At 44.6% G+C, this 70,590-nt stretch overlaps 8 protein-coding genes across 10 annotated transcripts; 7 read left to right on the top strand and 1 right to left on the bottom strand.

The window, feature by feature from the left end:
* The first annotated feature begins 149 nt into the window (after window positions 1–149).
* Window positions 150–6,240, top strand: LOC9269948 (toMV susceptible protein tm-2). The gene is made up of 2 exons (XM_015760502.3): window positions 150–4,189; window positions 4,852–6,240. Exons 1-2 carry the CDS (start codon window positions 3,500–3,502, stop codon window positions 5,944–5,946), a joined length of 1,785 nt encoding a protein of 594 aa, XP_015615988.1. The 5' UTR covers window positions 150–3,499; the 3' UTR covers window positions 5,947–6,240.
* Window positions 6,241–11,389: 5,149 nt separating this feature from the next.
* LOC136354238 (putative disease resistance protein RGA1) lies at window positions 11,390–12,539 on the top strand. Its single transcript, XM_066305932.1, has 2 exons — window positions 11,390–12,392; window positions 12,490–12,539. Exons 1-2 carry the CDS (start codon window positions 11,390–11,392, stop codon window positions 12,537–12,539), a joined length of 1,053 nt encoding a protein of 350 aa, XP_066162029.1.
* A 519-nt stretch (window positions 12,540–13,058) lies between these two features.
* On the bottom strand, window positions 13,059–18,307 carry LOC4351124 (splicing factor U2af large subunit B-like). 3 transcript variants are annotated; one of them, NR_186778.1, is made up of 11 exons: window positions 18,202–18,307; window positions 16,881–17,161; window positions 16,589–16,693; window positions 16,132–16,208; window positions 15,036–15,417; window positions 14,885–14,926; window positions 14,743–14,802; window positions 13,984–14,604; window positions 13,737–13,872; window positions 13,453–13,520; window positions 13,059–13,376 (listed from the first exon to the last, which is right to left on the bottom strand). NR_186778.1 is itself a non-coding variant. In NM_001423247.1 (11 exons), exons 1-11 carry the CDS (start codon window positions 18,253–18,255, stop codon window positions 13,239–13,241), a joined length of 1,650 nt encoding a protein of 549 aa, NP_001410176.1. In that variant the 5' UTR covers window positions 18,256–18,307; the 3' UTR covers window positions 13,059–13,238. The 3 variants fall into 3 exon arrangements, 2 of the variants coding, with proteins under 2 accessions (NP_001410176.1, NP_001410174.1); NM_001423247.1 differs by having other exon boundaries at window positions 15,036–15,100; window positions 16,132–16,211; NM_001423245.1 differs by having other exon boundaries at window positions 15,036–15,100.
* A 1,820-nt stretch (window positions 18,308–20,127) lies between these two features.
* Window positions 20,128–25,591, top strand: LOC9269815 (uncharacterized). Its single transcript, XM_015761264.3, is given in 4 exon segments — window positions 20,128–20,516; window positions 20,518–20,725; window positions 20,728–21,145; window positions 23,811–25,591. Coding segments are annotated over 4 exon segments (2,451 nt in total). The 5' UTR covers window positions 20,128–20,156; the 3' UTR covers window positions 25,276–25,591.
* A 4,350-nt stretch (window positions 25,592–29,941) lies between these two features.
* LOC107279409 (BTB/POZ and MATH domain-containing protein 1-like) lies at window positions 29,942–32,612 on the top strand. Its single transcript, XM_066305246.1, has 3 exons — window positions 29,942–30,965; window positions 31,844–31,880; window positions 32,498–32,612. The coding sequence occupies exons 1-3, from the start codon at window positions 30,005–30,007 to the stop codon at window positions 32,610–32,612; spliced, it is 1,113 nt and encodes a 370-aa protein (XP_066161343.1). The 5' UTR covers window positions 29,942–30,004.
* Window positions 32,613–35,063: 2,451 nt separating this feature from the next.
* LOC9267221 (cysteine-rich receptor-like protein kinase 15) lies at window positions 35,064–38,282 on the top strand. The gene is made up of 7 exons (XM_015761054.3): window positions 35,064–36,090; window positions 36,394–36,492; window positions 36,590–36,747; window positions 36,939–37,149; window positions 37,254–37,491; window positions 37,581–37,731; window positions 37,903–38,282. The coding sequence occupies exons 1-7, from the start codon at window positions 35,175–35,177 to the stop codon at window positions 38,203–38,205; spliced, it is 2,076 nt and encodes a 691-aa protein (XP_015616540.2). The 5' UTR covers window positions 35,064–35,174; the 3' UTR covers window positions 38,206–38,282.
* Window positions 38,283–41,824: 3,542 nt separating this feature from the next.
* Window positions 41,825–44,547, top strand: LOC136354237 (protein FAR-RED IMPAIRED RESPONSE 1-like). The gene is given in 5 exon segments (XM_066305931.1): window positions 41,825–42,004; window positions 42,006–43,886; window positions 44,206–44,277; window positions 44,350–44,412; window positions 44,500–44,547. Coding segments are annotated over 5 exon segments (2,244 nt in total).
* Window positions 44,548–53,596: 9,049 nt separating this feature from the next.
* Window positions 53,597–55,882, top strand: LOC107275703 (uncharacterized). The gene has a single exon (XM_015760888.3). The coding sequence runs from the start codon at window positions 53,613–53,615 to the stop codon at window positions 55,731–55,733; it is 2,121 nt and encodes a 706-aa protein (XP_015616374.2). The 5' UTR covers window positions 53,597–53,612; the 3' UTR covers window positions 55,734–55,882.
* The last annotated feature ends 14,708 nt before the right edge of the window (window positions 55,883–70,590 follow it).

Here is a 70,590-nt window from a genome sequence, read left to right as displayed (position 1 = left end):
TTTTTATTATTTTTCTAGGATAAAATAGTCACGTAAGCGTCACGTCAATGCCACGTGGGACGAAGACCGAGTCAGATCAGCACTTAGGCGCAGCGTCAGCCAAAACCGTCTTCCAAACCACCGAGGAACCTCGTTTGCACCGGTTTTAACAGTTCATGGACCGGTTGTATCTTGTTTTAGGTTAAGGACGAAAATCGTATTCGGTGTAAAGTTAACGGACCTTATATGAACTTATTCCAAACTGCATTTGGCTCGGCCTGTAAAACACAGCCCAATCCCGTTCATAAAAGAAGGGCCCATTACGTAGGGAGTTGGGCTGGGCCGAAGGCCATTCCAAATCACTCGTCTAAAGAGGACGTCGAAGACGAAGGCGGCGGCTGCCTCGCCTAGCACGCTCCGGCAACGAGGGTAAAATCTTAAATTCGTAATTTTCTGTTCGTCACATCATCGGTACCCAAATTTTTCGTTCATCCAACCCCCCACCCAAAATCTCAGTCGGAATTCTATCATCCCCCAACCAAAAAAAATCCTAATCGGAATTCAATCACACAAATAGAAGCATATACACATGAGTCCGCGTCAAATAACACAAAAAGTTTTAATCCGTGTTAGATCCCAAATACAAGAATAGAAGAACAGCAAACGGAGATAAAAAAACCAAATCAATGAAAAATCGAGTGGAGTTTGCTGCTGCCGCCGCCTCCTCCTATGGCCACATCCCGCGAGTGGCCGCTGGCAGTGGCTTGCCGAGCTGCGCCGCCGGCGCCCGCTACCGCCGTCATTTCAACCGAGGGGGGAGGCAACAGGGGACGGAGGGAGCCGCCGCTGACGCCACCCGCGGCTGCTGGGGGCGGAGGGAGCCACTGCTGCCACCACCCGCAGCTGTCGCGAGGCCACCGCCACCGCCAGATCTGCCTGCCGCGGGAGGGATGAGGGTGGAGGAAGGGGAGGGAATAGCTGTGGGGAAACGGCGCTGGCGGTGGGTCCCCTTCCCGTCGCCGCGCCTTGCCAGGAGACGGGAGGAAGAGGGGGAGATGGGAGAGGAGGGGGCCAGGGAGGCGAGACGGAGGGAGCGGGCGCCTTGTCGCTGTCGCTGGGGAGGAGAAACTGGGAGACAGAGAGAGCGACGAGAGAGAAGCGAAGGCGGAGGATTCTAGAGATGGAGAAATTGGACATTATGCCACTGCCAATAGTGGGTTTCGCCACAATGCCATTCCCCGGAATAGCGTCGTTAAAATGCCACTCACAAGAGATGCCAAACATTTGTTTTGCCATTTAGGCCAATTCTCTCCATTTCCACCTATTTTTCCACCCAGGCTGACTAAAATACCCCTCCGGTCGTCACAACCGAGTCGTTCGTGCCGCCGGCGCGCCGCCGACGCCCAAGCTCACCGCCAGCGACGTCCCGCCCCCATGGTCGAAGCCCGCTGCCAGCACATCGGAGAAAGAGAAGGAAACCCTAAGCCGGCCACCGCGTCATGAGCCACAATCTCCTGCATCGTCTCGCCCGCCGGTCACCACGCTGCTCCTCTCCCGTTGACCACCGTGCGCCGCTCGCCACCATCTCCTCCGCCGTCGTCTCCGCCGCGCGTCGCAGGCTGCCCGCCACCATGGCCCAAGAAGGCTAGCTCCAGGAGGAGCTCATGGCAGGACGAGACCTGCGTCGCCGTCTCGGGCTTGGTTGGCACGGTGACTGCGGCGGGGATGGAGACCGACGAGCCGGCGACCAAGGCGGCGGGAGGTGAGCCGAAGCCCTCGCTGGCGACCAAGGCGGCGGGAGGTGAGCCGGAACCCTCGCGCTCGCCCTCGCTAGCTCTCCGGATTGTGTGTGGTTTGAGCTAAAAGATTGCGTTCTTGAATTTGTAGAGCAAGATAAGGACGACGAGGAGGAGAGCTCCGGCGGTGGCGGCGCCGAGCCTGAGGTTAGTGCCACCCCTGCCGTCGTGGTCTTCTCCTCATCCCACATGTTTACCGGAGAAGAGAAAGAAACCAGAGAGGGGTATTTTGGTCGGTTGAAGTGCAAAAAAGGTGAAAATCTTATGAAATGGCGAATATGGCAAAGCAACGGTTTGGCATCGGTTGAAAGTGGTATTTTACGATGCCATTCCGCAGAATGGCATTGTGGCGAAACCCACTCTTAGGAGTGGCAGAATGTCTAATTTCTCCTAGAGAAGAGATAAGGTTCGAGAGGAGGTGGGGTGATATTTTTCTTTGCTGTTCAGGTGAATATCTATATAATGCAGTGCATGTCAAAACGTCCATGATTCTCAATTGGTTAGCCTAGAAAACCTGTGCCGACAGGTCATGGGTCCGATTCCTTGATCACTTTGGTTAGCTTTCTTTTTTCTGGTTATCATCTACTGTTCTTTTCCCTTTTCCTTTTCTCTCCAATCTAATTCATAGAAAAAAAACTAAAAATAAAAATTAGCCACCAAGAGAAAGTTAGTCTTTTTTTTAATTGCTATAAAACCTTAGTTAATGTTAAATCTGGTAAACAAGAAATATATTGTTTTCAACATGTTAAAATATTTATTGTGATTTTAGTTAAAATTATTCCGTTGCAATAATAATTTATTATGAGCTATTATATTTCTCTCTATTATTTGAGACCTTTTCTAGTGAGCGAAAGTACCAAAACAGTGTGAAAATAACTTTAGATGAAAATAAATATTTTTAGTTTTAATACACCGTAGCGAAGCACGGGTATTTTGCTAGTAAATAAATAGATGCAGACTGCCAGAAAAAACTTGGTACCAATAGACAAATCCAACAGTACTTATTTAGGCTAAATTAATATTCTGTACCTCATGACTATGATTTAATAGTCAATGATTATTATTGATTCCAAAAGGAACGATCTAATGTGACTCCTTAACGAGCTGTTTTTTTATATATATTTCTCTAATTCGAAACAAGAGCCTGGCTCTTCTTTATTCATTGCTACAACATTTTTTTTGAACGAATCATTACAACAAATTGAAGAGAGTGGAATCAGGCCAACATTAGTTTGACAACCCAGAGAGGAATCATTGGCCAATTACTGCTGTCACTCTTCGTATTACTGATCCTTGTGTTAATAATAGTCATAATATAGTGTTGTGATTGTCATGTCACATGGACTCACGTGCAGGTTACACTACATCATATCAGACAGCCAGCTGCAAACTCGGGGAAGCTATGTAATGCAATGTACTAACCATATGCATTAGTTCGAAAACAAGTCTGACTATGTTATTAGTCGGTTAGCCACATGCTATGTGGTCAAGTCATTTTCAGTAATGACACTTGCAGGAAAAAAAAATGATGATTCGCAAGAAATTTCGGGTGAAATTTCTGCTTAATTAAGTTTTGCACTGTACTGAGCTCGCTAGAAGACAGATGCTTTGCATAGTTTGCTGATAGATAGATTGCTACCAAGACAGTAGTAGAGCTCCATTCTTCTTCCCACTGCTCCTTAACTTTGTCCCCTTTGTGAAGGAGATCGAAAAGCTTGCATTCCATGGCAAATCCATGGAGGATTGCAGCCATGGGCTCTGTCATAACCGTGCTAGGTTGGTTGCTGTCGCCTATCATCAGCTTGCTCGTGAACAGGTTCATCTCCTACCTCTTCGACGCTTCGCCAAAGATCCAAGAGCTGGAGATTCAGACTGTCCCGAAGCTGGAGCAGATGCTGCGAAAGATAGAGGAAGAGAGGATGCACAGGAAAGCGAAGAAGGAGAGATCAGCCGTGCAAAATCTCGACACGCTGGCGAAGCTGGTCAAGTCTGCCTTGTACGAAGCAGAAGACGTCCTCGATCTCATTGCTTATCACCAGATCGAGAAGGATGTCATCGGCGATGACGAGCCACAGGGAAGCAGCAGCAAATGGCATCCGCACATCGACGATGCCATCCACGCTTGCAAGACGAGCTGGATTGGGAGATGCATAACCACTCTACTGGAGTGGGCACAGGGTTTGTATCGATCGCTACGCAGCAGATCAGCTGCGCTGCTACCGATTTCTTGTAGCAGATGCTGCGGGTCAGCTTCTGACTCCTTGCTGGAGCGGCTTAGTTGCTTGTCCAGGCAATTTGATTTCATCAGATGCTGCCAATCCCTGTTCATCTGGTCAGTCAACTGGTTTGAGGTTGCTCGCTCTTATCGAGATTGGTTTTATGATGCAACTGGCATCACAGCCACAGGTTACCAGGTTGGTTACCACTTCTCTGCCCCCTAACACACACACACCCCACCCCAATCTAGCAATGCATCTTCTCTCAATCTAGGGGAATGTTCCTATTTTGCATCAACACTAATACACTATGCAAAAGGAGTTACAATGCACGGGCTATGATCTTGGTAAAATTTATGTCGCGCTCCTCAATTTTATTCGGAAATCAATAGTTGCTGGAATGTGTTAAAGGGTCTTAGTGTTTGAGACACCACTAATGTTACTACATCTAATAGTTCAATTTTTGAAGTAACAAGAAAAAATTTCCATGTTCTAAACAGAAGCACTAATTTAGAAGAAAACAACATCTATTATTAATCAGGGGACAACAGTCGTCAGAGAGTAGAACTAGTTCAGTATATATATATTTTTTAAGGAAGTTCAGTATGTAGCTCACATGGTCCTGTTCTTTTGTGCTGAATGGCTAAATTGGTTGAATAGCTCAATGATTAAAGATAATTATTCAAGTGTACATACGAATTGAATTGATACTATAAAGTGGAAATGGATTTAAAAGAGTTTCCTAATAAATTCGTATATAGAAAGTGTTCGCAAAAAATGCACCATTTAGGAGCTTGGAAAGTATGCACATTCCTCCACCATTCCATTCTAATCATTTTTTTTGTTCTTTATTCTTCCAGCTGGAGGATGGTACAGCAGTATATTCTTTCATGCCTGCTATTGCTAGATGGAAATTGAGGAAAAGAATAGAGAAACTAGAAAACACTGTCACAAACGTGGAGAACTCTCCCTATTTAACACAGACAAGCAGTGGTGCCTGGAATGATATTGTCAACATGAACAGGAGAAGCATTACATCGAGTAGTACACGCAAGGTATTCGGTAGAGACCGGGAGCGTGATATGATAAGAAGTATGCTTCGTGAGGATGATTCTTTACCAAGCTCCAGTAGCAGGAAATGTTATTCTGTAATTTGCATATATGGCATTCCAGGGTCTGGAAAGACTACACTGGCACAGTATGTTTGTGAGTATGAAAAGGAGGATAAAGATAGATACTTTGACACAGTCATGCTAATTTATGTTTCTAAGACTTACAGACTGGAAGATATATTTCGTGATATGCTCGAGGAGATCACGCAAAGCCGGCATTCTGAAATTAGTGACTGCAGAGGTTTGGAAGCAAAATTGGTGGAGAATTTGAGAGGCAAACGGTTCTTGTTGGTACTGGATGATCTGTGGGTCAATGATGAGAATCATGAGAAGCTGCTTTCTCCACTCAATGTTGGGAAGTCAGGAAGCAGAATCCTGGTGACAGCCCAGAGTAAAGAGGCAGCTCTAGGCTCTAATAGGCTTATTCCAATATCTGATCTGGAAGAGGAGCAATACTTCTCAATGTTCATGCATTATGCACTTGACAGTACAATTTTCGATGATCGAGAATACATACCGATTGGGAGGAAAATCGCTAAGAAGCTGAACAGATCACCTATTGCAGCAGTGACAGTGGCAGGTCAGCTCTGGAGAAACCCAGATATCAGATTTTGGCAAACAACCGCGAACCTCGATGTGCTGAATAAGACCAAGGGAGCTCTTTGGTGGAGCTATAATCAACTTGTTGTGGATGTCAGGAGATGCTTCCAGTACTGTAGCATCTTCCCCAGAAGGTATGAGCTTGAACGTGACAATCTTGTTCGTATGTGGATAGCGCAAGAATTTGTGAAGGACAATGATGGAAACAATGAGGACGTAGAAGATGTTGGTCAGTCCCTCTGACATTAGCACCGGTGAGTACTTCACAGTTCATGACATGTTCCATGAATTAGCGAAGACGATCGCGGGAAGCGACTGCGTCAAGATCGAGAAAAGCATCACGGAACATCTTCCTAAATGTTAGGAATTTCCCCAGCGATCACTAGCAGGAAACCAGACGAACACAACACACGCGTACTGTGGCTAAACCTGCAAATTCGCAGAACAGAGGAAACAGAGCAAATTTTGTGCAGCGCTTAACTCAGCTGCTTTTCTGTTTACTTCCATATATAAAGGAACGAATACAACGGAAACAACTAACCACCAAGACCACTTCTCACGCCATGCTCTAGCTGCGTCCATCCCCACAACCACACGACGTGATCCGAGCTCCCAGCACAAGACGCGGGCAACGAGCTAAACTCGGATACCCTCATAACAGACTCCACACGATGGCTATCACACAACACGTGAGCTCATGCGTTTATTCAGAAAAAAACGTAAACATGCAGATAACTAATCAACTAACTAACCGTGGCACACAAGATTACTGCTAACAAAACTCTCCCTAAGCTTGATGTGCCGATTATACAGGAAACATACCAATTTGTTCCCACAGCTCCTGAAACTTGATTCGAGAAAGCGGCTTCGTCAGGATATCTGCAAGTTGCCCTTCTGTGCCGATGTAACTCGGTGTGATTTCCCCATTCTCCACGGCTTCACGAATGAAATGTAATTTTGTTTGAATGTGCTTACTTCGATCGTGAAAAACAGGGTTCTTCATCAGGGCCAGAGCGGATTGGTTGTCCACCCTGAGATCGACGACTTCAGTTGCTGCATTCCTGAGGTCACCGAGGAGCCGGGCAAGCCAAATGCCCTGGCATGCAGCTGTTGCAGCTGCAATATACTCAGATTCACAGGAGGAGAGTGCTACAACTCTCTGTTTTTGAGACTGCCAGCTAACAGGATTTTTGCCGAGAAAGAAAATTACTCCTGTGGTGCTCTTGCGAGTGTCAATGTCTCCAGCCATATCACTGTCACTGTAACCCTGCAGTCCTCCTTCACCTTCCTTCACATAGCGGCACCCAAGATGAATGGTACCAGCAACATACCTTATGATGCGCTTCACTGCCGCCAAGTGTTCGTCCGTGGGTTTCTCCATGAAACGACTGACATAACCAACCGAATATGCAAGGTCTGGTCGGGTGTTCACCAGATAGCGCAAGCTTCCCACTAGACTTCTGTATTCTGTCGCATCAACTAGCGATCCTGCACTTTCCTTGCTCAGCTTTAGACGTGGTTCCATCGGTGTTGCACAGGGGTTGCAGCCGGTGAGCCCAGCCTTCTCCACAATACGCGACGCATACGCTGCTTGCTTTAAAGTGATGATTCCAGCTTCTTGATGTACCTCGATCCCAAGATAAAAACTCAAAGGACCAAGATCACTCATCTTAAATTCAGCCTTCATCTGCTCTTTGAATCCCTTGATCATGCCACTGTCACCCCCGACAATTACCAGATCATCCACATACACACCGACGAGCAGTCGCCCACTGCCATCGCCGCGCGCGTACAGCCCATGCTCCAACGGGCTCTGCTTGAAGCCAAGTTTCTTCAGTGTGCAGTCTAGCTTGGTGTTCCAAGCTCTGGGTGCTTGGCGAAGTCCATACAGCGCCTTATCAAGCCTGTAAACCTTGTTCTCCTGTCCATCGATCTCAAACCCCGGTGGCTGAACAACATACACCTCCTCAATCAGTTCCCCATTGAGGAACGCTGATTTAACGTCCATATGATGCACCATCCAACCTTCCTGCGCAGCGAGAGCGAGCAACAAACGAACAGAATCAAGACGAGCAACAGGAGCGAATACCTCATCAAAGTCAATTCCAGCCCTCTGCACGTAGCCCTTTGCCACCAATCTCGCCTTGTGTTTGACGACGACGCCCTGAGCATCTTTCTTCAGTTTATACACCCATTTCAGCCCAATTGGCCGATGTCCCGAAGGCAGATCGACGAGCCTCCAGGTCTTGTTCTCCTCTATCGAAGAGATTTCATCGAGCATTGCCCGACGCCAATCCTCGTCGCGTTCAGCTTGAGCGAACGTTGCCGGTTCTTCTCCGCTCACCATCATCAGCTCTTCCTGGACCTCACGATTAGCGAGACCTGGCAGCATGGCCAGCCCCAGCACATTGTCCATCGTGCGGAAACGGAGTGGTGCGTCGTCGTGGTCTGCATCAAGATTAGCAGCTGCTCCAGTTGGTGGCGACACAAATTCAACCGCCGGCGCATCGCCATGCACCGAAGGTGTTCGGCCGGCTGTCGGTGAGTCTGATGGCGTTCGCGGCGATGATGAAGATCGAGCAGGCGGCTCCCCAGCGTCTTGGCGTGTTCCTGACAGCGAGCCAGGATGGTACACCGTGGTGTACTCAACGACGAAGTCGGTGTCGAGATCAGCGGCCGCCTCAGCATCCCAGTCCCACTGGGCCGCTTCATCGAAGACGATGTCACGGGAGATGTGAACACGCCGAGTAGCCGGATCATAGCCGCGATACGCCTTGGACCCCGGCTCGTAGCCGACAAAGATCATTGGACGACTCCTGTCATCCAGTTTCTTCAGGTTCGGGGTGGTCGTCTTCACGTGTGCCACACACCCAAACGTGCGCAGATGGTGCACGGCCGGCGGAACGCCGTTCCACAGCGCGTACGGGGTCTTGCCGCCGATACCCTTGGACGACGACCTGTTGAGCAGATACACGGCGGTATTTATCGCCTCTCCCCAAAACATACCTGGCAGCCCCTTCGCCTTGAGCATACTCCGCGCCGTGCCCACCACGGATTGGTTTCGCCGCTCGACAACGCCGTTCTGTTGCGGAGAGTAGGGCGCCGTGAGCTCGCGCCGCATTCCCAGCTCGGCGCAGTACTCGGCGAACTGTGTAGACGTGAATTCTCCCCCGCGATCCGTCCGCAACGCGCGGAGCTTGCGTCCACTCTTCCTTTCTGCCGCCGCCTGAATACGCTTGATGGCAGCCGGCGCCGCATCTTTGGTGGAGAGGAGGGCGACCCACATGTACCGGCTGTAGTCGTCGACGAGTAGAAGGAAATAGCGGTTGCCACTGGGTGTCGCCGGCGTGATCGGTCCACAGAGATCTCCATGCAGCAGTGCCAGCGGCTCGTCAGACCGGCAAAGTGCCTGCCGCGGGAACGGCGACCTCCGGTGTTTCCCGGCGAGACAGGCCTCACAGACCTGATCAACCTGCGACAAACATGGTAGACCACGTACCAGCTCCTCCTTGCCCATCTTGCAGAGCGCCCTGAAGTTTATGTGCCCGAGGCGAGCATGCCAGCGCCACGCGTCTTCGTCGGCGTGTGCCGCCAAACAGACCGGGCGCGCCAGGTTGATGTCAAGCATGTACAGTCGCCCTGGGGTGCGAGGGATCCGGGCAAGCAGACGCCGCTGCTCATCCCAGACCCGCATGATGCCATCCTCCGCCAGCACTTTGAAGCCGGTCTCATCCAATTGCCCAATGCTGATAATATTGGCAGCAAGACGGGGAAGAAAATAGGTGTTCGACAGAGTGCGGTGCTCACCATTCTTGCAGGCAAAGAGAATTGTGCCCCGTCCTGCGATCCGGACCACGGATCCATCGCCGAGTCGCACGTTCCAAGTGATGTTCGTGTCGAGGTCGGCGAACGCCATCCTGCTGCCCGTCATATGGTTTGACGCGCCGGAATCCATAATCCAGCGCCCGGGATCATGGTCAGCCGCGTCGTCGAGCGCTGCAAATACTTTCATCTCCACGAGTTCCACCACGGCTTGGTGGGGCGGTGTGGGCGTGTCGCCCTCCGGCGCCGCCGCGTCGACCGTGTCAACGCAACCGCCGGTGAGCAACATCAAGGTGTGCTCTTCTTCATCCTCCTGGGCGACGTGAGCCTGTTCTTCGCGCTTGGACTTGCTCCTGCAGTCCTTCGCCCAGTGCCCAAGTTTGCCGCAATTTCGGCATTTGTCTCCCTTGCGCGCCGAACCAGAGTTCGTGCTCTCGGGGCTCGCAGTCCCGCCGCCACCAGTGCGCCCTCTCCCGCCACGGCGCTTGCCGCGGCCGCCAGAGCCGCCCGAGTCACCCCGCTTTGCCTCTTGATCCTTCTTCTTCTGACGTTCAGCCCACTCCTCCTCAGTTAGGTACAGCTTCCCACCGGCGGTGTGCGACGAGGATTGCCCAGAATCCTCAGCGGCTTTCAGTCTGCCAGTAACTTCCTCCATGGACAGAGTAGAGATATCGAGAAGAGTTTCAATAGACAAGATGAGTTGATTGAACCTGGGACGAGCTACCCGAAGGTACTTTTCGACGACTTTATCAGCAGGTTCAGGATCACCGAGGGTTGCAAGCTGGTTGACGATGGTTGTGAGCCGTAGAGCGAAATCTTCCACGGTCTCATCACCGCGGAACGCAAGCGATTCATACTCAGCGCGCACTTTCTGTGCACTCGCCTTGCGAATCCGGTCGTTGCCGACTCGCATTGTCTTGATGCATTCCCAGGCTTCCCGGGCCGACGCTTTGGTCGCCAGGGTGCCAATCATCTCCGGCGGCACGGCACTGCAGATAGCGTCAAGAGCCATCCGGTCCTCATGCAGAGGGACGTCCACGCCGTCGGGCTCGATCGCCGCCCACAGGCAGCGAGCCTGCAGCTTGATCTTCATCAGTAGCGCCCAGTCGTTGTAGTTGGTCTTGGTCAGCAGCGGGTAGTTCACCGAGCCGCCTCCTTCTTTCACCACGCGGTGGATCACCAGCCCGCGGTCACCCCCGCCGCTGCCCGTGGCGCGGCCGCCGGAGTCATGAGGAGTGTGCACGATCGGTGACGACGAGCGACGACGCGGCAAGAAGACGCCTTCCAATGCGCGGTCACGAGTCCACTTCCTAAACCGTGCTCTGATACCAATTGTTAGGAATTTCCCCAGCGATCGCTAGCAGGAAACCAGACGAACACAACGCACGCGTACTGTGGCTAAACCTGCAAATTCGCAGAACAGAGGAAACAGAGCAAATTTTGTGCAGCGCTTAACTCAGCTGCTTTTCTGTTTACTTCCATATATAAAGGAACGAATACAACGGAAACAACTAACCACCAAGACCACTTCTCACGCCATGCTCTAGCTGCGTCCATCCCCACAACCACACGACGTGATCCGAGCTCCCAGCACAAGACGCGGGCAACGAGCTAAACTCGGATACCCTCATAACAGACTCCACACGATGGCTATCACACAACACGTGAGCTCATGCGTTTATTCAGAAAAAAACGTAAACATGCAGATAACTAATCAACTAACTAACCGTGGCACACAAGATTACTGCTAACACTAAACACGTTCGACATCTTTGCATCGAGTCACAGTGAAATATTGTTCCCAGAGAAGATTTTGGAGCTTAAAAACTTGAGAACTCTTATCATGTGCTATTCAGTAGAGGGAATGAACCAAGATGATTTTGAGCGTGTGCTGAAGAAGCTAACAAAGTTGAGGGTGGTGCACTTGGATTTGAGACATTTGAGCAGGGTGCCACCATGCATCGGTGGACTGAAACATCTTCGTTATCTTGGCATCATGTCACCTCCTCCCCACAGCCTGATTCTGCCGGCTGAATTTTCCAAGCTTTACCATCTTCAGGAGCTCTCTGTCAATCCTAACACTCGCTTGCATTGTCCATCCCAGCTGAAGATCGCCAACCTGATCAACCTGAGGTACATGCTGACATGGTATGGCCTGAACATTCCTGATGTTGGGAAGCTGACATCTCTCCGAGCTCTGTATCACTTCTACGTGAGGAAGGAGAAAGGATACGAGATACAGCAGCTGGAGCACCTGAACAACCTTCGTGGCAAGCTGTTCATCGACTGCATCGAGAATGTTCAGAGCAAGGAGGAAGCTGTTCGAGCCAGGCTATCTGACAAGGTATATCTCACTGAGCTGACGCTACGGTGGGGTGGCACTGACGAACGCTGCTCGAAGAAAGCGTTGGAGTCATACAAGAAGCTGTTCTTTCCACCTGTAACAGAGATCAAGCAACATCAACCTCCAGAACTTCAGGAGGAGGTTCTTGAGGGGCTCCGTCCACCGTCGGGGATTACAGTACTTTGCATCAGGGATTACGGTGGTGTGATATACCCAAGCTGGTTGACAGGAGACGGTTGCGACAAGGAACAGGAACAAGATCGCCCGGCATTGCAGAATCTTATGTTCTGGAGTTGCAAGGGATCGAGTGATCCCCCAAAGATTGGTGAATTCTTCACCTGCCTGCATACACTGTCAGTTACAGACTGCAGCTGGAACTATTTGCCTGTCAAATTGTGCCGCCTGAAAACACTCAGGGAATTGATCGTCCAGGAGTGTCCCAACATGATGACACTGCCCAAGCTTCCCCAATCGCTCAAGAGCATTGTAATCTCTGGTTGCCACCCTTCTCTTGCGGACACCTGTCTGACCCCTGGACATCCAAATTGGCGAAGGATTAAGCATATCGATCAGCAAATAATCCGTTGATTAATCATCTTGATATACTGCATACGGCACAGCATTTGTGGCGACGTCCAGATTAGCTAAACATAGCATCCACTGCATGTAATTGTAAGCTATCATTCTGTTTCAAGTTCCATCTGTACCTGTATTTATTATTGTTGTTGTTTTAAAACCATTGGTGCAAATAGTTTTGCACGTCTAGCATGTACCGCACGGGTGTGCAGATGAATCATCCATGCCATTGCCCTCATTTCTCCTGTTAATTTACTACTACTATCATGAACTATCACGCGTTTGAATAAGAATTACTAGATCATAGGGGCCTACCTACATGTAATTTGCCAGAAAACCTGCGTCCAAATCTTGCAAATTTTAGACCATTAGATCACAATCCAACTGCTCAGATCACATCCAAACCTCCATAATCCTCTTCCTATCGTTCTTCGCCCGCATCCTTTAATTTCCTTCCACTTGCGTTCTTCGCTCGCGTCTACGCCAGAGGGACAGACTGATGAGGTGTCCTCGCCCCCACCATTCTCCTTCGTCTCCGGTGACAAGAGCTACCGCCTAACAGAGTTAACAAATAATCCAGGTCTATCAGGATAAACGGACAAGAATCAGATCATACTCCAAGCCCTTCAGTTAACTTTAGGAAATCCATCACATCTTTTAATATTAATTAATCGGTCGCTCTGCATAAATCCAAGCTATTGGAAGGTTCAACTTAAAGAGAAATTGTTGTTACAATTTAGCAAACTGGCGCAAAAGAAAAACAAAAGACTAGTGTTTTACATAGCGGGATAATCTACGCGTCATATTCCGCACTAGAAAACTTGTTCTCAGGGTAGAACACTGCAACAACTGGATTTCCACCGAACTTCCTTCCATGCATTGCCGTCTTTGCTTTGGTGGCGCCGTCCACATCTGCATACTCCAAGAAAACCTGGATGGAAAGGTCGTACATTAGAAAGATTACAGACGCTCTTCAATGTTTGTGCGATGCAATACACAAGACTTACCTTTCCAACTCCAGCAACTGGTAATCCACTAGGATCAGGGCGAGGGATGACAACCTTAATCAGATTACCTAAGGAAGATACTTGTGAGTAAACAAAAGGGAGAAAACACCTAGGAAGACCAACTAAATAAACAAAAAGTATCAATCGAGGCAAAAGGAATCCGAAAACATGCATAAACTCTCAACGCAAGAAGATACATATGGGGTTTTAGCCCAGCAGATGATCAAACTAAACCGGAGTTTAGAGGCAAGGGAGGAAATTGCGGGTGAGAAGTTGGAAATTACCATATTTGCCTGCTTCCAATCTCATGTCCTCCATAATGTCTTCATACTCCTCGTCATCTTTTAATTCATCAGCCGAAACCACCTGGGTCAGGCACACAACCTTTGTAGGGAGTGCTCCAACTTGATATACAAGTTTCTGTTAAGAAGCACAGAGTCAAAATGCAAGAATCACAATACAGCTACAAAATAGTTGGCATAAGAAAGTAAAATTATCTGATACTGGATGAAAAATAGTTGAGACCTATACCTGTAATTGCACTTGTTGCTGTGCCTGCAACAGGATACTTTCCTGTTCTGGTCTAGGCTGAGCCGCTCCCTGGTTTGCCCTTCTAACAGTTAGGGTTTTGTCTCCCATCTTGATGCCATTCAGAGCAGCACAGGCTATGTCAGTGACATTGAGATCTTGGTAGACACAGAATGCATAGCCCTTTGAGTTACCAGTTTCCCTATCCTTCACAAGGTCAAATCCTCGAAGAGGCCCAAAGGATTCAAGCAACTCCCGGACTTGAGCCTCAGTGAAGTAATATGGAAGGCCACCCACGAAAATACGATCTGGGCCTTCTAGCCCTCCAGCTGAACCAGGTGTTAAGCCAACTGCAGCAAGATTCAGATTGGGGCTTGGCTGGCTGGGGCCCAAGGCAGCTGCCAGAGAAGGGTTATAGTCTGTTGGTCTCCTAACCTTCACTGGAGCCCCTTCAAACAAAATGCCATCCAGTGCCATTGCATTGCTTGCTTCCTCCACAGACCTCATTTCCACAAAAGCAAATTTCTTGTCATGGTTTATGTAGACATTAAGAACAGCGTCACCTGGACCAGCAGTATTTCCTCCAATAGCAGCCATGACTTGATTAAAGTATATTGCAACTGACTGCAGTAAAGGAAACTAATGTAACAATTCCACAGTAATATGTTGCATGCGGGTACACACTCGTGCACTCCCATACGGCTTTTGGTTTGGGTATGGGAAATGGGCAGTAAGAAAGAATGAGTGATTAAATACACAGACCTGTTCATTAGCAGTTGGAGGAAGTCCACCAACATAAACACGTCTCGCGTGTCGAGTAGCCTGAGAGAAAAAGGTGTTAACACATTATTTTGTTGACATCCTTATCAATAATAGATGCAGTAGATGTCACAACAACTCATACCTGTTGCGTCATTGCTTGCGGCTGGATAACAAGGGGATTGAACTGCTTCAAACAAAATTTATTATTACAGGCAAATAAAAATTATTTACAAACATAAATAAAAAAATGATTCTTTTGGCACTTATAATACATTAAAATACTGACAGGTTACCTGTCCAACACCCATCGGGAGCATGTTTGGAAACATTCCAGGAATAGCAGTGCCCGGAAACTGACCTGCAATTTATCAATAAATTTCTAGTACAGAGCATAAACAATTAGCAAGGAAAAAAATTCCACCATTAGAACTGACTAGTTCTCACCATCAGTCTGGGTCTAAAATAGATCTAGCTGTTCAGTATCCAAGCCTAAGAATGAACAAAATATGTGCAAGGACAAATATAATAGACATAATGCTAGCAACCAGTAATACTTGCTAGTTGAAGACGAATAAGATGGTATCAAACCAGAGCACTGATTCCTCCTTGTACATTAAAGCTACAGTAGGCAGCTCATTCCATTGGCAGCAGTGGGGGCAAGTAACCCAAGATTGCCTTCTTACCATACACATACACAAAACAGACAAACAACAAAAGAACACAAGCAAAAAAGTTTTGCTCAGTTTCCAGTTACCAAGTAATAATAAAATGGAAACTTACAAGTTATTCACTTATTCATATTAGTAACTATCACATGAAGTGCATCTGCAGCAGATAGGTGCCTGAGGGGTGCTTACGGAGCCCACTGGTTGGTATTCTTTTTTATCCTTTAATTAAAGCACCAATGTCTCTCCAAATGCATCATGTAGACTACTATAAAATAACAATTTGCTTGTTCTCCTGTCCTCTTACTATTATGTGTAGAATGCTCAAGGCCGATCATACTAAGCAAATATTAACTGTATTGGAGTTCTACTAGGTATAACATCCAGACATATCCACCAATTTACTAGGTATAACACCAAGCATCATCCTGCTACGGCAATAATCGACCTTAATGGACTAGTAATTCACCGGTAGTTTATGGCAACGGCAATAAGATAGTGTGGCATTATACAGTGATAAGGATGAAGAATTATAGCGGCCGAAGATATAATTCATTCTAAAAAAAATACTCATGTACATCAATCATCCAGCCCAGCAAAATTATTTTTCTTAACTCCATTGTTCAAATGTCCCACTAAAATTATTATTCAGAAAAAGTGCCACAAATTGACGAGGAAAAGAAAAATGAAATTGAGCCGTTTAACTTAGTTGATGAGAGCATACTTGGGGTTGGAATAGCAGGAAATTGTGGAACCACAGCTTGAGCTGGAGGCGCCATATCAAATCCACTAACTCGCTTGCTGCTTTAGAAAAATAGTTTAGTAGATATTAGTGGTTAGTGATAAAATAAAACTTAAAAAGTAAAGCTGAATAACACATAAAATTAGCATATTTAACAAGTTATAAACCGGTCATCAATGAGAACCAGATTAAGAAGACTAAGCCAGTAAACCATACTGCCATACATATTCAAATACGAATTGTACATGTCTGAATTTGATAATACACAAAGAAAATATCAGGAAAATAATCCATGCAGAGAAAGCATATATAAAGTATGTCCAAAATTGCTACTATATGGAATAAACAATTTAACTAACCATGACGGAAAACATAGTATGTGCACGGCAGCTAAAGAAGATGCAAATGGAAGACTATGCAAGGAGCTTCCTTTACATACCTTTTTGAACGAGAGCGAGACCTAGATCTGCGATCCCTGCCCCTAGAACGAGAGCGTGAGCGAGACCGATGCCTGCGACGCCCATCCCGTTCATGGTCTCTTCTCCTGTATTAAATATAAACCACAAGATTGGTGTGGGCATTTGACTAATCATGTAGGCATGTATAAGACAGTTGAATAGCTCTAAATCTAAAAGCATTTAACACATTTGATAAAATGCATTCATTGCAAGGATGCATGGTTTGTAAGAAATAAGGTGCATATAAAACAGAACTCCCTTAACAAAGAATACCTTTCAGAATCACGGCTTCTGTGGCGATCATGATCATCAGAGCGATCTCTGTGTTCTCTTCTTTCACGGTGATGCCTATGGTGGCGATCCCGATCCTTGTCCCTGTCCCTATCCCTGTCCCTTTCTTTGTCTCTGTCTTTTTCCTTGTCCTTGTCCCGATCTCGGTCTCTTCCTCGATCTCTGTCACGGTCCCTGTGGCGTTCCCTGTCCTTGTCTTTTTCTCTTTCTCTATCTTTATCTCTTGGTTTTGATAATCCGTCTTCACGTGAATGCGTATCGCCCTGGACATTCACATTACACAGAGACACAATAAATATATATAGTTCTTGGCGGAAGGAAAAAATAGGTAAACATGGAAGAATTGCGACATGCTCCCAATAAATGCACAATATGAGCAATCAAACGAAGAAATACCTTTCATTTATCAAGCAACTTTGATGGTTACATTAAATGGTTGTATAATTAGGAAATATAGATGTACATTTATAGAACATACCAAAAGTTGCACGTGCCTATTCAATTAGTTTCAGAGAAAGCGAAGTGTGACGGTAACTATTTATATGTTAAAATTTTCTGATTCTGAGTGCAGATGGTTATTTGACAGGAAAACATTCAGAGTAATTAAAAAAAAGGGCCAACAAAAAGACTCATTACTTTCCTGCTTTCGTCGATCAGCCAAACCCTCTTTTCCATAATAAACTACATAATGCTCATCACTCTCAACACCCAATTTGACCAAACAAGCTAATGAACAGCCAGAAACATAAGTCCTTGGCGTGGCGTAACGGATCAATACTGCCGGCCCCACTCAAACCACATTATCCCCCAAAGCAAGCATATCCAAAAACCCTCCTTGTATGCACCAATCCCACAACTCCATCTCATACCTACCGACCATATCTTCGGCAAACGAATCTACTGCATGACGCCAAGGCAACCCAAGGAGGCAGTAGAATTTGACACCAAGGAGCACCAGCACACCAACATGAGAACAACCAAATACGCAAAAACTCCTGCCCCCCGGGCGGCCGTCGGCTCCCCCCCCCCCCCCCCCCCCCCCCCCCCGATTCAGTCCGCCGAATCTGCATCGAGCGAACCCCACCCCTAAAGCCCCACGCCAGCGGAACAACCCCCTCGGAGAACACTAGTAAGCCCTAGGAGAAGCCACGCCCTAGGGGCCTTCACGAGCGACAGCCCTAGCTACGCACAGATCGATCGAGAGCCATCGGAGGGCTTCACGGCCCCCCAAGGCTCGGCACCTAGATGGGAACTCCCCCTCACAGGACAGACAGACAAGGGAGGAGGGAGCAGAGGGGATCACCTCGGGGCGTCCGCCGTCGACGAGGTCGGCGGCGGCGGCGTGGTCGTCCGCCATGGCGCTTTGGGTTGGCTGCGGCGTGGAGGTGGAGGGGGGCTCGTGGGGTTTCTCTTCTCTTGGGGGCTCGCGACCTCTCCTTGTACGGAGGGTGCTCTCTCTCGAAGCCGCTTCTTTAGATGGGCCGGCCGGGCCCGGCCCATCTATACGTACGGGGATGTACTTCTTCACGGGAAAAAGTCCACTTAGACTCCCTTAATTGTTCACCGAATCTAATTTGTGACCCTTAATCGGTGAACAATTAAGGGAGTCTAAGTGGACTTTTTCCTTCTTCACGTGGTCCTACTACCCCTCAGCCCATCTATACGTATGGGCCGGAATTCGTCCACTACATTAAATGCATTTCCGGTGGAAAGGTTGGTTTGAACTTTGAAGGCCCTTAGTTTGGCATACATTGTGTTATGTTTAAATCATACAGTATTAGTGTTCCATAAAAAAATGTTCCCTTGATGAATTACATACCAATGAAACTGAAAGTTCATTTTAAATTGTATCATTATTACATAACAATAAATTATGAAAGTTGTTACTTTAGATAAATTTATATAATTTGACTAAAACGTCATAACATATCTACATTGATAGTTTAATTTCAAGTACTCTAGTTTTATAAAAAAAAAATACTCCAACTACTTAAAGAGGGAGTTGCCCTCTTAACCGAATAAAAACCTATATCTCACAACTACTTAAAGAGGGAGTTGTCTTCTTCTATCAATCCATCCTCCATTTCTACTTAAACATATCTTACCTCTCATAAAAAAACATCCATCCTAAAAAACCAATTTCTAATTAAAAAAAGCCCGGTCACTTTATAAAAACCGATGGTCTACTCGGTCCAATTTTTTCTACTAAACTGGATAAAAAACCGTTGCAACGCAGGGGACATAACTAGCTAGAAAGCTAACGCGTGATCGATCACGCGCGGCTATCAGCCCAGTTTACACATATATACCCAAAGTTTATAGGGTAAAAGTTTATATACTCGCTTCAAATTCGAATTTGAATTTGGATTCAAATATATTTTTATATAGAATATTTCTATACATAAAGTCTATATATTTATAATTTATAAGTGTAAAGTTTATTCACATGAATATGTTTTCAAGTGTATTAGATTTCTTTTATATTTTTTAAATGGTTTGAAATTTCATAGTGTGGTAGGAAGAGGATAAAAGGGGAGACGTGTGCGTGTTAGGGGAGGGATGGGGGTGCTGATCGCCCAAGGCGATCACCCGCCCATTAGGCTAGCCCTATAACTAGTGTATACAAAATTACACGCTCTTTATTTACGTTGTACTCATAAGAAAGGGAAAAACACACGATTTGTGCAATGAACTGGTGCATAATTCGTGTAAAAACGTCCATAATTAGACCGTGTTCTTCCCCTAGTTTTCCCAACTCACCTCTTTCGTTTTCCACACACACGCTTTTCAAACTGGTAAACGGTGTATATTTTTTAAAAAAAATTCTATACGAAAGTTGTTTTAAAAAAATATTAATCATTTTTTTAAAAAATAGTTAATACTTAATTAATCATGCAATAATACGTGCTTCGTTTTGTGTGCCGAGAGATCACGGCCTTAATCAGCAGCTCAAAACAAAGCATGTGCGCGACACACATAAGGAATAGAAACCTGGCGTGCGTGCAAGGGTCACTGTGCACGAATGAATGTCACTTGCATGACACTACCGAATGAAATGCAAAGGGCATAAAAATGACAAGGGAATAAAGCCTAAAATATGACTAGACGATCAAGTAATACATATATGCCATGATTGTGACACACGCTCGATCGATCGATCAGCCCTCTATATAAATGCATGCATAGAGCCATGCCATCGTGTGTATTATTGCTCAAAGATTCACCTCGATCGATCACCCGATCAACAGTAGCAGATCAATGGCGGCTCCGGCGGTGGCCGGTGGAAGTAGCCAGCAAAACCTCACTTCTTCCAGCGGCAGCAGCGACGACAAGCAGCCGTCGTCGTCGTCGCCAATGGAGTGCCAGCTGAAGAAGTACCTGGTGCTGCTGGCCACCCTGGTGGCGACGGTGACCTACGCGGCGGGGCTGAACCCGCCGGGTGGCTCGTGGCTGGAGGACGGCGGCGGCGGCGGCCGGTGGCAGCTGGCCGGCGACGCCATCCTACAGGACACCAACTACTGGCGCTACATCGTCTTCTACTGGTTCAACGCCATCTCCTTCGCGGCGTCGCTGGTGGTGGTCAGCCTCCTCTTCCTCCTCCTGCACAAGGGCCGGCCACCACCAGCACCAGGGGACCAAGCTGCTCACGCTCACCCGGGCGGTGATGGTGGTCGACCTGCTCGCCCTCATGGGCGCCTACGCCGCCGGGACCAGCCATGACAAGTTCACCACCATCGGCGCCGCCGCGCTCGTCTCCGCCACCGCCGCCTATGTCATCGTCTTCATCGTCCCAACCCTCACGGCGAAAACGACACCGCCGCCGCCGTCGGGATCCTGATGTTGATCGCCATCTTCGTGGCGACCGACGCCTATGTAGCTGGGCTCAACCCACCCGGCGGCTTCTGGCGGAGCACCGAGGCCGCCGGCGACCCGGTGCTGCCGGGCCTCCATCCAATCCGGTACAAGTTCTTCTTCTTCTCCAACGCCATCTCCTTCATCGCGTCCCTGCTCGCCATCACGTTCAACGTGTACTACGAGAAGCTTGACCTCAAGCGCATCAAGTTCCCGCTGTACGGGCTCACCGTCACGGCGATCTTGGGACTCGGCGGCGCCTACGCCGCCGGGAGCTGCAGGGACAGCAGGCACACCGGCTATGTTCTTGGCCTGATTGTCCCGGTTCTTGTCTGCATCTTTCTCCAGTGGTTTCTTGTAGGATCTAATGCCATCAGTCTCCCTTTTGGTACCAGGTACGCAGTATTCATCTTCATCATGCATTTCTAATGCCATGCCTAGCCTTTTTTTAATTTTTTTTATCTTTTCTTGTTACTTTTTTAAAAAAAAGTCACAACCGCGCGCTCCAAACCTGAATTGCATTCAAATAATTTAACAAAAGTCTGAAAGCAAAACTTCTTTGTCCTTAATAAAAATCATTATGGTATGATTAGATTCATATTTCGAAACATTTTCCAATGATGTCAATTTCAAGATCATGAGCAATATAATATAAAATACAATGGTCAAAGTGTAGGATATATAAAACCACATTAGGTCAAAAACATACATACCCTACATTTTTCCTTGCTTCATGTAGTACATTTATATGCAGGAGAGAGTCCAAATATCACCCTAAACTTTGATTGAAACACCAGGAGAGAAATCACCTTTAATATCAGTTGAAAACCGCCATTAATCCCGATTATAGCAACCGTGACAAAAAATCGAGACTAAAGATCTCGATCTGAACCGGTACTAAAGATGTATACCCATTAATTCCAGTTAGCAACCGTGACAAAAAAAAATCAAGACTAAAGAACCGGTACTAACGATGCAAACCAAGTCAAAAAAAAAATATGTGGGATGTGGGAATCAAACTCAAGATATCTCACTTCAGCCCTCACGCGTGTTACGATCCCACCTACCTTACACATTTGACTTGAATAGAGATGATTTCCTTTTGAACTAACTCAGGAGGCATCTTTAGTAAAAATATCTTGAATATGGGTTGGTGTTACCTACTAGTACTAAAAATACATCTTTAGTACCGGTTGATAATATCAACGGGACTAAAGATCCATCAGCATTAATCTCGATTGGTGCTAACACCGGTACTACAGATGTATTTTTAATACCGGTTGATAACACCAACCGGTACTAAAAATGTTTCTAGGGACTTGGGCTTTTAGAACCGGTACTAAAGAGATTTAGTAACGCTTCTTAATCCATCCGAGGTATTTGTATGTTTGGGGCATTGGATAAAAGATGAGTTCTCTAGTAGTAAAAGTCTATCTAGCACCCTAAACTTCGAAAACGGACATACAACTCTCTGAACTTTATAGTACTATTTATATAACCCGATAAGATGTTTTTAATCTAATTTGTATATAAGTTGAATGAGTTTGATCACGTGACATATACATTAGATATACATGCTAAGATCTTCACTTAAATATCCCTTCTTTAATTTGTACCCTTTATTCAATCTCACTTACAAAATGAGTATCAACATAATAATAATATGGCACCACTATATAATATAAATTGATGTCCTACTAACTAATCATATTTAAATATGTATATTAGTTATTCAAAACCACTCGTTTAAGCCTTCAAATATGCAAAAACACCATCCAAAACCACCTTAGAGAGTAATATACATGGTATTACAAAGTTTAGGAGAATGGGTGTTTGATTTTAAAGTTCAAGGTGCTTGACGGATTTCCATCCAAAGTTTAGGGGGGTATTTGAACTTTTTCCTTATGTAAAGATATATGGAAAACGATCATAGATTTATATTGTGTATTGTAGGAAATGATTTTACTTAGAAATATTTGAAAACTGTAAAACTATAATAAACGAGCACATGCTCACTGAGAACCATTGATAGGTAAAGAAACTGGTACGGTAAAAGAAAAAAAAGGTCCATGGACTCAATGGTGTCTTGCTCCCAAAAGTATGTAGACATGAGCCTTACAAAATGAGCCTATCACTAGAACTATTTCACTATTAACATCTATACTTTATTGTACCAGTTTTGCTTGAACATGATCATAGATCCACAAAGCACATGCTCATCGAGAACCATTGATCTAGGCGACATGTTTGTTCTCCCTTCGAAAGGCTGATAGCAACCGAGCACGCATAGCGTTAGTCTTGTCCTCGAGTCTATGGGTTGGAGTCGCCAACTTGCAGCGGAGTGCTTTTTTTTCTTTTTCCTGATCATAGTCTCTTAGGGCTATAATCTTATAATTTTTTTCCTGCTAGTCCATGCCACTGCACCCAATGACCTTGCTTCCAATCCGGACTGCTCATCAGCTCAAGCTCTTCACACCTTGATGTGTTCATAATGCCCAACTACTTGTGCTCCACATCATTAAAATGCTATCAGTCGCCTGCCAATTTTATTCCCTTGTTTTTAGCCTCGACCCGGGCATGAGGAAATTCTAGCTTGCTCCATCGCTGCTTATCATCATTGAAAAAAAATATTTCTATTCATGCTTTCTACTTCCATGAAGATAGCTCTACGATCATCCATGCCGCTGGCATGGGCATAGAAAGGACCAGTACTAGGGGGGCTGTAGCATTTCTAATAGTTTGAGTACATATCAATTAAGAGGAAGGAAAAGACCTTCGTGCCCCTCAATCAAGACCTAGGGAGATGTAGTGATTACTGATTGGAGCCATTTAAGGCCACATATTGGGCTAACCGAACAAAAATTAATTTGTTTCACATTGTTAACTATCATTTCAATCATGATGACATGGGGGACCGGGGGGGGGATTGATTCGGTGAGAATTTCTTGCATTTTTGTACACATTTTTTGAGTGCTAGAAATTCTTAATTCCACATCATCAATTTCGAGTACCAAAAGAATTATTCTAGACTGCAATTGAACTATCTATTTAATTGTACAGGGGAAGTAAACAATACAACAATGATCTAGACAAGCCTTGTGAATTAATTCAGCTCCTTGCCATTCTTGCGGCGATCGTTGCTTACCAAGCAGGAATAGATCCACCTGGAGGCGTCTGGGCAGACAATGGGGCTAGCCACAGTGGAGACCCAATACTCCTGACAACACACCCTAGGCGGTACAAGGTCTTCTTCTATTTTAACTCGGTGGCTTTTGTGGCATCCCTAGTCATCATGGTGATGTTGCAGAATGAATTTCTAGTTAGAAGCCATGTACTGGAGGCAGCCATGATACTTGATTTGTTTTGCCTCATAGGCGCGTACGCTGTCGGAAGTTGCAGGGACACAAGCACTTCCATTTACACAGTTGCCTTGGCTGGTGGTGTCCTTATCTATGTGGTGATTCACATTCTCTTCTCCACACTAGAAAAGAAGTCGGACAAGCAGGGTGAGGAAGACAAGATAAAGGAGCATCAGTTGGAGAAGAAGCGTGAGTTGTTGCTGCTTGTTGAAATCTTGGCTGCAACACTCACTTACCAAGCCGGCTTGACCCCACCGGGTGGCTTCTGGGAAAATGATGAGTTTGGGCACCGTGCAGGCTTCCCTGTCCTACTAGACAAGTTCCCTATCCGTTACAAGGCATTTTTTTATTGCAATGCAGCAAGCTTCATGGCATCCGTGGCTCTCATCATTCTCCTTCTCAACCGAAATCTGTACGGGCCGGGCATAAAGTGCTATGCGCTCTTTGTCTGCATGGTAGCGGGCATGTTCGGCCTCATCGATGCCTATGCTGCTGGAAGTTCGATGCATCTGCGAACCTCCATCGTTGTCTTAATATTGGTTACGGTAGTTTTTGCAGCTGTAGTCTATGTGGCAATCATCGGTCGTGGACAACGTGCAAACATAAATCAACATCAGTCAAAACAAACACAAAATCAACAAACCAACAAGGAAGATGGCATGATGGACACACCAAGACAAACACAAGATCAACAGGAAGCTGACATGAAAAAGAAAGCCGACATGATGGCCAAGTACTTAATGCTAGCAGGAATATTGGCTGCGAGTGTGGCCTACCTCACGGGCCTAAAACCACCTGGTGGCCTGTGGAGGGATGAAGGTAATGGGCACTCTGCTGGCAACCCGGTCCTCTACGACATCGACAAGCGTCGGTACAATGCTTTTTTCTATAGCAACTCCACTTCCTTCATGGCATCCATCACTGTCATTGTTTTGCTGCTTCGAAGGATGACCAAGGGCGATGAACATAAATTGCCTCTTTGGCCAATGCACACAGCCATGTTGCTGGACATGCTTGCCCTCCTGGGAGCCTACGCGGCAGGCAGTACTCGGAATTGGTGCACATTCAAGGATGCCATCCTGCTTCTCTTACCTGTGTTGGGCTTTGTTGTTATTCTTTTCTTCTGGAAGAAAGGAGGTGAAGAAAAACATGATGGCTCCAAATAGAATCCTACTATCAAGTCTGGCCCTGAACATGCTTAAAACTGATCTAGTGTCGAATGTCTCATATGACGTTCTTATATAGCGGCGGATTAATTACACAGGTCCATATTTTCAAGAATATATACAATAGCTGCTTTTGCTTGATTTAAGCTTTCTGAAGTTGGAGTCCAAGGTGTGTGTTGAGATGTCGAGTTGTTTGCTCCCATATGTATTCTTTGTTGGTCTATAAGAGAAAACTGAATAAAAGACTTTCTAGATGTTATTATATGGAGCCAAAGTCACATATCGAGTCGTCTATAGATCTCCCCATACTGTAAATGGTATATTTCATGGGTATGTATGTCAATAATGAAGAATCCTTGTACTACCAAGTCACAAATAAATGGAATTTATGGAGTTGCCTTAAGTCGATAATTCATTTCAAACTTTGGTTACATGTTATGTTTATGTATTGGGTATCGATATTTGAAAATGATATGAGTATTATTTTTCTATGTTTGAAAATGATCTTGAAATACAGTTTGATAAAAGTATTATTTTCCTATGTTTGTAAACTATTATTATGAAACAAGAAGTACTAGCTAAGAGCTGCAGAGACAATGTGGCACATGTTGGCGGGTCCGAGGTGGCGTTGTGGGGTGGGAGAGGAGGTCAAGGAGGTGGTGGTCAATTGACATGGATAGGACAAGAAAACGGGCGGTGTTATGTTCTTGATGTGCCCCTTTGACAAAACAGTTGCCATGCCCGCTCCCATCCCATCACCAGAAGGCACAAGTAGGGGAAAAACTGTCCACACCGCTGCAGCTGGCCATCATTACACTGCCCCATCCCATTGCCAAGCTGCCCTCCACATCCCATCATCGATGGATGAGCATGAGTAGAGTGGAGAGTAGTCGCCAGCAACTGCTCTCAGACATCCCCAAATTCCATGCACGCGAACTCGCCCTTGGCCACGGTTGTTGTCAGCATGCGTCCACCGTGCGTTGGCCTCGTCTCCCTCACATCGCACCATTTACCTTGCCGAGGATGGGGCCTGTGTAGTCCCCAACGGGGATCAAGGTGCAGGGCCCCTAGATGGTCACGCCCCAACTATCGCGTCCCGTCGATGCTCGCTCTCCCATCGAAACAACCGCCGATGCATGGACAAATCTATGCATGGAAGCCCATATCCGTCCGTAACACAACCGATGTTGTTCCACCACCGTCACACTTTGATGCAGCCGCCTCCACCACCGTCGTGGACGCCCTCGCGGTCACCAAACCGTCTGGCCTCTTGCAGACACCATCTCATGGCTAGGTGCGGAGGCCTAGATCCGGCTGCGACCTGGCGACAGGGGTCCCACCACCGGTCCGGTTTTTTCCACTATGCCTGGCGTCCCACCACCACTACACCTCATCGCCTCTGTCACCGCCACCATCCTGGGCTCCCGCGCAGCCGCCTCTGCCTTCGCCACCACTGGGGAAGCCAGCGCAACCGGCGTCCCACCACCACCACACCTCATCGCCTCTGTCACCGCCACCATCCTGGGCTCCTGCGCAGCTGCCTCTGCCTTCGCCACCACTGGGGAAGCCAACGCAACCGGGTCGGCTCCCGCAGCTCGCTGCTTGTCGGTTGCCCAACAAGAGAGGGAGAAGACCCTGCCGCTACCATCCTTGCAACCACACGATTTCCAATGGCCCGCTCAGGCGGTAGAGAGGGAGGAGGAGGCAAGGAGGCGGGTGGTGTTGTGGCAGCCTGAATCACCACCATTGTTGCCCCAAGCAGAAAGACACGGGGGCCAATATCTTTTCTGGTAGGAATTTACTGTTAGTAATTGATATCATAGGTATCTCTAATGGTTAATAACGTACACAATGTTTAGAGATTCTGACCAAATTGTTATTGGCTTATATGGTACAAGATGCATGAAAAGGATAGAAGACGATATAAAGTAAAGTTTTGCCTACTAAAAATGTAGGGATCAATATGGGTGTTGAATTATTAATTTAATCAAAATGAATATAACACTATAGATGAATTTTAAATCAGATCTATGATAGTTTAAATTCTGATATAAAAAAAATACTAGAGTAAAAGAAAGTAGAGGGGAGAATGCTTCCGATCCTTTATCATTTTACACTCCCGCTCTCTTGTTTCTCCTTCTATAGACCCTTGTCATCTATCAATGCCAATCAGACCCGGAGCCCGGGAAAGATTTCCTCTGCTTTCACCATTATTTCAGCTGTCTTCTCTGCTCCTTCTCTTCTACGGAGTAGTATTTAGCGTGCACCCAAATCCCCACCACTGCCTCTTGCTCCGGCGTGGTCAATGAGAGCTACTTCCTCCATCCCATAAAAAAACCAACCTAGTACCGGATACACATCATCCAGATTTATAGGAATATGAAATATCATATCCGGTCCTAGATTCTTTTTTATAGGACGAAGGGAGTAAGTTGCTGTCGCCGGCGGCCGGCCTCGACGTTGGGGTACAGGTTGGCGGTTGTTAGGGAGCCGGAAGCGAACATGTGAATCATAGACTTTGATCTGACTCATCAAAACAGATCTGCAGAGTTTGATAGGACTCATCTCTCTCTACTGGTCTACTCTGAAAATAGAGTTGTCCTCCTCCATGAGCATCGTACCTTTCTAAGAAAAAACCGTCTAAAAACTGTCTATCCAAGCATATGTACATGTTTTCACAAGCCAAATGAAAACTAGTGCTTTCACGGCCCATGAAAAAAGCAAGTGTTTTCACGAAAAGAAAAGTGAAAAGTGAAATAATCACTACCAAAAAAAAAACACCTCATGCAAGAAATAGTACGTGTTTGCAAGACCCACTTAAAAAAAGAGAAAATTGGAACCATGCCATTATAATTTTGCAAAATTGGAACCATGCCATCCTAACCCACATGTCATTGACTCATGTGGGTCCTACATGTCATTGAGATACCGATGGCATATCTCAAACTTTGCAAAATTATAATGGCATGGTTCCAAATTACCCCTTAAAAAATTACTAATGTTTTCATTCACGACCCACCAGCTGAAAAACCACGTAGGAAAAACTGTCATAAAACCGTTTGTCCATATTTTGTCATTAAGGGCCTGTTTGGTACAACTCTAGCTCCAGCTCCACCTCTCCTGGAGCTGGAGCTCAGCCAAACAGTTTCAGTTTCACCCAAACTGGAAGTGTAGTTGGGTGGAGCTCTCTCACAAAATAAACTAGAGTTGTGACGCTGGCTTTAGACAGCTCCACAACTCTACTCTAGACTCAACTCCTGAAGTTAAATCTTCAAATTCAGTTTTAACGCATGGCAGTATGGCACTCTAGTCAAAAGGAAAGAAATTTTGTATTTCGTCATTGAATCTTCAGATCCCGTTGAAACACACGGGCATGGCAATATAGCACTAGTCAAAAGGAAAGAAATTTACATTGAAACGCAAGAAGCACGAAGGTTAGCTACGGACGAAATCCTGGTGTGACTATTTGGAAAAATCCTAAGCATTCAATAAAAGTAAGACTCCTACCTGCATAAGTTTCCGAGTCTTATGCTGTGTATATTCTTTGGGTGTAGAGACCGATTTAATCCATTATTAAAAAAAAATTTCCGAGTCTTTCTGTTTTTCAATGATTCCTTTCGTCTCGAACTCGATCTAATTCACATCTACAAATTAATCGATTTGTGGATGAGATGCGTTGATCTAATTATGGTCAAAACCTACGGTCTGAGCTAGGGCTGAAAAGAAAGCAATTAATGGGCTTTTGGCCCGAATCCAAGGAAGCATTTTCATAAACTTTTTCAATTATAATGTATAATGATAATGATATCCCAATGTTTCAATTTATTACTTAGCTCATAGTAGCTATTATATCACTGAAAAACATCTTTATCTGTTGCAACACACGTCATTTTTCTATACATCTATACCTATATGTCTAGTTAAAAAATACGTAAGGCTTCCACAACTTATTTTTTCGTCCGTCATCGTCTCTGAGCCAGCCCATTCGGCCTTTTTCTCACACTCCCTTTTTCTCTCCCTCTTGGGCCTTCATCTCTCTTTCTCTTGGACTTTCCTCCTCCGGCCGAAAGTCATCTCCTTTTCCTCCCCGCCTTGGCTTGCTCCCCCCTCCATCCCTCGGCCTGGCTGTGTTTGGGCTCGGCCCAGCCATCGCTCATCCTAGCCTTTTTCACCGCGCGCGTCTCGATTCGCCGCTTGTTCTTCTCTCTTGACATAATTCTAGAGCCGCCGCCACATCAATCTGTCTCCTCATATGTTTCCTCTTTCAATTGTAAAAATCGATTCCTCACCCCTCACTTATCATTTCCCCATGATTTTTCTTTTTAATTTGGCTTAAATTCACCAAATTAATTTCTGTTTAACTGTCGCCAATGATGGCCCGGCGATGAGCTACCCCGTCCGTTTTTATCTCAAGTTTTGCGGAATTGAATACGGATTCGCTTCGATATTGAAACGGACCAAGAGCGAATGTGCATAAAATCCAGTGAGAGATGAAACAGAGGCGGATCTATATTGAAAAAAAAAATCCAAAGTTTCCTACCTGCATACGTTTCCGATCGAGACGTTCTATATTTCAGTGATTCCTTCCGTATCGAACTCGTTCTAATTCCCATCAATCTACAAAATTAATCTATCCGTGGATGAGACGCATCATATCGATAACTCATCGTCGTCGTCCTCCTCCGATCTGTTTGTCTAGGTTCCGTGGCAGGTACAGCTTGTTGTACCCATGGGTCAAACCACTTCCAAGTCTGCCGGCGACGGTAAGCCCAAACCCAAAACCACCTCGGCGGCGGCAGCGGCGGCGGCCGTCGTGAGCGAGACAGCAACCGGGTCGATGACCATGAGGATCGCCGGCTACTCTCAAACCAAGGGGATCGGCGTCGGCAACAGCATCAACTCCAGCAAGTTCCACGCCGGAGGCCACACCTGGTACATAGCCTACTACCCCGACGGCGACCGCGAGGAGTACTCCGACTGGGTCTCCGTCTACCTCTGCCTCGCCCGGCCAGCTGCCGGCGCCGCGGCCGACGACGTCGTCGAAGCGAAATTCACGCTCAGTCTACTCAGCGGGACGTACGGTGCGGTGGTCGAAGAGAAGATCTGCACGGCCAAGAAATTCTCCTTCGCCAATGGCTACTGGCCAAGTTGGGGGCATACAAGATTCATCAAGAGGAAGAAGATGGACAGTCGATTGTGGTCGTGTCTACATCTAGACGGTCAAAGTTTCTATATCAGATGTAATATCACCATGGATATTATCCGCTGTGAGGCGGCCACCACGGCGGTGGCGGTGCCACCGCCGGACCTGCACCGGCACCTCGCCGCCCTCCTCGGCAGCGGGGTGGGGGCCGACGTGCGCATCAGGGTCGGCGGCAAGCTGTTCGCGGCGCACAAGAACGTGCTCGCGGCACGGTCGCCGGTGTTCATGGCGGAGCTCTTCGGCAATAATGGCGGGAAAGATCAGAAGGAGGCGAAGGCTGCTGCTGCGGCAACTGGCAATGGCGTTATTCGGATTGATGATATGGATTTGAGGGTGTTTCGGGCCATGCTTCAGTTCATCTACACCGATACCCTGCCTAAGATCGACAAGGGAGACACGGCGTTCATGGCTCAGAATCTGCTCGTCGCGGCTCATAGGTATGGGATTGAGAGGCTCAAGTCGATCAGCGTCGACATGATACGCAAAGGTGCATAGATGATCTACAGACGCAACAACTACAATGATGCTAGCACAGTATGGTTGCCACGGTTAAAGGAGAGATGCTTCATTTAAACTAATATGTGTTTATTCTTGTATTTAAATTAGGTCCATTTGAACTAATAAATTTATATGCATGCATATGGGTACGTCATTTTGTAGTTAACGTGTTTTATAAGACCAATTTATCATACTTTCATTTGTCTTTTGAGGATCAGTTTGAAATATTGAATCATTTTTTAGAAAACGATGAAGAGTAGGTCGTGGGATCACTTTCGGCCGTGTGGCACCATGTATTCGAGTTTAGACTTTAGACATTAAGCAGGACACTGCTCATTCATTTAACTAGGAAGTACGCATATATAGTTTACAAAATATCTGCTATATTGTTATGTATGAGATGAAAGAACACAGGAAACAAAAAATACAACAATATCTCGAGAACTATTCGAACAATAGGTGACCAAAAGCTATTATGGGCTTAGGGAGGCTAGGCCCAACAGCTGGCCCATTAAGGCCCATAGTACTGTTGATGGGCGTGAACAGAGTCTGCATTGCAGTGATGTCATCACCAGGAACCCACATATTATGTTTGGGTTTAGGAAGAACAAAAAATACTAGTGACACTGCACGTCAGTAGTAGCCTCTAGAGATCGCTATATTTAGTGTGTCCCCAGTGCATTTTTTTTCTGAAATTTTCATTACAAAACTTTTATCTGGAAAATTTTGTTCTAAAATCATTCATCTTTTATATATAAAAGTTTGTGCTTAGAAGGCACGTGTATCAAACAGTAGTTCCAATACTCTAATTAATTGTCTTTGTTAATCCTCTTAGACCGGACTGAGTGTTTGATGGCATTTTTGCAGCGGCTAGAACGATGAACCTGATAGCCATGATCATTAGGTATATGTGAGGCCAGCTAGCTCTCCATTTCATGTGTGCATGCGCCATGCAAATATAGAAATACACACTGTGCCCAATCTATACTTGTTAATTAGTATATATATGCGTGTGTATACTGAATCAAGAGCAAGCTAGCTATGTCAGTCGGCCGGTGAAGCAACTACGTACATGCATGCATGCATGCATGCATGGCAGTACACAAATATATGGTGTTTGATTAAGGGTGAGGTGATTAATGGGCTTAATTAAGAAATTTAATGCGCCTGCCCCTGGGCTTAGCCCATATCAATGAATGACACAATCACGGCGTATTATACATATCCACAGCTTTGATTTATCGGCTAGATGAGTTTACTTTATCGATCAAATTAGAGAGATAAGCTGGGGTTTCAATTTATCTGAACAACTTCTGCTCACGCGTGCGGAAGAGATAAAATCAGATGAATTAAGAGATAACCAACAAACCAATTGATTCTATCTTTGTAACAAACTTGATCGAGTTAGTTACTTCGCGCGAGCGCTGGCGAGGCGCTTATCACCGGACTGTGGCCCAGCAGCAGAGAAACAAAGCAAATTACAAATCAAGTTTATCTCTATTGATTGTTTCTTATCTACAGAAATAATGATGAAGGAATCGCCACCCAGCTGCGCACGCGCGGGCGGCTGGGCCTCCATCTCCCCGATGCTCCAGAAGTTAACAGAGCTCAGATATTTGACACCGGGAGAGGCTAAGAGATAAAATAAAAGAAGGATATGAACAAATAACAAACTGATCGATCGAGCCTTATCTGCAACGAACTTGACGCGGACGAAACGGCGCGCGGACGCGGCGAGCACCGACCTTAGGCCCCTATATAAGGCGTCGACCCCTCGGCAGCCTGGGGCATTGACGAACTTATCCACAAATTGATCCACCAACGCATCCAGTATCCACAAGCCACCCATCATCAACGCATCTGCCCATCCAGCATCAACACATCCATCCATCAACTCTCATCGGCGATCCATCCATCGAAGACACGCACCGGCGGCGGCGAGCGACTTCGGCCGGAGTCCCGACGTCTGGCAGGAGAGGGCGCGCGCGGTGATCCGATCATTAGCAAGCGCAGGAGAGGAGCTTGATGGCTAGTCAAGGTAAAAGCTAGCAAGATTGTTTCGTTTTCTTTCATCTACAGCACGCACACATCCATGCATAGGGATCCATCTGCACGTATCGTCGTCGCCGGGGAAGTCGCGGTGGCCGATTCATCTACGCGTCACAGAAGCCTCATCGATGCCGGCGTCTGTTCGAGCTGACGCTGTGCTACTTGTCCCTGGACTCGACGCTGCTAATTCAAGCTGCTGGTGATGCATCTACCCGAAGCTGCGACCTCGCCGAGATGCCGGACGTCCTTGATTTGCAAGCTTCACCGCACTGGAGCGGGCTAACCATGGAGGAGGTCATCGGGAAGCCGCCCTGCCGGAGCGCGCCGAGGATCGCCGGAGCTGCCACCGACTGCCAAGATTTCTATCCATTCCCATGCCGGAGGTCAAGTATCACGCATGGCGTCGAAACCAGCGGATGACGATGGAGACAAGTATGGCTGCAGTACGAAGGAAGGACGACGGGAGGACGGCGAGCCAGTGCTGTTGGATGGCAACAAGCTAGCTAATGCATGTTGATTAAGTTAATTATTGTGGCAACGTGGCCAACCAATCGGAGGACGACATGTCATCACTGCTACAGTGCCATGCACAAACCAATGCGTGGGCTGAAGAAGTCCTATTGGTTTTTCTTATTCGTCCCAAATGAGATGCCGAGCTTTGATTAAATCCGGTTACCGTCTACATCAACCATCTTTAATAATTTCTCCCTTTCCTAATCTAATCTCGACGCAACTGCTGTGACGTCAAGTCGTTCGAGCTACGCAACTCCATGCATGTTGTTCAAGACCGACGAGGCTAGACGACGGAGGGCGGGCGAAGTCGATACGAAGGCCACGCTACCAACACCGGCGCACGGACCGACGAGGCTGTGGATCGCTGCCGGCGCTCGCACACACACATCTACATCATCATCCCAACCATGCATGGAGAACGCGAAGCGAAGACGACGAGACGACCACAAGCAGCTTAATCGGAGGTTCTCTTGCAGGCCTAGACTTGCGGAGGTAATTAACTGGGAGCTTTTCGAGGCCCCAGGAACCAGGAGACCACATCGCACAAGTCAGATCTGTCCAATGACAGATTATGGAGCGCGCATACATATATATTACATTGGGAATTTGTATTTATGATCTTTTAAGATTAATAAAGAGCATGTTCTCTATGTTTTGTTTACATTGTGTATTTAGGTACACTGGCACGCCCGCACATATATGTATCTCTAAACAAACGAGATCTTAGACGTTATTTTCCACCCTAAACACTGAGTGTATTACTTTGTGCAGCACACGAATAAATGACTTGTATGTTTTGTGGGCGGTTAATTTGACTTCGATGTTCAGTACCTTGTGGGCTGTAGAGATTTGGGAGCATAGTTTTCATACCTTGGCCCTGTTTGAAGGTTGTAGATGAAGGCTGTAGAGATGTTCAGTGCCTTGTGGGCTGTAGATGAAGGTTAAAAATTAGTGCACACAAAACGAGCTCGTTATTAGCACATAACTAATCAAGTTTTAATTGCTCTAAATTTAAAATTTTGGATTTACTTGATAATTTAAAGCAACTTATATATTTAAAGTTTTTTTACACGAAACACACCGTTTTAATATTTTGAAAAGAGTACTAACAACAGCGGAAAAAAAATCCAACACCTTATCCAGAAAAGGACACATATTGTATAGGCTTTCGGAGTAAGAAAAGCAAAATGAAACCAAAACACACGGGGTTCCACGGTTATGGTGAAACTATCTATGGTCACAGCCATGATGGTGGAGACGGAGTTATATACTTGCTTCCTTCGTCATCTCGTAAAAGTAGTATATATAGTATTGAATACGAAACATTCTAATATTACGAATTCAAATAATTATATTTAGATTTATGGTATTAAAATATATCATGTTCAGAATGGGACATTAGAAAGCATGATTTAACATGTCAACCACCTTCTAAATTAATTTCAACGTGTGGGCCCATGCATTTACGTTCAGTCTGGCCTTGTACTATACATTGCACCCGCTCCATGAAAGTGATAGCAGTGACTTGTCCACACAGGTCGTCGCTGCCTCGATCTGCTTAACATGCGACCCTGTCTTTGGAATGCAAGAGATTCAGAGAAACCTTACGCTTACGCGTGAGGCAGCATAGCTAGCCATGATTCTCACCGTCCTGCTCATCCTTGGCTGCTGCTTCTTCTTCTTGCCGATGCCTATGGTCGCCGCCCAGCCCTGGATGATCTGCGGCAGCAGCAAATACACGGCGAACAGCATCTACCAATCCAACCTCGACAGCCTTCTCTCCTCATCATTCCTTGTCGTAAGCGGCGACTCCAGCAGCGGCGCCCTATTCGCCAAGGGCTCCCGCGGCGCCGCCCCGGACACCGTCTACGCCGTCGCGCTCTGCCGCGGCGACGCGAACGCCTCTGCCTGCAGCGGCTGCGTCGACGCCGCGTACGCGGCCGCGACGGCGCGGCTCTGCCCGCTCAGCAAGGACGCCGCCGTCTTCTACGACGAGTGCGCCCTCCGCTTCTCCGACGAGGACATCCTCAACATGGACGCCTTCGGCCGTGTCAACACCTCGGCCGCAGTTGGCGTCGCGCCGCTCGTCCTGATGAACATCACGTCGGAGCCCATGTTATCCGGCTGGAACACCAACATCCAGGGGACAAAAAACTTCACCCAATTCTTCATCAAGACGATGAATTACATAGTAGCACAAGCTCTCTCCACGACGAAGCACTACGCTGCAATCCGCGTGGACATGGATGATGCCGATGCAAGCAACACCGTTACCCTTCCAAGGAGGCTCTTCTGCTTGGCACAGTGTGCTCCAGATTTGGTTGAAGATATCTGCTACAACTGTCTTCAGAATTTCAGCGATCTGGCGACGGCCAACTTCGCCGGTCGGCAAGGGGGACGTATTCTTGCTCTCCGGTGTAATCTGAGGTATGACACGGATAAGTTCTTCGCCGGTGAGCCGACGTGGAGCTCCGGGTCGTCGTCGAATGCACTAGTTCCAAGTCCAGCGCCACAGCCCGCCCCATTACTGCCAACATGGCCAAAACAAAAGAGTAAGCAAAACACGCCCTTCTTTGACATCTTTGCGTAGAGACTATCTTTACTTAAGCACCTCCATCACAAAATATAACAATTTAGTATTAGATAGGAGACACACACATATATCCTATTACTTACATTGAATCTGGACAATCCCTTTATCCAGATTCATAATCGTTGTAGTACTAGGTTGTGTCACATTCAGTTCTAATTTTGCTATATTTGAGAGTAGTAGTAATTAAAGATAAAAATTACTTTCATTATCTCCTTACCAAGCTTCCAACAAAACAAACTAACCATTTGCTCTGAATCTATAGAGCCCGTAGCAAAAGTTTTGGTCCCTGCTTTGGTAGCTCCACTACTTGCATTGTTTCTCTGTATCATCGCTTCCATCATATTGAGAAGGCACATAAAAGGTCAGATATATATCTACATAAAAAAAGTTACATACATGCATGAATGCATAAAGAGCTAAATCAACTGATATTATCAAACCAATTCTACATTTATCAGGTAAGACGAACGCGGATGAAGATGAAGCACTAATTTGGGGGCTACAAGGAAGAAGTTCAGAATTCACTATTTATGACTTTTCGCAAGTATTAGAGGCCACAGATAATTTCTCAGAAGAAAATAAACTTGGGCAAGGAGGCTTTGGTCCTGTATACAAGGTACATAAGACGAAAAATCTGACAAAAGTTATACACATATATTATTCGTTAATTTACATGGAGTATTATGCAATTCACTCTCTGCTTTGGCCGATTATATCTTGATCATAATATTTGTCAAGTGTCAAAAGTCAATTGAAACTGCAAATTAACTCGTGTCACTCATCCATCTCTTTTGCACTTGTCTCTAGGGCCGATTTCCTGATGGGGTGGAGATAGCAGTTAAGAGACTTGCTTCTCATTCAGGGCAAGGCTTGACAGAGTTCAAAAATGAAATCCAACTCATAGCTAAGCTCCAGCACACAAATCTTGTTAGGCTCTTGGGATGCTGTTACCAGGGACAGGAGAAAATACTAATATATGAATATTTGCCAAATAAAAGCTTGGATTTCTTCATTTTTGGTATTACTTCTTGCTGTACCGTACCGCAAATAAAAGATTTGGTTCACTAACTCTAACTGCGAAATGTATATTCTTTGTTATATCTATGTTGAATTGATTTGCAGATGAAACAAGAAGAGCTTTGATAGATTGGCATAAACGCCTAGCGATAATAGATGGGATAGCACAAGGACTTCTGTATTTGCATAAGCATTCTCGGTTGCGTGTCATACACAGAGATCTCAAAGCAGGCAATATTCTCTTGGACCGTGAAATGAACCCTAAAATTGCAGATTTTGGGCTTGCAAAAATATTTAGCGTGAATGATAATGAAGGGAATACAAAAAGGATCGTTGGAACATAGTAAGATTTTATTATAAAATTCATTAGCTGTACACAAAACTGCCAATACTGTTACCTCACTTCAATGTTTTGTATGTGCATCTTTTCAGTGGTTATATGGCTCCTGAGTATGCTTCTGAGGGCCTTTTTTCAATCAAATCCGACGTATTCAGTTTCGGTGTGCTAATTCTTGAGATTGTCAGTGGGAAAAAGACATCAAGTTTTCATCGATATGGTGAATTTATTAATCTTCTTGGCCATGTAAGTTTTCATCATATAATAATGACTTGAGTTTCTAATCTTCCTAAAATGCAAAGCGAAAAGATTTCAGTAGTATATAAAATTAAAGTCTTTTTTCGTACTTCTTCGATAGAAGAAATACTAATGTCATGTAGATTGTTTTCATGTTTTTTGCGATCATACACCTTGCAGGCATGGCAGATGTGGAAAGATGAAACATGGCTTCAACTCGTAGACCCATTGTTACCCACCGATTCTCATACAATAGAGATAATGAGATGTATTAACATTGCTTTGCTTTGTGTGCAAGAGAATGCGGCCGATCGGCCCACCACGTCAGAGGTTGTTGCAATGCTAAGCAACGAGACTATGACCCTACCTGAGCCTAAGCACCCTGCATTTTTCAACATGAGGCTGACGAACGAAGAGGCGTCAACTGTTATTGCGGCATCTAGTGTTAACGGTATCACATTATCTGCTATAGATGGCAGATAGTGTTCAATTCTCTTGCTCGAGGTCATGTGAGAATGTTTTGTATTTGTACATTTTTCCATTCAAGAGCTTTCTTTTCATTTCTAAAATTATAAATCAATATACTCCCATCATCCCAGAATAAGTTAATTTAGTACGGGATATGTGATACATGCCGTACTAGATTAACTTATTATAGGGCAGGGGTAGTATATAAGAACAATACAATGGCAATGTTAGGCGTGTGTCGTGTGTAGGCAAACACAACTGCACGAATAATGCACCAACATCACTAGCAAACTAAGAACCAACACCTAGGATCATCATGTGTGCCAGTTTATAGAAAAATTGGCACCAGTACACTTCACCATGACACAAAATTACCGGCAAATGTCTACCGCTAAAAATTATGAATTCATTGGCAAATTACCATAGAACACAACTCTTTTCGTCTCTATATATGTAATCACGCTCGCTAGCTGCAGGGATGAGAGCAAGTCTTCAAGTCCTCCTATTAAATTAATTATTATCATCGATCGTGCGCCAAATGACTCGGTGGTGTACTCAAGTCTGTATTGCAAGATTGTCCATATGTTGGAGTGTTTGTGTATATATATATCATTATCATCATCAGCAGCAGCAGTGATAGAAAGCAGAAGTGTCAAGGATAACCCTGTGCGGCACCGTACGTGCCGTTAACTCCACAAGTCTTTCGTCCAGAGTCTTCTCTATAGCTACATGCATGGCCTCCGGCCACATGGTTTGCCTAGCAAACATAATTGCCCATTTGAACGATCGATCACATCTGGCCAATTTGGCTTAGGGCCTATTTAGTTCCCAAACAAATTTTTTCATATTGTCACATCGAATATTTAAACACATATATGAAGTATTAAATATAGATAAAAAACCAATTACGCAGTTGCCGGGAAATTGCGAGATGAATCTTTTAAGCCTAATTACGCCATGATTTGACAATGTGGTGCTACAGTAAATATTTGCTAATGACAGGTTAATCATGCTTAATAAATTAATCTCGCGGTTTTCTGGCGGAATCTGTAATTTGTTTTGTTATCAGATTATGTTTAATACTTCAAATGTGTGTCCGTATATCCGATGTGACAACTAACCTAAATTTTTTCCCCAACTAAACAAGGCCTTAGCCGGCCCCGTGTTGTGGTGTTCGTGTCTATCGCATCGACAATAATATTGGAACACCACCGCCATGAAACTGTAACAAAGTAATTGGACAGACTGTTCAATTACATTATTCATCACTATTATCTAAAAGAATTTGAATGTATTTTTACCAGACAAACTTGGAGTCTAATCTGCCATTTCCAAAATCTAACCCCTATAACTACACCCCATCCCCATGATGTTGAAACTTGGTGGAATGGAACCAACCATGTGGGAAGCAAAGTTCAAATGCAGGGTATCAGAGGCACACTACTAACTACTTTGGTGGAATATTTGGCTAGAAAGAAACAGAAGAATTTTTCAAAATTCTTGCCTCTCAGTAAATGAAGTAGCATACCTTATCAAACAAGATATGGATTTGTGCAAAATAGCTTTTAAGCCCCCCCTGATTTTATTTTCTTCTTAAGCTGTATTTCCTCTTTGTTATAGTCCATGTAAACTCTGTAAACTCTTTGCTGGGTTTCGGCCTTTTCCCTAATTTAAATTCCGGCAGATCTCCTACCGTCGTTCTCCTAAAAAAATTCTAAAAGAATTTACATTATTCACTAGCCACTATGTGGTAATAGAACATTCATTTCACTCACAGATACTCTAACAATCCAGGGGCTAGTGACAAACTGGACCACCTATTAGCAACTTGCCCCATCCAATGAAGAGCTTGATTGTCTATATGAGTGGTGGGAGATGCTCTCTACTTGTCAATGCGTAACCAAGGAGAAAGGACTTCGCACATGCACTTAGGGACGAATCCTGAATAAGATTAGAGGGACACTCATCTCCTTTCTCCTTCAACCATTCATTATCTTCCTCCTCTACCTCTTCTCCCCCTTTCCCTCTCCTTCTATCAATAGAGATCTAGCGGGGTAGGGGGGATTCAATCGGTAAGTCTCCCTAGCATCCACGCTGGATTCGCCTGTACATGCCATTGTCCTTCTATGTGTATGTTCGATTGGTCTTACTGCCACAACTGTTGTAGCTATGGTGGTTGTAAAGAGCTACCGGCTGCAACTGTTTTGAACTGCCTTAGTTTCAGCCGCTGATCGGCAGTTAGCGCTGTTGATCAGATCCCTAGTCATTTGGAAAATATGAAAATTAAAGAAAGAAATTAGAGAGCCTTTGAACAGAAGGAGAATTTAACGATCGATCCTTTTGGAAAAAACAAAGAAGAATCTAGTACGTGGATGTTTGTGAGGTGAAGCGCCTGCATGAGCTCATCATCCTCTCTATATAGCCATATGTCTTTATTTTTGTCGCACCTAGAAGGTGTAATTTTTATCTTTTACGATCCGATGGTTCTCGACGCATCTCTCTAGATGTGCCCAGCTCACGAAATAGACAAGTTTGGCTGCTCGCTCGCTTCTCCTCCTCGAGATGGACGATGCTCCTCTGAATTTGTGCAGTTTATAGTTGCACCACTGATATGTAAGCCATAATGAAGTGAGGTGCATATGTTCAGTGACTACACAAGGTAAGAGGATCCACTTACCCTCGAGACGGTTTTGACTTTTGAGTCTATGTCCTCTCTCGCCTTCTGTCCTCAATGCCTCACTCTAATTAGTCCCCGGTCCACTAAAATATAGGCCCTTAAAATATGAATGGGCCATTATCTCGACTCATTAAAACGAGGCGGAGTGAAGAAATACATTCACGTGAATTTAGTGGGCCGGGCACAAACTGATCACACCGAAGGCCTATGCATGTGAATGGGCCAGATATATATGGGCCCATTAGGAGGTGGTGATTTTGGCCAGGCCCAACAGGTTAATTAGCGGGTTCTAATAATTGTGGTTAAAGTTCACTTCAAAACAAAATCTGCGACGACTGAAGCTTTTCTCACAGCCGGACTATACGTTTCCGAAGTATCGCGAGGTCGTTCTTGTAATTCCCATATAATCCGTGCAAATATGTGCTATTGAAAATCGAAAATGCTATACACACGACGAATTTGTGCGACTATCGTACGACTAGTCGACAGCGTCATCTGTGAGCGTGAGCTGTTTACTTAGTGGGCTGTGATTGTTGGGCCTTTTAAAAGCCCAACTCCAGCCGAAGCTCCGTATTCCGGCGTCGATTCCTCTTCTCGATATTACTCTATACACAGTCGTGACTTTTCATCTTCTGCATTTTCTTTCTCACCGTAAACCCTCATTCTAATCCCCTTTGTCTCCTATCCATAACAATCAGTTAAGATTAATCGGAAAATTTTTTTGCGGCAACCACAACAGAGTATCCACGTTGAAGCTAACAGAAAGGTATGAGAAAGTTGTTGATTTATTTTTGCCTGACATTTTAGGCTCTGGTTTTCTAGGCCCGATGAGCAATTCTATTAATTTTCTCAATTCGTTTTTCAACATCTCTTGTTTTTCCATGCTTGCAAACACATACATGACCATATTTGATTTGCTTTTAAAATCGATTTAATTTTCCTTGCCAAATTAAGGTAATGGACACCAATCTATGTTCTGATGATGAGCAAGAAGATCATATCATATCAGATGAAGATGGCTTTGCAATTGAGGAGGTTGAGAGTGATTCAAATGCTCTGGTAGCAGATAAAACCAAACTGTTGGAGCCAACCAAAGGTATGCTATTTGATAGTGAGGATAGTGCCACTTGCTTTTACATTAAGTTATGCTCGAAAGTTAGGATTCGGTGTGATAAAAAGAGGATCTAAGAAAACTGAGGATGGCAAGGTGAGATATTTCACACTTGCTTGTAGCAGACAAGGTAAGGCACAGTACACATCAACAAATAAATTCAAGCCTAACCCCTCCACAAGGCAGCAGTGCCCAGCTAAAGTTAACTTTTATCTTCATGATGAGAAATTCTGCATTAGTACGCTTACTCTTGACCATAATCATGTTGTAAGTCCTAGCAAAGCAAGACATCTCAGATGTCACAAGAAACTTGATTTGCAAGCTAAGAGAAGGCTAGAGTTGAATGACCAAGCAAGAATTCGTATAAACAAGAATTTTAGTTCTCTAGTTATGCAAGCTGGAGGCTATGAGAATCTTCAATTTGGTGAAAAGGAGTGCAGAAATTATTTGCAAGATGTACGAAAGCTTAAGCTTGGTGCTGGAGATGCACATGCAGTTTATCAGTATTTCCTGCGTATGACGTCCAAAGATCCAAACTTTTTCTATGTCATGGACGTGGATGAGGACTCTCGACTAAAAAATGTTTTATGGGTGGATGCAAGAAGTAGGGCTACCTATGAATCTTTTTCAGATGTTGTGACATTTGACACTACGTACTTGACTAACAAGTACCATATGCCATTTGCTCCTTTTGTCGGTGTAAATCATCACGGGGAATCAGTTCTATTAGGATGTGCTCTGCTATCAAATGAAGAAACTGAGACTTTTGTTTGGTTATTCAGATCATGGTTATCATGTATGTCAAATAAAGCACCAAACGCCATAATTACCGATCAGTGCAGAGCAATGCAAAATGCTATTATGGAAGTATTTCCTGAAGCTCGACACAGATGGTGTTTGTGGCATATCATGAAGAAGATTCCTGAAAAACTTGGTGGGTACTTAGAATATGAAGTTATTAGCTCTACATTGTCTAATGTGGTGTATGATTCATTAAACAGAGATGATTTTGATAAGGGATGGATGAAAATGATTGATGAATTTAGCTTACAGGATAATGAATGGCTTGCTGGGTTATATGATAACAGGGAATTATGGGTGCCGGCTTATGTGAAAGACACATTTTGGGCTGGAATGTCTTCGTCGCAAAGGAGTGAGAGTGTGAATGCCTTCTTTGATGGTTATGTTAATGCTAGAACCACACTTAAGCAATTTGTGGAGCAATATGACAATGCACTAAGAGACAAAGTAGAGAAAGAAAACAAGTCTGATTGTAAATCATTCCAAGAGGCAATTCCTTGCATTACTCACTATGAATTTGAGAGGCAATTTCAGGTGGCATATACCAACAAGAAGTTTAAAGAGTTTCAGGATGAGCTAAGAGGCAAAATCTACTACTATGCAACTCTTCGGAAGACAGAAGGGTTGGTTCATACTTTCAGTGTCAGAGAGGACCGAAAAATTGGAGAGCAAAGGGTTGTTTCAGAGTTACTTGTTTTGTTCAACCAAGAGGATTGTGACTTGCATTGTGAATGTCGGCATTTCGAATTCCGAGGGATCTTGTGTAGACATATCCTTTCAATACTCCCTCTTGTTGATATAGAAAAAGTCCCTTCCAAATATATACTACAACGATGGAGAAAGGATTTCAAGCGCAAGCACACATTTATTAAATGCTCCTATGATGATCAGCTTGACACGCCAATTGTTAGGCGTTTTGATACGTTGTGCAAGCGTTTTAATGAAGTGGCAGAGAATGGTTCAGTTTCAGATGCATTGTGCAATTTAGTGATGGATGGCCTAAATGAATTGCAAATAAAGATTGATGCACACCATGGCAGCAAGGAAATTCAGGAATATCAGCAAAATGGGAAGAATAAAGATATGGTGCTGAAACAAGGAAAAATGGTGCTAAGCCCAATATCAGTTCGTAGAAGAGGTCGTCCTCCTTCACTGAGAAAACAATCAAAATTGGATCAAGTGGTAAGGAGATTGAGAATGAAGAAGCAACAAGAATCTACAATTGAAGTACAAAGTCGAAGAAGGAGAAAGACAAGGACCAAAAATGTTATATCAAAAGATAAACAGCTTATCAATATTCAGAACTCTAGACAAATGGAGGTAATATATTTATTAAAATGTGTACAGCATATTCTATTCAGTAGTATTAAGTACTTGAAATATTTCATCTCTCTATCGTTTCTGAATATATGCACTTCATTATTAGGTAAATTTTGATCATTGCTATGGTGGAGCATATGAGGCAGGCAGTGCAGAGTTTGCTGCAAATGAGTTTCAGGTAATTTGTGTGACTGATTTGCCATACATAATTTTGCATTGCTGTAATTGATTTGACAATATTGTTGTACAGGGACTCCAATCAAATCACCCGGCACCACCATCTCACATTAGTTCTTACATGGATCTTCTTCAGGTGCTAATTTTCATTGTTGCCTTCTAGTATATATCAGTGCATAGTACTTTCCCCTAACTTGTTGCTCTGTTCCTTTTACTTTTGCAGGGAAATGGTGATTTGACGGAGCTTCTATCCCAGCATATGAATGGATGAAAGAGAGAATGATTTTTTGCTTGCATTACTTGTGATCTCAATCGACGAACTAAACAACATTTGCTAGTTTATTATTATTCAATGTTAGACAGTATGCTTGTGATTTTGGATGTCACTCTACCTGTATTTTGAATGTCACTCTACCTGTATTCTGTTTAATGAACTGATTTTGGCCATGAATATGGAAATTGAAGCCGTGGTGCGTTGCTTTTCACAGGTCTGGTCAATCATTTTTTACTTGTATGTTATGGCTTTTTTTAGAGGACTTGCATGTTATGGCTGTGAGAATATATTGGTTTCACATCCTAAAGGTCTAAACTAATCTAACATCTGGAGTGAATCATTTTAATAGCAACCTAAGCTGATACATGTTCTCAGCCAGACTGGCCCCAGTGTACAGAAAGCCCAGTACGCAAGCAAACAACAACGAGGCCCAGCGACCCGTAGTCATATCTGACGCCGTCATTGCTCGTTTTTCCACTGTTTCAGTCGTACAAGCGTCGGACACATGCGTCGGACGTATAGCAAAGTTGATTGAAAATCTAATGGGTCTCACAACTTCCAAGTCTGCCACCGGCGACGGCGGCAAAACCACGTCGTCGTCGGCCATCGACAGCAAGAGAGCAATGGAAACCGGGTCAGTCACCATCCAGGTCGCCGGCTACAGTAGAACCAAAGGGATCGGCGTCGGCAAGAGCATCAACTCCTGTAAGTTCCACGACGGAGGGGTGACACCTGGACACCTGGTATATATATACGTCGCCTACTACCCGACGGCGATCGCCGGGAGTTCGCCGACTGGGTATCTGTCTTCCTCTACCTCGACCGGCCGACGCCGCCGACGTCGTCACCGCAGAATACGTGTTCAGTATACCCGACGGGAGCGGCCACATGGTCCGCATGAAAATTCCCCCATCGTCGCCGGTGACCTTTCTCCTTTAATTGTCCATGGCTACAAATAACGTTAGGGCTATGGTATCAGGTGTGACATCGCCGTGGTTACTGAGTGCCCTCCACCGCCGTCGCGAGGCGGCGTCATCGTCGTCCGTGGTGGTGCCACCACCGGACTTGCACCGGCATCTCCGCGACCTCCTCGCCAGCGGACGTGCTCGCCGCACGATCGTCGATTTTTATGGCGGAGCTCTTCGGTGGCCGTGAGGAGGAGGATACTTACATTCAGATTGATGACTCGAGGGACCATCAGTGTACTGTGAAGGGGCAATGAATGGCTGGGGAGCACCAATGTATGAAGAGGATATTGTTGAATAGTTCAAAATTAGTTATGGAAGGGTAAGGAATTTAATATATGAGTGTAAGAGCATCTCAACTAATGGAATCGTTTTTGGGCAGGAAAGAGTCTTTACAATCTAAAAAAGTTCATAACAGGAGGGTAGAATGCAGATTCTTGATTGCTCACAGCAGTATTTGACTTGCAGACTCAAATGAGTTGTAGTCAATGGGGGAAAAAACATACTTGTTCATATAACGGTACAGTCTCGATGATCAGTTTTATAAGGACAGAGTTGTCCCAACTTGAAGTGCCATCGCCAACTCGAATTCTTTAGCAAACCAATTGTCAAACATCAATTTACAATTGGCATGTTGCCTTGTGAATGGGAAGTTGCAATTTTTAAATGTTCATGTCACTAGTAGTCATTTATTTTTCTGTCCAGATGTTTAGTATCTCAGCACCTTGAGACAAAACGTTGTCCAGTTCCATGCTAAGCTACTTGAGAAATCCGGCGTCAAAGTTGACAGCTTTCGCGTAGTATATCAGCAAAAGTATCCACTAATACAAAGCAGAAAACAATCAAGAGCTAGTAGCTCATCATCGTCCGTAATTCCACCGTGATCAACTTGGTTTTGGAATCTCCCTCGGACACTGAACTACTGAAGGCCAAGGTGCCGACCTGCCAGAACAAATTAACCGCAGCTGATTATCGCTGGAATATATTCGCCGTCATGACGTCATCTTCAAGAAGAAACTTGCGAGAAGTATCAATCGTTGCGGAAAACAGAAGGCTAATGGGCTCGATGGCTCATGTCTTCCTATGAGATGCATAAACCTATTAATTAATTAACTTAATAAAGTAATAGAAAAAAAAGTCTCCACTGTAGCTCTCAAGGTCTATAAATTCTCATATTAATTGAAATAAAATAAAATAAAAAATATGAGAATTTGAAGTAGATAAGGACTCTTTCTTTTTCTTTTTAGAAAAAAAATCACGTTATATACATGTAACATCCGATTGGACACCTGCATAGGCGAATCTTTTGCAAGAAAAAGAATTACACACAGTAGCCATGTAAAACACGATTTCACTTACGTAACGCTTTGACCTATTCTATCCCGCTGAGTCATCCTGTGAGGCCCACATGTCATTCTCTCTCTTCCTCTTATCTCTCTTTCTTTACTTCTCCATCGGCCCCACCTACAATGGCTCCCTTTCATCACCTGACAGGCCCCTCCGCTGGTCCCACTTTTGCTACTGATGTTCTATTAGGTACATATCAAACAAACACTGTTCAATATGTATGTTCGATAGGGATTGGTATGGTGAAAAAATATTAAAAGTACAATGCATGCGCATAGACCAGTAAATGGCCTGTTGTTGCATGTGGGTGTGCAGGACCTATCGACAGACATTGGTCGATAGGACCTGCATGCAAATGCATGTATGCACTTCGAATTATTTTATCTAATAAACAACCCAATCGAACTCTACGGTTGTTTGACACGCTATCGAACTCCAAAGTTCGATACCCTCTATGCATGCACACACTTTTCTTTTTTTATCTGGTCATCTAACTTAATTAATATAAATTAATTAACGATTGTTTTTCGCTCTATTGTATTCAATTCTTTCTCTCGCTCAATCAATCTTATCCACTTTCAACACGTTATGAGCACTTTCGCTCTCGCGAAGTACATCGCGAAGTGAAAGAAGGAAACCCATCGCTTTTGATCTAAAGGAAAAGCGAACAGAAAAACAACAGAAGGTACGATGCCTACCTTTCATTGGATCATGGATGCCGTTCTCGGCCTCCCTCGCCATCAGCGTGCACGCCGGCTTCGCCATCTTCTTCGCCGATCGATCTTCTTCCTTCTCCGAATCAGATGCAAAATTCCGTTAACAATTACGTAAGTTAATGAGGTTTATGATAAATTAAATTTAAATAGTAAATAGAATGATGATTCAAATGTAAAAGTAAGGTGATATGACTTTATGAAAGAAGAAAAGTATTGAGATAGTTTGGACCATAGATTAATCATCTAAAGGGTAAAGATAATTGAGGTAATATGGACTAATGAGAGAAGAAAATGAGAGAGATAATTTGGACCATAGATTAATCATTTAAGCACTAAAAACAATTGATGTGATATGGCTTAATGAAACAAGAGAAAAAAATATTAACTACGTGAGGATGAACTATGTAGGTACTGCCAGTGTTATGGATAAGGCAAACCCAATAGCCTTAGGTTGAGCTTAGCGGGGCCCACCATATACCAAGTTTTATATGGAATCATGCCTCATATATGGAAAATATTCCTTATACAGAAGGAGAAGCAGAGTTCTACATGGAAACTACAAGGACTACTCGGATCGTATCCATTTTTGTCTTCCTATTTCTATTTGGACAAGGGACATCTGTGGTATAAATACAAGCCCCCTAGGAGGAGAGGGGGGAGATCAAGCCAAGCCTAACCATAATAAACACGCTCAGTGAGAATAGATACCAATACACATCACCAGACATAGACATCGGAGACAAGCCTAGACAGACTCAAATGCCATCTCTTATGTCATCGAGTTTGTATTCGAGCAGGAAGACTATTCCGTCGTCGACTACGTGTGGTGTTCCATGCCGTCAAGTCAATGATGACTAGATATGTTATCCCAAATATTGTACTTGTTTGATTCTGATGAAGAAGAGCAATACTGGCTTCGACCAATATGAGTAGGTCTATTACCTGTCAGTTAAGGGGCCCAAACCTGTATAAACATCCTTGTCTCTGTATCTTTACCCCCAATCTCGCGTATATCGTAGCAACAACGATCTCCATATTCTGCAAATAACCTAGTTGTGATCTACTCTGTCAACAGGTACATAGCATATTATAAAAAAATAATGAAAATCTACATTGAAATATTATGTGAATTATATGAAATGATGATCACATGTTAAATATAAGTTTATAGATAATATAGCATGTTTGCATGATGTTTAAATTTAATGGTTGTTAGTGGATGATAATGATATAGCATCTTGTTAGTGTATGATGATGTAGTATTTTTTGCATGTTAAGCTTTAAAAGTTAGTGAGTTATAACTTTATAGTAAGAGAGGATACAACCTCACTTTGAAAAATATATTGGCATATTATATATGTGTAGCGCCCATTCCGTCGTGGCGCATTGCGGGAAAATTAAATTCTAAAAACCCTAATTGCGAAAATTGTTTCTTCGCTTGCAGTCAGTCCGGATCTCAAATCCCCGTTCTATCGTCAAATTCAAATCCCGAATCTCGATCCGTCCCAAATCAAATCCCTCCGCAAAAGTCTGTTTTGCCTCCCTCAGGTTCGATGGGCCGAATTCCTCTCGGCCCATCTCTCTTCATCTCTCTCTCTCTCTCTCTCTCCCTCTCTCCCCGCTCTGCCCGTGAGCCGCGCCGAGCGCCTCCCCCTCGCTCTCCCTCTCCCCGCCTCCATCCCCGCGAGCTCCCCGCCCGCGAAATCGCGGCGCCGCCCGTTGCTTCCCGCGCGCGCGCGCCATGGTGGCCGACCGGCCAGACGCCGCCGCCGTCAGCGCCTGCCGCGCCTGAGCCCGCGCCTGCCGCCCGTGTCGCCGCTCCGTTCCAAACCGCCCCCGCCGTCATCGCCGTCGTCATCGACTCGGCCCCGCCTCTCCCCGCGCGTGCTTCCAAGGAAAGGAGGCAGGGCTCCTCCTCATCGCCCTCTCTCCCTCATTCTTTTCCCAAAGAGGCAAGGGGCAAGCCCCCTTTCTCCCTTCCTTTTTCCCTCTCTCCCTCTCTCCCTCTTCCCCGTCGGCGTCATCCGCCTCTGTCGCCGTTTTGGCCGCGAGCGCCGAGCGCCAGCTCGCGCCTTGACCGCCCAAGGTCGGTTTCCAAACCGACATTGCCGCCCTATAAACCCAGGCGCCCTCCCTTCCCTTTTTCCCTCCCAATCTTCCCCGTTTTTCGCCCGCGCCATTGCCGTCCCTCTGTCTCTCTCGCCGACCGCCGCCGTCGCGTGTGCCGGAGGAGCCGGTGCGCGCTAGGACGCGGAAGGGGACTCCGGGTGCTCGTCTTCTTCCTCTTCCCCGGCCCGAGGCCGGAGAGATCACTCCCGTGCCATCGGCCCCTCGTCACTGCTCCCCATCACCCCGCACGGTAGTGCCTCCCTCCGTTCTCCCTCCTCGTTCCATCTCCTCCCCTTAGACTCGGGTAGTAGCACGAGTAGCCTCCCCGTAGCTAGCTGGCGCCGCCCCGACCGTTGTGTGCTCGCCTCCCTCTGTTTTCCCTCCTCGTTCCATCTCCTCCCCTTAGACTCGCTGTGTGCTCGCCGCCGCTCGCTGTGTGCTCGCCGCCGTCGCCGCCTATGCTCCGTAGCGCCGCTCGTCGCCGGCCTCGCTCGGCGTAGCTCCGCCCAATCCGACGCTAGCAACGGATTCCCGGAGTCGCGTAGATGCTCTAGCTTGCCCGAATTGGTCTCCCGTCGCGCCGTCGCCGTTTCCCCCCTTCTCTCGCCGCCGGTTGCCGCCGCCGCAATCCACCGCAGTCGAGCAACCCCCGGCGAATCCGAGTCATTGGCTCGTCTCCCCTCGTCCCGTGCAACCTCCCGGTGTGCTCGCTTTTGCCTGTATCGCCGTGGTTCGCTCCGCCGCTCGCTGCCGCCGTCCGCCGTCCGTTCCGGCCGACGTCGTCATCTACCTCCCGCCGGCCCGCGTGGCAGCCACGTAGGCGCCACGTCGGCGCCACCTCGGCCGCGACCGGGTCAAGCTGACCCCGGTCCGCCGCTTCCCTCCGCCCCGCTCGCGCGCGCGGTCCACCGCGAGCCGTGAGGCTGCGCGTGGGCCCGCTGCATCCGCACCCCCGCGAGCCACGCGCATGCACCGCGCCCCGCTCCACACCCTAGCGCCGCGCCGCGTACTCCCTCCACATGGTAAGCCGAGCCGCTGACAAGCGGGTCCTACCCGGGACCACGCAAGGTGGACCCGGCCCACCGGCTCTCTCTCTCTCCTCCCCGCCCGCGCGCGCGCCTTGGGCCGCCTTCTTGGACCGGCCAGCCCATTAAGCTTGGCCAAGCCGCCCCTTTCTCTCGGGCCGCGCCCTAGCCGCCCGAGGGAAGTCTATTTCCCCTCCCTCTTTCTTTTCTTTTCTTTTCTTCTCTCAAAAAGGATTTAAATAAATCCTTTTCCTTTAGACCAAAAATCGAATAAACTTAGAAATTCAAAATCTTCCCAACCGTAAGTCCGTTTGACTCCGTTCAACTTCCAAAACTCCTCAAATCTCGAGATCTATCTAATGACACGCCTAGAGGTCAATAATATGGCTTTATTTTCGCCGTTTGTTGAGTTGTCCCATTTCGCGTGTAGTTTCGGAGCCCGAAGACCCGCAGTGCGAGGATTTCGAAGATCAAGTTCAAGATCTCGAGCAAGGCAAGTCACCTTTGATCATCTTGCACCTATAATTTAAATCTAAGTATTTCTTTTCTGCAAATATTGCATGAATAGGATTTACACAAGTAATTCGGCCGCGGCTTGCGAGACGGCCTGCCGGCCCCAATCCTAATTGCTGCAATTACCCTCCTTGAATTATTGAACACTTAAACCTCCTTGTTAACGGGCCTTCGGGTACGCGCATCGGAACACCCCCCCTCAAAATATAAAATATCCAACCATGGGTAAAACTTGGGTTTTACAAAAGACTTGGAAAACCCGACACCTGGGTCGGTGCTTGCGAACTAAATGAATTTCCAAAAAATCGGGGACCGGGGAACGTACCGGGTGTACGGTTTCCCGCTCTTGCACTTAAGGACCGTTTCCTTGGAATTTCATCCGAACATAAGACAAGTGCGACCACATGGTTGGAATGGGACACCCCTGGCTGAGTAACTAGCTAATCGGGGGAGCCATGATGCCAAGAGACATGTGGATTCAACGGGGTGGTGTCGGGGAGAACCCCCGGGTTTCCTGGCACAGTATGGTCTGGGACCTAATCTGGTGTTGGTCTGGGACCCCTCTTGTTGGCATATGGTGAACCTGTGTCGGCTTTCGAAATGCCTTGTCATGAAAGCCTTAAGGTCTCTAGTCGTGGCCGTTCTGCACGGGCTGGATGATCCAGGTTAGTAATGTCGTGTGGGTAAAGTGTACCCCCTCTGCAGAGGTTATTAAACTGTTCGAATAGCCGTGCCCATGGTCATGGGCGAATGTGAGGTGATTCCTAGTGTAGTTTTGTTTGACTACTGCTTTGTGAAATTTGCTGAGGTGGTTTGGGTTCGATGTTTGGAAAATTTGCGGCTAATGGGATCAGCCAGGCCCGGGTGGCCGTTTGAAAGCTGTTGGCCGGATGCCAACCTTGATCAATTCATAAAAAACTGATACCTTGCACATACTCCGACCGGACGAGACGCACTGTCTCATCCGTGTCGTTTGAGAAGCACTCACTTAGTTGTTTCAGAAAAGAGTTTAAATAAAATCAATTGCAAAAACAACAGCCTTTCCTTGAAGCCTGCATTAAACACTTAATCCCCATGGCTTGCTGAGTACTCCCGTACTCACCCTTGCTCTATATAAATAATCCTCCCTAGTTGCTGAAGAAGATGAAGCGGATCCCGCTGACGAGGAGTTCTTCTAGGAGCAAGTCGGCTACGATGAGTTTTAGGGTTTCGGCCTAGTTCCCAAGTCGCGCCTGTGATGTTTGGTCCAAGTCTTGGCTTCTGCTTCCCTTTTGTAATGCAGTTGTGAGCTCGGGATCTGTCCGCAGCCCAACATGACTATACTCCTACTCTATAATAAAGAGACATCTGTTGCTGTGATATTCTGTCTTCCTGTGATACCAGCACTGTTTCCTGGGACTGGTATCGATTAACAGGTTAATTTGGAGCGTCACGGGCTAGTTCCGCTCGGGGCTAGTTCGGGGCGTGACAATATGTGTCTGCATAGTCTCCAATATTATACTTTGTCTAAGTTTTAAACAAACTTTATAATTTGATCATTATTTTTTATAATATATTATCAATAGTGTGAAATATCATATGAATTGTCCAATTAGATTTTGTATCTATTGAATTTGTGTTGTATCCGCTTTACGCGATGTGTTACTTACGTGTGTGGGAATGGAGGCCATCGCTCGGTCGCACTTACAAATAAAAAATAATTGATGTGACGAACGGAAAGTTGCAAATTTTTTAATTAACTAGTTAAGAAGTTGGATTCAACGGTACGTACCGTGTTCAGAAAATGGAAGCGTGTCCATAAAAATCTAATAGAGCTAGTGATTAAAAAGAACGAGGCGAAACTTATACCCTAGCACTATACTGTACGTTTTGCCCCTTAATTAATAGAACTGAGGTACAAACGAGGGTCAGTGTGCAAGGTCGGAAATGATCCTCGCGTGACTTCGTCAAGTCTTCAGTTCCTAATTATAACATCGGGCAAAAGTTAAGAGATCGATTAGGACAGTGTGACATCACGGCCCAATTTGAATTAGAAATGTGTGGTACATGCATGTAAGCTGTGTATGTATGTTTCATACCACATTGCTAGTTTAGTAAAAGTGGAATCAACTTATAAGAGCTTGTCCCTTCAACTATATTAACCCTTTTGTACGAAACGAGAATGAAAATAAAAATGAAATTGTAAGTGGAGTTGTTATGTGTAAGTGGGTCCGACCGTCAGATGGTCTGGACAAGGCAGGGGGGATGGTTGGATAAAGTGTATAATTATCGATGACCTAGCTAGCTACCTAGCAGCAGCTGGTAGGGCTATCATCCTTCGTGCAACTGCTGCCTATATATTAACCAGTACACCAACACCTAGGCCTAGATAGCATATTTACGTATATATGGCACTCGTCGATATGGTTCACGGGCTCAACAGCCCAAAGTTGCGATTGATCCGCATCGAGGTTCTCGTGTTCCTGGGCGTCGTCGGGCTGTTTGTGCTCCTCATCCTCGGCTCCTACCGCCGGCGGTCCAGCTGTGAAGCTGTCAAAATGACCATCTGGGTGGCGTACGCTGCTTCCATCCCCATGGTGAGCTACACCCTGGGGCTGATGCAGTCGTCCCCTTACAAGAACAGCCTCTTCTCCGTCTGGGCCATCATCCTCTTCATCTTCCTCGGCAGCGCCGATTCTTTCTCTGCTTATAGCCTACTAGACAACGACGACTGGAAGAGGTTCTACTTGAAGCAGCTCATCGAGTCTTTCTGGGTGGGTTGGCTGGTGGTTTCCTCTGGTGGCTCGGATTTCCAGTACATTCTATGGGTCATATACTGCATAGTCATATTGAAATCCGGCACACGGGTCGCGTCGTTCAAGCTAGCCAGTAGAAGCTCCATGCTCTCCAAGAGTACCAAATGGGTGGCAGACTACATGAGCTACGAGCACCTGCGACCTGCCGGCGACGGGGTCCAACGACGAGACGCCGTCGACATGCAAGGGTACCACTATGTGGTTGCAGGAGAGGACGAGCAGAATCCTAGGGTGGAGCCTCCCGAGTACCATCTTAGGTACAACGACGATGACCGGGCAAAGCTCGTTACCGTTCAAGATATCTGGAACTGCAATGGGAGTCTGCTCTCCGGTGGCAATGGCGGCAGGCTCAAGGACGTGTGCCTCTCCATGGCCTTGTCCAAGATGCTGAACCGCAGGTTTGCCGGCTTTCAGGTGCTCGCCGAATCAAATCTCCACAAGACCCGCGACTTCCTCTTCGGTGGCCTGCTCCATGGCGACAGGTGCGTCGAACGAACCTTCAGGGTCATCGAGGTAGAATTAGCCTTTGTGCACGACTACTTCTACACCAAGTACTTCCTTATCTATAGCAGTCACCATCTGTTCGTCACGTTGTCTTTTGCCATGGTCCCGACCTGCGGTTGGCTTGCCTACAAGCTGTTCCAGCATTTCCTCCGGGTACCCGATGAAGATGAGCTCAAATTCCTCGTCAATGCTAACCACAGGAACTACGACGCTCTCTTCACCTCCGTGACAGCGATCGCAATCGCTCTGCTTGAGGGTTTACAGGTGTACATATACCTGGCCTCGGCCTGGAGCAAAGTAGCCATGATATCGAAATATGTTACCACAGATTCATGGAACAGTAGCGTATTGTTCTCCAAGTTGATTGGATGCATCACGAGCCTCAGGTACTTCCGGAGCTGGGAAGATAAACTCGGTCAGTACACACTGCTCAAAAGTTTTGACTACAAATCGATGAACATACTGTACCATGCTACCTTCTCCTTGGTCAATAAGACCAAGAAGGGCCGCAAGGAAGATAAGCGTGTCAGATTATCCATGGATGTAAAGAAAACCGTTATAGAAACCCTGAAGAAGAATAGAGGCCTTGGCCAACTGGGAAACTGTGTCATATCTCTGCACGCTAACGAGGTATACTACCAACTTTCATGGTCATGCACCACACTCCCAACTACAACACATATCATAATGGCTTGGCACATCGCCACTACTCTTTGCGAGGTGGAAGACGAAGATCAACATGGAATAGACAGTACTACTACTACTACTAATCAGCACGTAGCTTGTAGCTTGTCAAGGTACTGTGCCTACCTAGTAGCCTTTGCTCCGGAATTGTTACCGGATCATAGCTTCGTCTCCGAATCCATATTTGACGCCCTGGTCGAGGAAGCCCGCGAATTGCTGAAGGGTAAGAAAACAATGCAGCAGCGGAAGGAAGCGCTAAGAAGCCAGGACCATGGCGACAACCGTCTCCTCGTTGTGGGCGGTCGGCTCGCAAACAATCTCATCGAGATCGAACACCCGGGGGACAGATGGAAGGTGCTGTGTGATTTCTGGGCAGAGATGATGCTGTACATTGCACCTTCGAATGATGCCAAAGCGCACCTGGAAACCCTGCCAAGGGGAGGAGAGTTCATCACACATCTCTGGGCTTTGCTTGCACATGGTGGCATCTTGGAGCGACCCACTGGTCCAGCTCAAAACGTATGAGCACCAATAGCCTTTACTACGTACATCCGGTGCCAAGCTTTATGCTCTATAGTTCTCTATTGTGTTAAAGTGCAGTGTATCTTCTATGTATGTGTTAAAGTGCTTGTAACTTTTACTCCCTCCGTTTCAAAATATTTCACACCGTTGACTTTTTAGCACATGTTTGACCGTTCGTCTTATTTAAAAAAAATTTGTTAAATATGTAAAACTATATGTGTACATAAAAGTATATTTAACAATGAATCAAATAATATGAAAAGAATAAATAATTACTTAATTTTTTTAATAAGACGAATGGTCAAACACGTACTGAAAAATTAACGGTGTCAAACATTTTGAAACGGAGAGAGTAATACAGCTAACTTTTAGACATACGTTTGATCAATCATGTTATTCAGAAATTTAGTATAAATACAATATATTTTATTATGACTTATTTTATCTTTAAAGGTTCTTTAAGCACAACTTCTACTTTTTTATATTTGTATTATAAATTTTAATTAGGATGAATGGTTAAAAGTACATAGACTCAACTAGTGCGTATATTTAAAAACGGGGCAATACTGTGTGTGTAGAGTGCGGTAACACCCATGCATCTTAGTCTATCTATTATAAAGTCTATCAAACTTTCTCAAAACAATCTCAAGCCATCACTTGGCACTCTAATAAATTAAAGAAAAACATATATAGAAACTCTGAGAAAAAAACAAAACATATACCCCTCGATTTTCACTTAAATTTATGGGTCTAATATTATAAACTATATTAGATTAGATTTCTCAAAAAAAACCGAACCAAACTCCTTCCTTACATAGTCTCATCTTTCCTTCTGTTAAGTAGGAACGAATGTACAAATATTGACCTACCTTTTTTTTCACGTAATTTTTAATAAAATTATTTGTTCATCGATTTTCACTTAAATATGTATTAGACCATTAGATCTATCTTTTCTAAAAATACAAAGCCTAGAAATTCTAAAAATTTTGACAAAAAAAGTACATATCCCTGGATTTTTCAGTAAATCAATAGATGACCATTGGATTAGAATTTAAAAAATCCTACTAATCACTCCTCATGGTCATCCCGGCTAATCACACCCTCCTATCTCTAACACGTAAGTACGTAATTCGCATATGTACGTATTGCATGTCAAAAAAAGGTATAACCGGCAAATCCTCTAATTGGATTAGATTAAAAAAGCCAAATCATATCCCACCTAATCTCTAATTTTTACGTACTGTTACGTGTCTCTATCTCTATCTCCATCTCTATTTCTATCTCTACTGTTATAAAAATTAAAAATATTTTTGCCGGTACTTTAATAAGTCATTCGTGTATGAGTCGGTTTTTAAGTTCGATCGTTTTTAGAAATACATATCCGTATTTAAGTCGGTTTTTAAGTTCGTTCGCTTTTGAAAATATAGAAAGAGTCATATAAGAATTCTTTTTAAAAAGACTTGCATGCTAAGACGATCGGACTTCTAATTGCAGCTTATGATTTTCTAAAAAAATATATATCTAAGTGAATTTCATCTTAACTAGACCGTATAACAACAATACAAATAAAATAATCTTCACCTGTTGTTAAATATGCACGGACATTTTTTCTAGTAAAAAAAAGTACATGTGTTGGATCGCCACCAAACCCCCTACCGGCGCCTACCGCATGCTCTTGGCCTGTTTTACTTCCAATTATGAAATCTTAGGTGATCTCATCCAAGACATAGATGGGATTGGCACCCGGTGAAATAGGCATATTGCGGCCGGTTGCCAAAGCCTCTCGCTCCTACAACCAACAGAGAAGGGTGAAAAATGCCTCATGACGTCATACTGCAACAACCACAAAAAGCACCGCAGGAAATTAACATTGAATCCCAACTAATGAAACTTAAAAAGAATTCATAAGGAACATATTATATGTATTCAAATACTTAAATTTATTGGAAAATTTAATTGTAGGAAATATCACAAAATGCTTACTATAAAACACCTAGAACATCACATGCAACAACTGCAAACGTCCTAGTGAAACATCAGGAAGTACGTATCGAAATATATAAAGAATATGATGTGCAACATAAAAAACAGAACCTTTGCTAAAAATATAAAATAATATTTTTATCAGAAAATAGTCATGCGAGATATTGTTATAAAAATTTACTTGCGATAAATACAATGGTTGAATTAGATCTTTAGATTGGATGAATAGTTTAAAATAACAATCATTTTGAATGTTATTGCATGCGACTAAAAAGACACATATGCTTCCTCAGTTCAAAAAAACCAGCCTAATATTAGATGAGATATTTTCTAGTGCAACGAATCTGGACAGGAACAAGTCCAGATTTGTTTAGCTCCTGTCCAAATTCATTGTAGTAGAAAATATTAAATCCAATAATAGATTGGTTCTCTATAGGACGAAGGGAGTATACGGTTTGCATGCGTGTCAGATAAAAAAAAAGTAGTGCTCAGCCATCCCAGGGAATGGAATGCGTACAAGTGGACAGTTGACAGGGAGTGAAGTGCAGGTTTACTAGCTAGAGATGGGCGCCCGGTTTTTTAGAAAAAAAAAGAATAGGGTGCATGATCCGTAGTCTCGTCGTGATCTTACTAATTTTCTATTACTACTTTTTTTTTTAATTTTTATAACTTTTTAGACTACTTGAGTAAATCCCTCTAGGGAGACCGGAGACATGAATCCATCACCGTTGATTGACTTGATCTAAAGTCTTCTGTCCAGAGTCTTTGCAGGGCCCACGTGCTTAGTAGGCAAAATTGTCAATTTGGAACAATGACATCTCCAGCATTTTGGCTTAGCTGTGGGCGGCTGGTTTTCTTAGCGCATCCGGTGTTTCAATGATTAATTGGTTATGTTCAGAGAAAACACCCATGCGTGTTTCATTGTTTGGTAGTGTGAAATATATACCAGTATGTTACTATACATTGGAAATATAGTTACGATTCGGTATATTTTAATCAAAAAAACATAATAAGCAAAACATGTATATAATAGGATGATTCAGTTGTATGTAAACATGAACGTGCTAATAACAGTAATAGCATCATCTAGCAACATGTTTAATACTAAGGTGAATAGAGTGATATACCCAGAGAGTGTATGTTCTGGTACTGGATGAGGCATGGTTGGTGTTGTTGCCTTCATTGCCGTTGTCATTGTCATTCTCGCCTCCACCTCCGTTGCTGCCATTCAGGTTACGGGCGACATGTTGATGTAGTGGAAGGAGATGCAGTGCCGAGAGCAGCCGTGTGAAGAACGTGCTCCTCAAAAACTTGATCGCTCGTCTAACCTGTGTACGTACTCAAGCGAATGGAGTTCTGGAAGCCTGCTCGTCCCAAATACTTGTGCGCGCAAGTGCTTAGAACCGAGAGAGGTTTATGTCTTTCCCAATGGGGAAGATAACCTTGTCCTGAACACTCGTGTGCTCAAAGTGCTTAGAATCAAGAGAGGTTTTTGTACATGCTAGTAGGGGAGATAACGTTGCGTGCGCATTGAGGTCTCGTCCAATACTTGAAGTAATGTCACCCGTCGGAGATAACGTTGTGTGCGCATTAAGTTATCGTCCAATACTTCAAGTAATGTCACCCGTCGGTTATGCCTTTGTTCATCAAAACAAAAGGTAGCATTAGGGAGGCAGGCAAGTCCCCATACGCCCGCTGGTCACGCCTCACCCTCGCTCATGGACTAGCCCAGCGCGTGTGTGGAAGTCTCACCACCACCTCAATCGCTCAACAAGTGCTCTCATATAGCAGCATATTTAAGTTGAGGTTCTTTCTCGTTGGTTTTCAAGATGGTATTAATCTTGTTAACATTAATTGTAGGTCTATAAAATTTATTAGGATTAAATTGGGTCTAGCTCATTTGATTCTAACATATTACGTGCCTGTTTACTCAAGGCTGACAGGCCAAAAAAAATGACAACCAAAATATAGTTAGGGGGTTAAACATTATATCTATATTATTGTTGATTTAAAAGTAAATGCTCCAAGAAGTGTGTAAAATTACGCACATGTATATGTGCATATAGGTTTTCCATTGCAATGAAAAAAATATAAACGACCCTTGAAGTTGTTTATAGTATATTGGATAACATTGGCCTAACTTTTAAATTTCCAGTATTCTAATAATTTATGAAATGCTTAGTCCAAAAGAAAAGAAATGTTTTACTACACGTTATATGTTCTTAAATATTTGATAGTAAAACTGTTAGATTTAATATGAAGATTTATGATGATTCCACTCTCAATAAAATGATTACTAACATTAGATGTGTTTTAATTATACCGCACCCTGAGTAGATATTGTATATGTGTGTGTGTTTTTTAAAAGTCTGAGCAAATACCTATGTGAGCATGCACGCACGTACGTACGTACTCCCTCCACTCTCCTACTCACCTCTAGGATACTATTAGCTAACACATAATATATAAAAGAATAGCTAAATAATCATGACTCTCAAGTTAAATGTACTTTTCTCAATTATTTGATTTGTTGTGTTATTTATAAGTAAATACATAATCCAAGATCCATATTACCCATATTTTGCTATATAGAAGTTAGATAGTGCGGTCATTCTGACAACAAATATTTGAGCATAATAGCACTTCGAAAGCGATGAAATATGTGAGTCTAAAATCCATGTTCAATCACCACCAAGGAGCTTGGAACCATGATGCATGCCTTGGGCTTGAAACTGATGGAGAGATGGACACCGACGACAGTGACATCAATGACTTCCACGAGTTCCTAGGTCTAACAGCGTACTAGATGATTAGGTGAAGGGCAAGGACTGAGAGGAGAGGCAGAGGGAGACGTTCCACGTCTTTGACAAAGACTAGAAAATGGTTCCATCTCTACCGCCGAGCCTTGCCACATCATGTCCAATACATCAAGAGAGGCTCACTAATGAGAAGGCCGACAAGATGATCCGCGAGGCCGATGGTGACAGCTGGATTACTACAAGGAGTTTGTAATTAAATTCAGAAAAAAATTAAAACAAGCAATTTGATTAAAAACGCATTAAAAATAAAATAAAAATTAAAACTAAAAAACATAACAAGATACTATGTAGAATATAAAATATCAAGAGTCTATATAAAAGTATAAGTTATAAATATCTTAAATTTGGAATAATAAAATAAGTATTAAAATTAGAAGAGTCCAAATACAACACGTTACGAGATTAAGTACAATTTCAAATTCCTAAAAATACAATTTAGAATAAAACAATAATTTGATTTGAATATAAATTCGAAATTAGAATCACTCAATCACTAAATTCAAAATACAATAAATATTTTTTAAAGAACTTTTCTATCTTTATTGGTTCACATGCATAACGAATTTGCATATATGTGAAGCAATTAAAGATATAATTAGTAGGGTGGTAAAAAATACATTTCTTACCAACAAAAACAATAAAAGTTTGTCGAGATTTATTCAAGGAAAAAAGATATAATGAACACTCAATTAAAAAAATCAAAAATACCTTACCTTAAATAATTTGTTTTGTTAGAACTATTTTCGAAACAAACTAATACGCATGTCCACCACGAATGCGCGGGCTATTTTTTTAGTGTGCATAAATATTAGACACACATGGACATGCTTTCAAAAATTATGGTGATGACGGCAAACATGAACCGTCTATGTGAGCATGGGTTAGAAACGAACATACGGGAATTCAGGGAATATGTACGCGTGTGTTATGGAATACTTACGCACCCACAACTCCACACGCTTCAGTTATGATCGATTTTACGGTCCTCTATCGAAGATCTAATACCAACGATAAAATTGTACCAAGGGCCCGCGTGAAGACATTGAAAAATATATCATACTGCAGGGAGTGAGAGACTCAGAACAAGTTTTGACTCGCGCTTTTAAATTTTTATCCATGCATCTCGATTGTGCCGATGACTGAGTACCTACGTACTCAAGTAGTCAAGTCTTTGTCGTCTATATTTGAGATTTTCTTTATCATCAACAGCGATGCGTCGAGGATATTCGAGTCTTTATATATATTTTGTATATAGTCCTCTATATATCATCAACAGCGACAAAAAATGATGCGTCAAAAATAACGATCACAAAACATATTGGTCAACGGCACGATCAACAGATCAACAGGACGTGCCGTTGACCAATGACTCCACAAGTCTTTTGTCCGGAGTCTCCGCATGGCTCCGCGAGGCGACGGCCCGACGCCCTCATGAATGAATGAAGAAATATCTATCGACCATTTGAACGCATCCGGTGTGCTTCCAATAATTTCATGTAATTAAATATGTTAGGGAGAAAACACGCATGTGTTCTTGGTAATGTGAAAATATTGTACGTTTCGTACGCGTTTTTACTGCACATATTTTTAAGTCACATGTAAAGAGAAAATATACTCCCTCCGTATTTTAATATATTACGCCGTTATCTTTTTAACCAACGTTTGATCATTCATTTTATTCAATTTTTTTTGCAAACATGAAAATATTTATGTCATGCTTAAAGAACATTTGATGATGAATCAAATCACAATAAAATAAATGATAATTACATAAATTTTTTGAATAAGACGAATGGTCAAACGTTGGATAAAAAGTCAACGGTGTTATATATTAAAATATGGAGGTAGTAATTATCAATCTGACGGGAGACGCTCCTGTACTTAAGCAAGCACTTAGACAAACACTTGAACAAAATGTTTTGTGCTACCAGAACTGTGCAGCTTTTCTTAGTTTTTCTTCTCTTATTTAACAGCAAGCAAGAACAGGAAATCTGTGGAAATGCAACATGATCCTCCGCGACGCGGGCCATGCATCCCACGCATGAGGAACACCACAAACACAAAGGGCGCTGCACCGACAAGCCCGGCCATGCGCTTGACCAACACAAGGAATAATAAGAGAAACATGAAACAGGTAAATGAATGAATAAACACAGAATGTACGGTATTATACTGAAATTAGCAAGAAATAATCCAAAGATCACAAATTCACAATCTGGCCATGCCAGTTTTATTTTGGCTTACTGATCTCAGCCACCATGCTTAACGTCCTCTTCTCTGGCTGTGTTCCAAATGCCGTGCATTGGCGTGCATGTGCACACCATGATCCGCCCCCAGCATTTAGTATATTTGACAGGCTTAATTACTTCCTGATCAACAAAACAGAATCAACATGAGTAACAGTATAATCACCGTAGAGCATAACTTTTCAAATAAAAAAAAAAGAAATGGAGGAGCACACATGGACTTTACATTGAACATGTATGGATGCTTATAAATGCTTGTTTGGAATGTGCTTGATCTTTTGCCAGTTTTCATAACCAATTGTTTGGCACGAACTCGTGAGCACGTCGCTGCAGCGATAAAGTCGAAACGTCTTAAGAGACAGGGGTAGCACTGGAAGCAGCAAGATTTGAGGGCAAAGAAATAGCTCTAGTTTCTCGAGTGACTTGAGACGCTCCATGTTATCTGGTAAGGAGTCCCAGCTGCAACACCAAATCACGAGCGAACGAAGATCAGTGAACAGCTCGCTTTGTTGAGGAATAGATCCCAATGGGCTGCATCTGTTGAGTTTCAGTTGGTTCAGGAGCTTGGGGCCATTGTTCAGGTTCAGCAGCTGACCCACAAGCCTCCCATCTGTAATCTTTTGTGCTTGTACATCAGTACATTAAAAAAACATAGATTAAGCTTAGGTTCATGCTGTCACAAGTGCGGAAAAAAAAAGACAAACCATGTGACTTCAAGCTCCCGCTCAAGTGCTCATCATTTCATCAAGTGATGTATATATATAGCATATATGAAGCACTCTAGGAAAAAAAAGGAGATTTGGAGGGAGAGGTGTCCCTCCATGCATTTTTAAAGAAGAAATTCCATGTGACTTCATGCTCCTGCTCAAGTGCTCATGGTTTCATCAAGTGGTGGGTCCTGTCAAGATTCAATCAACTACTATTAGATATGTGGTATCCATAACCCTGATATATATATATATATACATATATACATATATATACATATATACATATATATATATATATATATATATATATATATATATATATATATATATATATATATATATATATATATATATATATATATATATTTATAGACACGGTCGCGCTACACGGCACGACACATAGGCGCTGTGCGCCAGGAAAACTCCATGGTGCGACACACAGCGACAAACCCCCCACCACCGAGGCATCCAAACCACCCGTGTAGTTAAAATATAACTTAGATAGAGTTGAGTGGTGGGGGGCGATGACATCGTTGAGGAGTTAATATTATGCATTAATTCAGTTGGTTTGAGTTAAAATTTAACTTAAACACAGTTGGGTGGTGCGATACGATGACATGGTTTTGGAGTTAAAAATTTAGTTGTTGTTGAATTTTGAACGATATGTGATTGAACCTGGTCACTGCTGAGTTAAAAATTAACTCGTGACACCCCATGACCGAGACAACCAACCCGTCTCGCGGAGTTAAAATTTAACCGAGATACAGTTGTGTGGTAGGGTGCGATGATATCGTTGTAGAGTTGACATTTTTCTTTAATTCAGAGGATTGTTCGCATTGTTTTGTAATTTGTTGTTATCAAAAAATACATCCCAACACGTATAAGTTTTCACGTATTCATTACAAAACCGTATTTTACACGGGATGCAGCTGAATAAGGTTAAAAACATTGGAGGGCGGGCTAAGTAAAAAATTAACTTGGTATCCTTACTAAGTAAAAAATTAACTTGGTATGACAATAAAAGTTTTACTCAACATATACATCCTCACAATTTATGAGCAAAAGTTAAAATTTTGTTTACACTTGCTCCGGACATCGACGGCGGCGTGTCGTGGAGGTGGCACCACTGGTCTTGCCTATCCATCGGAGTCCGAGCTCGCCACCACGGAGGTCGCCGCCGTGCGCATGGAGGCGGCGTGGAGGCCGGATCCATCACCGCCTCGCCTCCCGCCCCAGTCGCCCGTCACAGCCGCGCCGGCTATGCCCCACCGCGGCTGGATCCGCGCGCGTGGGGTGTGGAGCAGCGGCCAGATGCGCCGCATCCTCGCCTCCCGCTCGCCGTCGCCCATCACAGCCTCGCCCGCAGCCATGCCGCGCCGGATCTGCTGACACCGCGCCAGCCGCAGCTCGGTGGTGGAGGTGGAGCCGCCGCGTCTCCCCGTGCAGGATCAGTGCCGGATCCGCCGTCGCACCGCATCCTCGCCTCCCGCTCATCGTTGCCCGTCACCGCCTCGCCCGCAGCCGTGCCGTGCCGGATCCGCCGACGCTACGCTAGCCTCCCAGTGCCAGATCAGCGGCGGATTCGCCCGACCGCGGCCGGATCCACATGCGTGGGGCACGGAGCGGTGGCCGGATACGCCGCCTCCTCACCTCCCTCACGCCATCGCCCGTCGCCGCCACGCCTGTAGCCGTGCCATGCCATGCTGGATCCGCCGATGCCGTGCCCGCCGTCGCTCGGCAGTGGAGGTGGAGCCGCCGCGTCTCCCTCCCGCCGACGTCGCGCCCTCAGTCGCCTCTCTCATGTCTGGAAAAATAGGATCAGTATGTGGTTGGTTGCAGGGTGGGGGAACAACACATGTATATATATGCTAAAAGTTGGGAATATCAACTTAAAATTTTAGTCAGATTATGGGTGTGGAGGAGTGGCGCATGTGTGGGGCGTCGTGAGTTAAATTTTAACTGTGGATTATGGTTGCACAGCGGGTGGGGCTGGGTGGCGTGCCATGGATTAAACGGCACCTGATATAGTGACCAGACCCACCCACTGCCCACCACCCCACTCCCCTCCTAACTCCACCCACTTTGATTTGCGAGTTAAATTTTTACTACTACATAGCCCACCATATATATTCACGTTGAGTCAGTTAAATTTTAACTGTGTGATTCAGCAACTATAATGAACATGACTTAGCATATTGAGTTATTTATTAACTAAAGGAAACTTTTTTTTGCTCATGCCTTAATTTTTTTTTGTTATTATTATTATTATTATTATTATTATTATTATTATTATTATTATTATTATTATTATTATTATTATTATTATTAATATTATTATTATTATTATTATTATTATTCTGTTTCATAATGTTTTTGCAAAATTTAAACGTCTACGTATTAAACGGCACCTGACATAGTGACCAGACCCACCCACTGCCCACCACCTGTGGCAGCCTGATTTTCGTTTAAGGATTTATAAATCATTTAATAAATTATTAATAGAATTTATATTAAATGTTCATTAATTTACAAGTGAAGTTAAATGTGGGAAATAAAATTTCCTAAATATAAAGCATGGATGGATTTAATTTTTATTAAATTCTCCATGATTAGTTATACTCTCTGGAATTTTCTCAGATTTTTCAGAGCTCAATTCCTAATTTTAATAATACAAAGAACAGTTTAGCAATTATTTAAATAATAAATTTATCATTAAATGATCTGGATATTATTATATTAAATACTTTGAGTGTCCAAGTATGTTCAAGATTTTTCTTGGAATTATTTGAGCATTGGAAGTATTTTTAACAATTGAAAGATCATCTCATTGGTTAATTTATTTGGAAAAGTAAATAAAAGTCCTCCTCATCAGCTTGGGCCGAATCCAGCCCATTGCCTCCCCTTCTCTCTCCCTTCCTCTCAGCCCACATAGAAGTCTGTTTTTCCTCCCTGTGGCTACAGTGCTCCTTCTTCTACCTCTAGACAGAGCCGAGCCAGCCGTGCTCGTGCACAGTGCCGCCGCCTCCTCCCACCAATCCGACCTCCCCGTTGCTCCTCTTTCCAAATTAGTTGCGGGAATGGAATCCCCTCAATCTCCTCTTCCTTTTCCCCAAGAAATCCCCAAAATTTTCTATGGAAATTCTTTCCAATTTCGCAGATCAAATCCTTCCTTTTACCGGCGAAAACCCTAGACTTTCCCGATTTTTTTTCTCGTCGATTTGGGCCCGGACCCGAGCTCCCGTGCCTATATAAAGGACCCCCTAGTCGTCCTCTCCTCATCCCCTCAAGTCCCGTCCGCCGCCGTCGCCGGAAACGCTCTCCCCGCGAGCTCCCTCTCTCTCCACCTCCGGCCGCCACTCCAGCCGCCATTCGCCGTCGCCCCGGCCGTCGCCGGTCAGCGCCGCCTCCTCCCTCGGCTCCGCAACGTCGAGCCCTACCCCGGCCGCTGTTGTTTTGCGCCAAATCCAATCGGAGGTAGCCCGTCGTCGTGAACCGGAGCGCCGCCGTCGCCGCCGTGTCTCCAGCCGCCCCGCGCCGTCGCTGTGGTCGCCGCTGCTGCTCGCCGTTGCCTCCGTCAGGTTCGCAAGAAGGAGCTGCACCCCGTCCGCCCCTTCGTCGCCACCAAAATCCACCGGAGCTCCATCGTCGCCGTCAACCCGAAGTTCGCCGTCGCGTTTTGATCTCCGGCGAAGCCCTGCTGCTCCTCCCGTCATCGCCAAGCTTCGCCGCTGCCTCCATTGGATTCGCAGCTGCGAAGTGAAGCCCGGCCACCCCTCCGTTGTCGCCGCACATCGCCGGAAAGTCGTCGCCTCCGTGGCCAGTACCTCGCCGCCCTTCAAAGCTCGTCGCCGGCCATCTTCCGTTGCCGTTCGTCGTCGCATAAGTGGTGGCTAGGGTCACTTTGATCTCCTCTTTCTCCCGGTGCCCTCCGTTTGCATTATTTCGTCGGCAACCGCCGCTCCTATGTCGTTCACCGGTGTACTTTATCCCTAGGGTCTTAATTCAATCTAATCCATTGTCTGTCTAGCATCGTCGTCGTCTCCATGTGTTGCCGCCGGTTCACCGTCGTCATCTATCTCCGATCGCTTTGGTTCGGTGAGACTTCTATCCGTGTCCCCTCGGGTTAGGTTTCAATCCCTCGGTCATGTCGCCGCCGCTGTTGCTCTAACCCTAGCGCAGCCGCTGCCGCGTCACTTGCCGGCTGCCCTGTGCACCGTCACTACCGGTTGTGCCGTTGTTGCTTGTTGCCGCCGTTGTGCTAGCCGCCTAGCCAAACCAAGTCGCCCTAGTGCCGCCATGTCGCAGCTGTGTGCCGCTTTAACCTAGCCGCCGCTTTAGCCGTTGCTCGGTAGCCAAGTTGTCTAGCCGTAGGTGTATCCCTAAATTCCTACCGGTCTATCGTTTGTCGTACCGGGGCTTTACCGTGAATCGTTTCTAGCCGACCGGTTTAGTTGCAGCCGTTGTTGAATCGTTCGCTCGTTCGTTCGAATAAGGTGTTCCCCGTGCTTCGTTCGTTCGTCCGTGTTGAGTCGTCCTTTAGTTCAGAGCCGCCGGTTCCGTTCGCCGGTTTCGGTTGATCATTTGGGTGATCCCGTGTCACGTAGAATTGACTCGTTGAGTTGGTATCCCGTGAGGCCTGCTTGCCAGATCAATCTAAGCCATCCGATCTTGGTCGACTCGGTCAAGATTAATCTCAGCCATATAAATCCTTTCCTCTCTTTCCAATGGCATATTGGTTCTTTTTATCATATGTCATCTACCAATATAATCTAATCTTTTCCGGAGGTTGCTTTAATCTTTTCTCTCAATTATAAATCATTTGTAAATTGTTTAATTAATTTGGAATAGTCTTTTCTTTAATAGGTTTAATTGGAATTTAATCTTGTAAAATTTGTAATTAATTCATATGAAATCGGAATGAGGTCGTTCAAGTCTCTAAATTCATCTAAAATCATGATCTACATGTTTGTTTACTTTATATGTACTGTTTATTTGGAGTTTCTTAGTCTTTTTCCTCGTTTTGCATGTTAGCTTGTCGTTTCCGTCGTTTCGAAGGTTCGTGAGTGCGTCGGAAGTATTCAAGAAGATTAATTGAAGACCCTTTATTGCAAGGCAAGTCACAGATCCCAAACATAATTCCTTTGAGCATGTTGATCCTACATTTAAATTCTCTATTTATTTTAATTGTGCATTTATTTTCGAATGTCACCGGGTGGTGAGCCTTTCCCATTTAATTATGGCCGAAGATGACTTTATTTACCTATGGGTTATAATTTGATTAGCTAGAACCTTATATATTGGTTTGGTTCAGCTAGATGCTTATAATAGATGCTTAGCCGTGCTTAGAAACAATAGCTCACTAATGGGATAAATCATGCTTCACTATCACTTATGGATATTTAATGGAAGCTCACGATGGTTAATCGTGATTGGTTAATTAATTAATATGCCAACTAAAACTTGATAAAGGTGGGTTATGAGCACATGGTTTTGATGGTCGTGCTCATGACAATTAAGGACCGGTTCACGAGTTTCGGTTGTGAAACATTAACCGTGCCAACCACAAGCCACCATGGGCAACGGCTTTACCTTTTGTATAGCATGGTTCATTGCGGAGCACCAGACTGAGAAGTGGCGGAGATAAGCCCACGGGGGTCGCTGGGGAGTCCATGCCTTGTTTATAAGGGGGTGATTATGATCCAGGAACGGTGCGTTGTGGTGGATTGTGTTGTGCGAGGGGTACTGTCACAGCTCCTTTCCGAGGTACCGTGGTGGTATTGAGGCACATGGTGACATGTCGTGGGGCTGTGTCTTGTGGGTACAGTGGTACACCTTTGGCCAGAGTAAAACTATTCGAATAGCCGTGCCCGCGGTTATGGGCGGGTCAAACAATGTCTTTCGTGATTAGTCCCACACTATTCATTAATAATAATGTGGTAATTGATGCTAATTAATTTAGCTCCTGGTTTGGAATGGTATATTCTTGGTTTGGAGATAGATCTGTGCAGCCGGGTATGGTTGTTCAGGATGGTTGGGCCTGTGCAGCATGGGTATGTTGTACAGTGTTGATTAATATTGATGATTAATTGCTCTACTGTTTTACAATTCTCAAATGTTTGCTAAATGCTGCTTTTGCAAATAAGCCCTATACTATGCCATTCTTTAGTATCCTTGTGCACTTGCATATTTGCTGTGTGGCTTGCTGAGTATGTCATATGCTCACCTTGCAATAATCAATCAAACCTCAGTTGAAGACAAGTTGCGAAGGAGAAGATATTTGGCTTATACCCCAGTTGAGCTGCCTGTGGGAGTGGAGCCGGAGCTTCGCTAGACCGTAATTCCGCTACAGTTTTCTTTTCTTTTGTAAGTATGTAACGTTATTATTTTGATGGATTTGTATATTAAATTGTCAGTTTGTGTACCTCGGCTGATTCCTGGACGAGGGTTTTATGCACAAATTAGTTCAGAAATTACTAGTGAATTTCTGGGCGTGACACCACCCCACTCCCCTCCCGACTCCACCCACTTTGATTCACGAGTTAAATTTTTACTACTATATAGCGCACCATATATATTCATGTTTAGTCAGTTAAATTTTAACTATGTGTGATTCATCAACTATAATAAACGTGACCTAGCATATTGAGTTATTTACTATGATAAACGTTTAGTATTTTCTTGTTATTATTATTTTTCTTCTGTTTCATTATGTTTTTGAAAAATTAAATGTCTATGATTTTTTAATTTTTTTGTAAATCAAATGTTCTTTTTTCGACTGACATTGAACAAGTTAGTTAATTTTTAACTATATGTGATGTGAAAAATATTTGACCATTAACTGATCAAAAGTGATGTGAAAAATATTTTACTCGAGAGTGATTTTTTTACTCCCTTTACAAATTAGGGCAGAGATAGAAGTAATTTCTTTACTCATTGTTTAGAGATGAATGCTCAGAGTCGCGCTATTTGCTTCCTGGCGCCACTGTATAGAGGAAGAGACGTACCTCCAAATAGTTTTTAAGAAGAAATTGTGAGTGTGTTAGGGATTGAACACAGAACCTTACGGTTAAAACCACACATCTCTTGCCACTGCACTATCAAG

The sequence above is a fragment of the Oryza sativa genome, chromosome 11 (genome assembly GCF_034140825.1).
Source record: "Oryza sativa Japonica Group chromosome 11, ASM3414082v1".
NCBI classification, from domain to species: domain Eukaryota; kingdom Viridiplantae; phylum Streptophyta; class Magnoliopsida; order Poales; family Poaceae; genus Oryza; species Oryza sativa.
Note: the sequence above shows the minus strand (reverse complement) of the source record. Positions and strands in the feature narration are given on the sequence as shown.

Bases quoted from the DNA above. Each gene is read 5' to 3' on its own strand.
- LOC9269948 (XM_015760502.3), top strand. From the start codon at position 3,500: ATGGCAAATCCATGGAGGATTGCAGCCATGGGCTCTGTCATAACCGTG. The intron at 4,190-4,851 runs GTTGGTTACCAC...TTATTCTTCCAG, and splicing joins TCACAGCCACAGGTTACCAG to CTGGAGGATGGTACAGCAGT.
- LOC4351124 (NM_001423247.1), bottom strand. From the start codon at position 18,255: ATGGCGGACGACCACGCCGCCGCCGCCGACCTCGTCGACGGCGGACGC. The intron at 16,694-16,880 runs GTATTCTTTGTT...TATTTAATACAG, and splicing joins AGAAGCCGTGATTCTGAAAG to GAGAAGAGACCATGAACGGG. The intron at 13,377-13,452 runs GTAAGTCTTGTG...CTTTCCATCCAG, and splicing joins CAGTTGCTGGAGTTGGAAAG to GTTTTCTTGGAGTATGCAGA.
- LOC107279409 (XM_066305246.1), top strand. From the start codon at position 30,005: ATGGGTCAAACCACTTCCAAGTCTGCCGGCGACGGTAAGCCCAAACCC. The intron at 30,966-31,843 runs GTGCATAGATGA...GCATTTTTGCAG, and splicing joins CGTCGACATGATACGCAAAG to CGGCTAGAACGATGAACCTG. The intron at 31,881-32,497 runs GTATATGTGAGG...TCTTATCTACAG, and splicing joins CTGATAGCCATGATCATTAG to AAATAATGATGAAGGAATCG.
- LOC9267221 (XM_015761054.3), top strand. From the start codon at position 35,175: ATGATTCTCACCGTCCTGCTCATCCTTGGCTGCTGCTTCTTCTTCTTG. The intron at 36,748-36,938 runs GTACATAAGACG...ACTTGTCTCTAG, and splicing joins GCTTTGGTCCTGTATACAAG to GGCCGATTTCCTGATGGGGT. The intron at 37,732-37,902 runs GTAAGTTTTCAT...TACACCTTGCAG, and splicing joins TTATTAATCTTCTTGGCCAT to GCATGGCAGATGTGGAAAGA.
- LOC107275703 (XM_015760888.3), top strand. From the start codon at position 53,613: ATGGCACTCGTCGATATGGTTCACGGGCTCAACAGCCCAAAGTTGCGA.
- LOC136354238 (XM_066305932.1), top strand. From the start codon at position 11,390: ATGAACCAAGATGATTTTGAGCGTGTGCTGAAGAAGCTAACAAAGTTG. The intron at 12,393-12,489 runs GTCTGACCCCTG...CATACGGCACAG, and splicing joins CCCTTCTCTTGCGGACACCT to CATTTGTGGCGACGTCCAGA.